Source organism: Chiloscyllium plagiosum, unplaced genomic scaffold (genome assembly GCF_037043375.1).
Source record: "Chiloscyllium plagiosum isolate Xiang-an unplaced genomic scaffold, Cpla_swu_hap1 HiC_scaffold_6, whole genome shotgun sequence".
In the NCBI taxonomy this organism is placed as follows: Eukaryota; Metazoa; Chordata; class Chondrichthyes; order Orectolobiformes; family Hemiscylliidae; genus Chiloscyllium; species Chiloscyllium plagiosum.
The window spans coordinates 117,045,325-117,117,413 of record NW_028270144.1 but is presented as its reverse complement, the minus strand read 5'-3'; the positions used below and the strand labels follow the sequence as shown (position 1 = coordinate 117,117,413).

The 72,089-nt window shown below is 42.7% G+C and overlaps 1 protein-coding gene across 2 annotated transcripts; it reads left to right on the top strand.

Annotated features, from left to right (window-relative positions):
* The first annotated feature begins 18,760 nt into the window (after nt 1-18,760).
* LOC122550917 (P2Y purinoceptor 8-like) lies at nt 18,761-66,131 on the top strand. 2 transcript variants are annotated; one of them, XM_043692363.2, is made up of 3 exons: nt 18,761-19,334; nt 46,379-46,434; nt 64,369-66,131. In XM_043692363.2, the coding sequence occupies exon 3, from the start codon at nt 64,413-64,415 to the stop codon at nt 65,397-65,399; it is 987 nt and encodes a 328-aa protein (XP_043548298.1). In that variant the 5' UTR covers nt 18,761-19,334; nt 46,379-46,434; nt 64,369-64,412; the 3' UTR covers nt 65,400-66,131. The 2 variants fall into 2 exon arrangements, with proteins under 2 accessions (XP_043548298.1, XP_043548296.1); XM_043692361.2 differs by lacking the exon at nt 46,379-46,434.
* Nucleotides 66,132-72,089: the final 5,958 nt, after the last annotated feature.

Below are 72,089 nucleotides of genomic sequence, written 5' to 3'. Positions count from 1 at the left end.
CAAAGGGTGGTGCGTGTATGGAATGAGCTGCCAAAGAAAATGGCGGAGGTTGGTACAATTACAACATTTAAAACGCATCTGGATGGGTGTATGAATAGGAAGGGTTTAAAGGGATATGGACCAAGTGCTGGCAAATGGGATTAGGTTAGTTCAGGATATCTGGTCGGCATGGACAAGTTGGACTAAAGGGTCTGTTTCTGTGCTCTACATCTCTATGACTCTGTGACTCTGTGATTCTATGGTTCTGAATCTATGACTCTATATATCTTCAGATGCACACTAGAACTCAGCAGGGAAGAGGTGAACCTGATGAATATTATTTTCCACTTGTCAGCCCAAACCTGCATATTATCCAGGTTTTGCTGCATTTGGACATGGACTGCTTCAGTATTGGAGGAGTTGTGGATGCTGCTGAATATTATGGAATTGTCAATGAACATCCCCTTTTCAGAATTTACAATGGAAATTGGGTCATTGGTGAAGGAGATTCTGTGATTTTCCTACATTGTTAGTTTTTGCTTTGTGATTTTTCCTAACTGGCCACATAATTGCGTCAAAATTAATTATACAATGTTAAGAGAAATGGTCCATAACTTTACTGAGTACATTGCAGGAAGTAAATAAAGCCAGTTAATGGAAGGGGGAAATGGATCAATCATAAAACAAACTAGACCATGGCAAGAATCAAGAGTGCGGTGCTGGAAAAACACAGCAGATCAGGCAGCATCCGAGGAGCAGAAGAATCATCAGGAAGGGCTTATGCCCAAATTGTCGATTCTCCTGCTCTTTGGATGCTGCCTGACTTGATGAGCTTTTCCAGCAGCACACTCTCGACTCTGATCTCCAACATCTGCAGTCCTCACTTTCTCCCAGATCAGTGGCAAGCTTGTTTCAAGGAATCAATATGGAGAAAGGGTTTGTTATATCAGAACCACAAAGGGGACAAGCAGATCATTGACAATTCTGTATAGTTGCACGGAGGGTTCTATTTTTATTTATTTATCAAAACTAGATAAGAGTTTAATCCAACAAAACCACTGGATATCAATGTATATTAGGCAAATACATGAAACTTCAGAAATTGGTTTGAATTAGTGTGAAATATGACAATTTGGATTGATGTACTAACCCACGATGAGATGCAGAAAAATTAAGTCATGTGGCAAAACTGCAGTTATCTCTGTAGGAAAACCAATGAAAAGTTTTAAAGAGGACCGAAAAGATGATAAGAACATAAGATCTTGGTGTATTGTAGGTGTATTTTAGACTCTTGTGCCTGTTCCACCATTCAATAATACCATGGTTGATCTGATCTCAACTCCATTCCCTTTTGACCTCCATAACCCCTGACTTCCATGTCAATCAATAATCTGTCCAACTCATCTTTAAACACAATCAACGATCCAGGCTGCCATTGCTCTCTGGGGAAGAGTATTCATTATTGAAATCCTGAAAGATGAAGTTCCTCCCAATATCCATCTTAGCAGAGGCACAATGGGCTGAATGCCTCCTTCTATGTGGTAGCAATTCTGTGATTCTGTGATGTCTTACAATCTGTCCTAGTTGTCAACGAGATCTTTGACACACATTGGGCCCAGTACTGACTGTTCACCAAAGTAGACCTGATTGGAAATATTACTACTTAAAGAGGACACTTCAATAAATGTCGCCAAATAGAGGTAATTGGAACAACAGAAAGAGATTTTAGCTTTCAAAAAGGTTGTAAGGACAGAAGGGGGGATGTAGATTAGATTAGATTCCCTACGGTGTGGAAACAGGCCCTTCAGCCCAATAAGTCCACACCGAGCCTCCGAAGAGTAACCCATCAAGACCCATTTCTCTCTGACTAATACACCTAACGTTATGGGCAATTTAGCATGGCCAATTCACCTGACCTGCACATCTTTGGACTGTAGCAAGAAACTGGAGCACCTGGAGGAAACCCATGCAGACACGGGCAGAATGTGCAAACTTCACACAGACAGTCACCCAAGGCTGGAATCGAACCTGGGACCCTAGTGCTGTGAGGCAGCAGTGCTAACCACTGAGCCACCGTGCTGCCCTGTATTAATTGGAACAGAGGCCAGCTGGATTTCATTGAATATAAGATCCTTGATTGATCTGTTAACCTGGGCCAATCAGGGAACCCTGGCTGACAGATGTAAACAGGGGATTCAGAGAGTCTCCCCAGTGTAGGGACTGGCTCTGAGCTGGCAAGTCAGAGCCCATGTACTGTGCACAATGTAAATAAAGGATGACTTGCCCTCTTATTTCAAGGGACTCTTGTGGAGCAGTGGAAGTGATCCTACCTCTGAACCAAAAGATACAACTCCAGGCTGAAGTCCTACCTGGTGTGTCATAACATGTCGAAGCAGGTTGATTTTAAACAAAAAGCTGAATGATACAAGGTGGTCATAAAGCTGGGCTAGCAATTCACAGGCTGAGAATATCACACTGAGAACCGGAGTTCTAATTCATGGTAGTGGAGGGATTTAAAGTCAATAAAATAATGAAAATCTGAAATGGTAAAATAGTTTGTGTAAAGATTGTGAAGCTATCACTGGTTCACTGATGTTATATGGATCATCTGTATTTATTCTTTCATTTGCTTTAGTGGCAGCTTGCTAGCAATGGTGAGTTCAGGTGAATTTGAGATCTTGCCTTGTCAACTCTCTCAAGTCCATCTGGTTCATTAATGCCCTTTAGGGAAGGAACATGTCACATATCTCTCCTGCATCTGGTCTACATGTAACTCCAGACCCACAGCAATGTGGCTGACTCCTAACTGCCCTCTGGGCAATTAGGGTTCAGCAATAAATACTGGTCTAGCAGCAATGCCCTCATCTCGTGAATTAATTTTTTTAAAAAAACTGTGATTCTGGTCAGTCCTACATGTGACTCTAGACTTACTGCAATGTGGCTTTAAACTGTTCTCTGGACAGCTAGGGATGGGAGATAAATACTGGGCCAGCCAGAGATGTTCACATCTCATAAACAAATTTTTAAAATGAGATGGAATAAAGAAGACTGAGGCAGAATAAATTCGGCAAGTAATTTATTTTCCTTTTTTTCTGGCTAAAACAGTCTTCATCAACCTCTGTAATTGTTTCCATGAATCAAGTCCTGATTTTATGTCTGAGCAAACATTTATTGATGAGAAATATATTGCTGCATGAATATGGCATTAAATGCGACATGCCTTTCACAATTTATCACAGCTTTTTAAAATGGGGCGCAATGGCTGTCTGTTTAATCCAGTCGCTTAACCTCAACTGCACTGTAGCACCCACACGGGCAAGAAAGCATTGATATGCTTGTGGCCACACACTGGAAGATAATGTGAGCTCAAAAACATCAAGAACAAGATAACACGTCAGTCTGCACCTTGGTGCCTTTTTTCTATCCATCTGATTATTTGTTTTAATGCTTTCTCCATTGCTAACACCTTCCTTTACGACAGCTACATGCCCAAGACTGGTCTGGGATGGCCTAGTGTTATTATTACTAGGCTATTAGTCTGGAGATCCAGGTAATGCTCTGAGGACCTGGTTCAAATCTCATTATAGGAGATGATGGAATTGTAATTCCATAATAATCTAAAATTAAGAATCTAATGATGACCATGAACCCATTGCCAATTGTCAGGAAAAATCCATCTGACTCATTAATGTCCTTTAGGGAAGGGAACTTGTCTGACCTACATGTGACTCCAGACCCACAGCAATGTAATTGACTCTCAACTGCCCTCTGGGAAACTAGGGATGGACAATAAATGCTGACCTAGCCAGGGATAACCACATATTATGAATGAATACAATATGGCAGGTCTTGTGCAGAATTGGAGGCAACAATTAGTTAGCAGGTGGTGTGCAGTCACAGTGAGTTTGAACTTATTAAGAGATTGGGAGATGGGGAGAGGGCTAATGATTGAATTGCTGACATGGTGATCCAGAGGTTCATGACCAACATTCTGTAGCTCTATTTCCACCACAGCAACTGTTGGAAGTTGAATTCAATGAACAACTCCTGAAAATAAAGTTGGCCTCAGTGATGGGGTCTACAACAATTATCGTTGTTCATTGTAAAAACATATTGAGTTCACTGATGTCCCTGGCAGAAGAATCTGCCATCCTTCTCTGGTCTGGCCAACATGTGACACCAGATTCGTAGCAATGTGGTCGATCGCAATTGTACTCAGCCTGAGGGCAATCAGAGATGATCCATAGGTTCCTGCCATTACAGTAACGGTAAAATTGGAGGAAAATAATCATATCAAAATAAATGCATTATCGGCACAAAGACAGTAAGGGATATGATCTTATAGTCATTATAGAAGCAGGGAGATCAAGGCTGGGAGCATAATATTCAAATGTATGTGACTTTTCAAAAAGACAGGTAGGAAGGAGTGAGGTGTGGGGTGCCTTTTTTGGTACAAAATGAAATAGTACAATGAAAGAATTAATTTTGGATCAAAAGGTGTACATTCCATCTGGACGATAGTAAGAAATAAACAGGGGGAGAGGACACTGGTAGAAATAGTCTACAGACCCCTAACAGTATCTATACAATAGGACACAGAATAAATCAGAGATGATGTGAATATGCAAAAGAGGCAATATATAATGGGTGATTTTAATCTCTATGTAGGTTGGGTGAAGTCAGATTCCATGGGGAAGAATTCATAGTGTATTTGGGGCAGTTTCTTAGAACAACATATTGTGGATTCAGCCAGGGATCAGTTTGTTTGGATGTACTAATGTGTCATGTGACATGGTTAATGAATAATTGCAGAATTAACGATTCCCCAAGAAACAGCAGACATAACATAATAGAATTTAGTGTTCAGTTTGAGGGGGATATCTGGACTGGCAACAACATTGCTAAACTTAAAGGCAAATGCTAAGGAATGAGGGCAGATTTGCCCAGAGAATTGACATGAAATGTGGCTGAGATTGGTGGGAAACCACAAGGTCAGGAAGTTTGGAAGCACCAAAAAATGACTTAAAAAAGGAATAAATAAAAAAGGGTCAACTAGCAGGTAAAATAAAAGTGACAAATGCGCGACTGTTCAAATATGTAAAAAGGAAGAGAAGCATCAAAATGAACATAGGCGATTTGGAGAACGAGATGGAGGAAATAATTGGGAACCAGCAAATGGCAGGGAAGTTGAGTATATATTCTCCATTAGTCTTCATGGTGGAGGACACTGACAGCATTCCTAAAAAAATACAAAATCAAGGGGCAACAGGTAGGGAGGACAAAATGCAATAAATATCACTGGAAGTGCTATAGGGAAACTAATAGGGTTAAAAATGAAAATGATCCTGATTCTAATAGGTAATACCCGTAGTATATTAAAAGAAATGGCTACAAAAATAATGGATGTGATAGTGTCTTTGGTTCCTGGAAAAGTCCCATAAATTAGAAAACAGTCAATGTGATGCCCTTGTTCAAAAAAAGAGGGACAAAATAAGAGGTAATTATAGGCCAGTTAGTTTAATATGTCGTTGGGAAAATATTAGAGTTGATTATAGAGGATTTAATGCAGTTAGAAATACAGACTATGATCAAGAATGAGTTGGCATGAACTCACGAAAGGGGGCTAACATGCCTGACAAATATATTAGGATTCTTTAGATAGAAACATAGACATGAGGAGCAGGAATAGGTCAATCATCCCTTTGAGCCTACCATTCAGTGACCATGGCTGAGCCTCTACCTTAATGCTATGTTCCCACATTCTCCCCATAACTCTTGATGCCTTTAAATCCTCCCTGCATCTAGTTTGCCCCAATCCTGTTAGAATTGGATATGTTCCAATCAGTTCCCTTCTCATTCTTCTAAACACTGGTGAATGCAACCCCAGTTGAACTAATTGGACAGCTCCAGGTATCAGCCTGGTGAACCTCTGCTGCACACTCTCTATGGCACATACATCCAAGTAGGGTGACCAAAGCTGCAAACAGTACGGCACGGGGGCACAGTGGTTAGCACTGCTGCCTCACAGCGCCAGAGACCGGGGTTCAATTCCTGCCTCGGGCTACTGTCTGTGTGGAGTTTGCACATTCTTCCTGTGTCTGCGTGGGTTTTCTCCGGGTGCTCCGGTTTCCTCCCACAGTCCAAAGATGTGCAGGTTAGGTGAATTGGCCATGCTAAATTGTCCGTAGTGTTAGGTGAAGGGGTAAATCTTTGGAGGGTCGGTGTGGGCTTGTTGGGCTGAAGGGCCTATTTCCACACTTTAAATAATCTAATCTACTCTAAGTATGGATTCCCGAAAGCCCTGTATAAATGCAGTAAGTTATCCCTAACAAAAACAAATTGCTGGAAAAGCTCAACAGGTCTGGCAGCATCTGGTAAGTTATCCCTACTTTTAATCCTCTCACAATGAAGGCCAATATACCATTTACCTTCTTAATTGCTTCCTTGAGGATCTAACAGGCAGCATAGGCAAGGGGGAGCCAGTACGTGTAATATATTTGGATTTACAAAAAGCTTTTAATACTGAATATTAGACTACTTATGAGAGCTCACGGTGTGGCAATTTAACATGGATGGAGAATTGGCTAATTAATTGAGTCGGCATACAGAAGACATTTTCAGATGGCAACCTAGTGGAGTGCTACAGGGAATAGTGCTGGGCCCACAATTATTTACAATATATATGATAAGTTGGATGAGGAAAATGAATGTACTTTCGCCATGTTTATAGATGGCAGAAAAATAGGTGGGAAAGCAAGTGATGCGGATGACACAAAGAGTCTACAGAGGGATAATGGACAAAGACTTGGCCGATGGAATGTAATGTGGTAAAATTAGGTTATGCCCTTTGGAGGTTATGCTCTTTGGAAAATAAAGGGACTTGTGCATGAATCACAAAAAGTTGAGTGGGCATCTAAGTTGAGTGGGCAATAGGGAAGGCAAATAGAATTTGACATCAAAATGGAGAAGTCAAAAAAGGGAAGCCTTTGAAAAGCTAGCCAAAAACACACCCAGAATATTGTGAAAGCATTTAGTCATCTTGTCTAGAATCTCTACAGTGCAGGCAGAGGCCATTAGGTCAGCATCAACCCTCTGAAGAGCATCCCATCCTGTAACCCCATATTTCTCATGGCTAATCCACTGAGCCTGGATAGCTACAGAGCAATTTAGCATCGCCAATGCACCAAGCATGCACATCTTTGGATTGTAGGAGGAAACCAGCGCCCCTAGCAAAAACCCACACAGATACAGGGATAACATGCAGAATCAACACAGACAGTTGACCAACACTGGAATTGAACCCTTGCCCTTGGCACTATGAAGTAGCAGTGCTAACCATTACACCACCATTCTGTCATCAGTTAAATACATTAATTGTCTAGATGCACTGGCATTGGTGATAGGCCAAATAGATTTCACTAGCATGATCCTAGACATACTGGGATTGTCTGATGAGAAGTGTTTGAGTTGGTTGGGCCTGCATTCATTGGGGTTTAGTTGAATAGAAGGAGATCTAATTGAAATATATAAGATCCTTAACAGCTTGACAGGAAAGATGTAGAGTGAATGTTTCGCCTTGTGGGACAATCTAGGACTGGGCGCATAATTGCACAATATGGAGACCCCATTTCTCCGAGAAATGAGAAGAAGCAATTCTGAAAAAGAACCAAACTGGACTCAAAACATTAACTCTGTTTTTCTCTCCACAAATGCTGACAGAACTGCTGAGTTTCCCCAGCAGTCTCTTTATTTAATGGGGGGAAGGGGGCAAATTTCATCTCTCAAAGGGTAAATTGTTAAATCCTTACCCCAAATACCATCAAGGTGCAGTTGGCAAAAATAGTCAATGCTGAGATAGACCAATTTTAAATCAGTAAGGGAATCAAGGGTTAGATGGAAAATGCAGGAAAGTGGAGTTGAGGACTATCGATTAGCCACGTTTTGTTGAATAATGGAACAGATTTGATGGGCCAAATGACCAACATCTGCTCTTACATCTTGTGGTCTTAAAAAAGAACTGCTACAATGACAAAAGATGCAATTTCAATGCAGCAAGGAGAAAATAAAAGCTAAAGTAGGTCACCTGAGGAACTTGACCTAATTTTAATGCAATACAAGAGCTTTGAGGGCTGTATTTAATATTTATTTATACACCAGCTAAGATTACCATGAAGGACTCTCCTCCTCAATCTCATTTGAGGCATGGTGATCCTCAATGTTTTCGGGACCTGGGTTTGAATCCCATTGTAGCATTTGGTGGAATTTGAATTCAATTTAAAAAAAATTGAGTTAATGATGACTATGAAACCATTGTTTATTGCAGGAAAAACCCATGATCTGGTTGATTCTTAATTGCTCCCTGAGCAATGAGGGAAGAACATTGGCCCACCCAGGAATGCTTACATCCTGTGAATGAATAAGAAAACAAAAAGGCAAGTCTTTCTGAGACTGCAACCCTATGGCCTGGCAGATTGAAGGTGACTTTACTTTAATATTTGTGTATACCTTGGGATAGTTCATATCACCTCCTTCCTAAATTTAACATAAGTTCTAAAGGAAGTTACATTGATTAAGCATGAATACCCTTGAAAATAGATGACCAGGGTAATCTAATTGCAGTGCTATGTGTTTAAAGCCTTTGCCAGGACAGACAGAGCAACCAAATTCCTTTCATGCAAAAGAGGGCACAATCTTGAAATTAGAACTGGCCATTCAGTGATACTCATGTATCTAAAATATCCTGCACTTCTAAAAACATATTGAGAATTAGGGTCCATTGGAAATTTCAAAATTGGGATTGACATAGTTTTGTTAGCAAACCATGTCAAGGGAACCCAGTCAAATGGAGAGGAACGCAGCCGTCATCTAATTGAAGGTAGAGAGAACTGAACGCTCTAACCCTGATCCTGTGTTAACGATCCAAGGAAACATTCAAAATTCACTCAGGAAGTGATAGCGTTGGATATTTTCAAAGCAACGTACGGGATGGAACAACGCAGAAAATGAAGAAGGACTATATGAAACTCGAAAGGTCGACTCTGTTTCCCTCTCCACAGATGCTGCCAGACTTAGAATTTCTTTAGCATTCTCTGTGCTTGTTTAGGATTTTCAAACGTTTGCAGTAATCTGAACATTATATGTCTCAGATGTGTGAATATCTTGAATAAAATATTGCGTTCTTTCAGATCAATTACTTTATATACCATATCAAACAATGCAACTTTGAGGCTGATGAGTTCTCAGCCATACTGCAAACCTGCAATAGCATTCTGCTTCACGACCTTCTATTTTTGATTCATCTTAATCTAGCTGGTGATGGGAAGATAGGAAGTACTCAGTTTAGCATCATCATCAAGATTAGTTGTAGCCTCTGCCACAATAAAGTGAAGCTTCCTTTATCAAAAAGCTTGAACCACATAATCAGAAAAATGCGGCTCAATTGTACAAGAACTGCATTTTTCTTTCCAAAGCCAGGTTTCTTTTATAATTAAGAAGGTCAAGTTGGTGACAGCTTTGGTGACATATCTAATGACAATTGGGTTGAGAGGGTTCAAACTGTATTTCCATTTACACCCAGCTGAAGAAGGTTTCCATCCATTCATTAGCACTCGTTTGAAATACGGTTCCTGTCAGTAGAATGTTTTGTACCGTCCATTCTGGAATAACTTTCTTGGCTCTGGTTTGGAAAGTGGATATATTGGGGCAGGCAGGATCCAGTAAGGGTAAATGAAGATAATTGATGAACCCATACTCAATATAGACATTACATTTTGAGGAACGCAGAAGAACAAGAAGGCAATTCAGCTCTTCAAACCTGCTCTGTTATTCAATTCAATCTATAACCTAATTCATCCATAATAGCCTCAGTTTTCCTGATATTTTATTCAAGAGACATCTTTCAACCTCAGTCCTGGATGTGCTGAAACTGTTCCAGCATCCGCAACCTCTTGGAGAATTTCTCTACTGCCATTGTGAAAAATCTTTACTGATTCCCTTCATTATTGTGTCAGCTTTAATTTTAAGATGATGTCCCCTTGTTCAGGATTTCCTCCTGTCAGAGGAACTTTTTTTTTCTTTGTCTAATTTCCTTCCAGCTTCTTAACTGGCACTAGGCTCATGTTTACATCTAATCTCCAATATTCAATGGCATTACCATCTCTAAATTCCCCATTAACGACATCTGGGGTTCTGGGGTGGGGGCGGAGGAATCAGTTGCCATTAGCAAAAATTGAACTGGACCAACCATATAAATGTCGTGTCAAAACCTGTGGTGCTGGAAAAGCACAGCAGGTCAGGCAGCATTCAAGGAGCAGGAGGGGTGACATTTTGGGTATCAGCCATTGAAGTGTTTATGCCTGAAACATCGATTCTCCTCCTCCTCAGATGCTGCTTGGTTTGCTGTGTTTTTCCAGTCCCACAAGTTTTGACTCTGATCTCCAGCATCTGCAGTCCTCACTTTCTCCAAGCCATATAAATGTGTCCATGAGAGCAGATCAAAAGCTGGCAACTCTGCAGTGAGCAACTCCCCACCTGCCTACCCAAAGTCTGTCCATAATCGACAAGGCACACGCCAGGAGTGTGATAGATTATTCTCCACTTGCCTGACTGAGTGCAGCCCCAACGACACTCAAGAAGCTTGACACCATCCAGGACAAAACAATCCACTTGATTGGCACCATATCCAGCACCTTCAACATTCATTGCCTTCAGCATTATTGCATCATGGTGTCACTGTACACTTTGTAAGTTTTCCATGCTGCTGCACAGACCTCCAAGATTTCTACATAGCAGTGGGTTCTGAAAACAGGGGTCAAGGAAATGACTGAGTGGTATTATCAAGAGTCCGTCAATTCACAGAACCGGGTAATATATAGGGGACCTGGGTTCAAATCTCGCCCTGGCGGATGGTGGAATTTGAACTCACTAATAAATGTGGAATTCAGTGCCTAATAGTGACCATGAAACCGTAGGCAATTGTTTGGAGAAACCTATCCCATGCCCTTTGGGAAGGAGAATGCTGACTTTACCTGGACCCACAATGATAGTTGACCCTTACCTGCCCTCTGGGCAATTAGGAATGGGTATTAAATGTTGGCCGAGCTAGTGACGCTCAAGCCCTGTAAACAAGTAAAAAAAATACATTGGCATGTCAATCGCACAGATCCACCGAGCAGCTGCACAGCCTAGAGAGAGCGTCAATCCTACTCAAGATGCACAGCTTCAACAGCACCTACCAAATGTATGACCTCTACCATGCAGAAGGACAAAGGCAGAAGGCACGTGGGAATGCCACTACCTGCAAGTTCATCTCCAAGAAACACACAATCCTGGCTTGGAATTATATCCCCACTCCTTCTGCTGGGTCAAAACCCTGGAACTCCCTTCTGATGTGTGTGACCATACACTGAAGGCTGCAGTAGTTCAAGGAGGTAACTTACCAGGGCTTGGCAATAAATGCTGGTCTACCAGTGGTGCTCACAGAACTTCTAACAAAGAACACAAAATTGCCATTAGCTTCCCTACCTTACCTGGTGAATGCCCATCTCTGTCAATGCCAGCACTAGTGTGAATGTCCAACTGCTTCATTCTGAGCCTCAGCATTCTAATGGGAGATGATCCCTGGAGGCCATCAACTGGAAGTCTCACCCAGACATGGTAATTGTTTTGAAGTAAGGTTACAGATCTATGATACTGTGATAAGTTATAGTCATTTCTTTCTTCAAGCATTCCAACAAGTGACTAAAGTTTAATCAGTGCTTCAGTAGCTTTCAGATAATTTGAGCTCATGACAGGTGCCATATAAACAAAAGTTAATTATTTATCATTTCATAGACATGGATGCACTCTCCTATTACTTCACTTGTATTAGTGTCCCTTTGAAGACTGTGGAAATTCAAACCATGATAGCAGTTAATCATGACAGTTTATTACACTCCTATGACAAGAAATACCCTGACACTATTTAAAGTGGGGAAAGTTTTGCTTAGCATGTGTTAATTTCAATGGTCTGTCATCTTGGAAACACAGCTTTATTTGTGCAGTGACTTTATTATTTTCAAACACCTTCAAACAAACAGGCTTAATTCTAATTCTCCATTAGTTGTTGTCATCGCTTCATGATCTAATTGTTATTGTGGCTTGTTGTGTTCAACAGTTCTTTCAGGGAAGCTATTGTGGGTGAAGGTGCAAGATCATACCTCATGTCTGCAAAGGCAGATATGTGCAAGGGAAAAACTTGCGAGTCACTGTTGTTTTTATTCAGAAATTGGTGTGATGTGGTCTTGGCTCCATTTAGTAGTTTAGATATCAATGTGGGCACAATGACATCTACCTTCACGATATATCAGCTTGTTCAGAGGGAGAATGTAAAACGGCGTTGGAGTAATTTTACCAATTATCATTTTCCAATTTAAATTTCTACAACACCACAGGCATCTGAATCATAGTATCATGCAACACAGATAAAACCCATTGAGTCCATTGTACTGTTTCTGAGAAAGCTACCGAGTATGGATGAATGAATGGATTAACTTTATTTTCACATATACTCAATGAATACAGTGAAAAGTTTATATTTAGCCACTTACAGTGCCATCTTCGGTACAAAGGTACCTAACTACAGCCCCTTTAGTTGTAAGATCTTAGAAAATAGGGAAATGAGATGCACAGCTTTGCAGAAATAATAGACTACACTGGTGCCTAGCCTCTAGTCTGCATCAGTCCCTGGTTCCAGACCTCGCTGGACATTAATGCTGTTTCCCCACATCCTTGCAAATTTTCAACTTTTGAAACAAATTTACAACTGAATCTGCTCACAATACCTTAAAAAGGAACATATTCCAGATTGTAACAAATCTCCATTAAGTGAAGATTATTTTTGAAAAGCTATTTCTTTCTTAGGCTGTAAACTTTCTTTGATATTTGCCTTTGATTTCTCCCTTTCTTTACAACTTTTATACTTGTTTATTTAATGTTGAGGTGCTTCAAGTACACTTCCCTCCCTTCCCTGAAGTGAGCCTTCCTCAGCTTAAGCAATGAGTATCACTAGCTTTTCAAAGAGGCAACACATCTCCACTCTGTCCTGATTTCAACCCCTATTCATACATGGATGCATGTAGCAAGGATGGTTCTTTTTACGATGAATAGGAAACATGATTTGAACTCCTCATCTTCCACTCTTCAGCCTGTCTCAGATGGACACAAAGACTATTTGTAAAAGGGAGAAAGAGCTTGCATTTGTAAATCACTCCAGCTGATGAAAACCTTTGAACTATGGTCGCCATTGTAACCTAAGGGGACAATTTATATATGGGAAGATCCCATTTGCAACAATGAAATGAAATGGCAGATCCACTGTTGTTCATGATGTTGGTTGAGCGATGAATGTTTATCAAGATACCAAGATAAATTTGCCATTCTTTAATGGTTTCTTTTTTTAACTTTTAGATATTTATAAGCCTACCTGAGAGTAGAAAGCTTAAACATCCAATTTAAAGGATTGCACCTCTGACAGTACAGCACTCAATCTGTTATGATCCAAACAGTCAATCTAGATTAGTGTAGAAATACAGAAAAGAGGTGCAGGAATAGGCCATTTGGCCCTTTGAACCTGCTCCACCATTCAATATGATCACGCAATTCAATATCCCACTCCCGCCCTCTCTCCATACTCCTTGATCCCTTTAGCCACAAGGTCACATCCAGCTCCCTCTTGAATATATCGAATGGACCGGCCCCAACAGCTTCCAGTGGGAGAGAATTCCAAAGGTTCATGATCCTCTGAGTGAAGAAATTCTTCCTCATCGCAGTTCTGAATGGTTCGCCCCTTATTCTTAAACTGTGACTTCCCCAACACTGGGAACGTTCTTCCCACATCCAGCCTGTCCAGTCCCATCAGGATTCTGCATGTTTCTATGAGATGCCCCCTCATTAAGTAATCATCCTTTGAGTCTGAACCGAACCCAGAATCTTCTGACTCAGAGGTGAAGGGGTACCACTGAGCTGAGACTTATCAGTTCAGCTGATTTCACAATGAAAAGATAGAATGAATACTGCACTGTCACAACAGTTTTAGCAACTCACAAGTTATTGAGTCACTGAGAAAACTGTAGGCTTAGATCTGTATTTCAGTGGAATGAGCCGTATTAGTCCGGTCATATTCCAACATTACACAGAAATCAGGAACAATAGGTGTTAACAGTACTCCCTTATTCACGAAGTGTTACAGTTCTTCAGTGCTTCTTTGTCATTCAGTCAGATCATCAGTTGTTGTCATTGCACACAGCCTCCATTTTCTGTCTTTGACTCTTATTGCTTGATTCTTTCACCAAAACACCAATTGCAGTCTTAAATAGTTCAATTCATCCAATATCTACAGCTGTGTGGGTGAGTGAGTTCCCGGTTTCAACTACTCTCTGAGCAAAAACTTCCTTCCTGACTCTACAATAAAAAAAGAACTGCGGTTGCTGGAAATCTGAAATAAAAACAGAAATTCTTGGTGAAACTCAGCAGGTCTGGCAGCATTGTGGAAAGAAAGCAGAGTGAATTGATGAGAAGTCACCAGACTTAAAACAGATTACTTTCTCCCCACAGATGCTGCCAGACCTGCTGAATTTCACCAGTAATTTGTTTTTGTTTCTGCCGACCCTAGCCCTGAACAGGTTAATGTGGACATGAAGACTATGTTCCTTTATTCAGTACTGCCCCACCAAATAAACTGTACCAGTAAAACATTATATAAATTGGTAAATGAGATTGACAAACCAGATGCAGAGCAGTTTAAACACCTCAATTATAGTACTCTGATAAAGACAGATCTTGCACTGTCGACATCCTCAAGGTTTCCCAAAGCACTTTATAGCACTGCTGATGGAAACAGAAGATAACAAATAAATATTAATGGATTCTGTAATGAACAAATCTGTGCCAAATGGATTTCAAAATGAATGAATTTGAAGTCATCCACAATGGACTTAAAAGGGATAGCACAGGTGCTTTCTAAATGGGGTGAAACTGAAACAGTGAAAGTTTGGAGATGCTTAGGAGTCCACATATATAGTCGGGATGTAAAATAGCAAATGGCTAATTGATTAGTGCTGGTCTGGGCATAACTATGTTTCAGTTAATATTTAAAACTGATTAGAAAAAAAAGAGGCAGTGACTTTTCCTTTACAAACTCATGAGAAATGCTTGAGGATATTTTATAAGACATTGTCACATTTTCTGGCAATTTACTCATCGCAGCTTTTCATCTTTGGTAAGTGCAATTTGAATTACAGAGCTGAAAGAAGAAATGTATAGGCATTCTGTTTTTATAAAACACATCTGTCAATTTTTAAATGGTTAACTGATGTAACTTTGATAGTTTAAATGGGTGCATTCTGAAACAGTATTCAGAATCATAGAATCCCTACAGTTTGGAAACAGGCCATTCGGCCCAACAAGTCCATACCAACCCTCCAAATAGTAACCCATCCAGACCCATTTCCCTACCCTATTGCTCTACATTATCCCTGACTAATGCACCTAACTTACACATCCCTGAGCACTATGGACAATTTAGCATGGCCAATTCATCTAACCTGCACATCTTTGAACTGTGGGAGGAAACCAGAGTAAACCCATGCAGACACAGGGAGAATATGCAAACTCCACACAGACAGTCGCCCAAGGCTGGAATCAAACCGGGGTCCCTGGTGCTGTGAGGCAGTAGTGTTAACCACTGAGCCACTTTGCCACCCTCTCTCTATGTGCCACATCACATAGCTCATTAAAATGTAACAAACACGTACATAATGTAATCAAGAATGCTAATGGATTTTTAAAGCGTTTTAAAATATTGTCCATCAGTAATTGCCCTCAAGAAGGTGCTGGTGAGTTGGTTTCTTGAATTGCTGCAGCCCTCAGGGTAGAGGAACACTCACCTGCTGTTATGGAGGGAGTTCCAGCAATACTGAGAGGAACAGCAATGAAATTCCAAATCTGAATGGTGTGTGGTCGGGAGTTGGTGGTGTTCCCAGACACCTGTTGCCCTTCTCCTTCAAGATGGTAGAGGTCATGGGCTTGGAAAGTGCTATCCAGAAAGTTGTTGCTGCCTTTATACCTGGAGGATGAGAATACAAAAGATTAGAAGTCATGCTTTAGCTGCCCAAAATCCTGGTTAGAACACGTCTGGAATGACAGTGAACAGTTCCGGATGTCATAGCAAGAATATGTTGTGGGGGAATGCAGCGTAAATCCGCATTATGTGTCCTGGATCACATCTGGACTACTGTGTGCAGTTTGGTCTTCTTAATGCATGGAAGAATGCATTAGAGAAGGTTTGTGAGATTAATTCCAAAGAGGAAAGGCTTGTCTTAACAGGTGAGATTGAGTGGTTTTTGCCAACACTTTGCTTGTGTTTAGAAGGAGGAGAGGAGATCTAACCGAGTTATAAACAATGCTTCCATGGATTGACAAATCAGATGTAGGGTGGACGCCTCCCTTTGTGCAGGCAAAAGTGAGGATTGCAGATGCTGGAGATTAGAGTCGAGAATGTGGTGCTGGAAAAGCACAGCCGGTCAGGCAGCATCTGAGGAGCAGGAGAATTGACGTTTCCAGCAAAAGCTGCCTGACCTGCTGTGCTTTTCGAGCACCTCACTCTTCCTTCCCTTTGTGCGCCAAACACCCCTTATCCTAAAACTGAGATGAAGAGGAATTATTTATCTCAAAGGGTCGTGAATCTGTGAAAGTCACTACTCCCAGAATGCCCGTGACACTTAATTAATTTAAAGAGGAGATAGATAGATGTTTAATTAGTAATTGGTTAAAGGACTGAGGTGAGATTTGCCGTAATCATATCGAATGTGGAGTAGACTTGAGGCGTTGAAGCAGCAGATAGTAACTAAGGCTGCTCAAAGGCTCATTGACGCTGATTGAAAACTATCCATTTGGTCTCCAAGCCTCTGAAGGTTCCATGGTCCACCCCAACAATCTTGGGTGCCACTTTCTGCTGGTAGCCTGGAGCACCAGTCCTCCAATGTGGGCTTAGATGCCCTTTCAGCCTGCCTGGTTTGAGCTGCAGCCGTAAGCCACTGTGTGGTGGGGTTTCCTTTGTTCACCCTGGTCAACATCTTTTTGATTTTGACAAATTAAAAAAAGCTGGAGGGAGTACATCCCTCTCTGCCACTTTCCTGAAATGCCAACCTGCTATACCTCAGTATTGGCCATTCCACTATTGGCTTGCCTGCTTTGAAAGCTCACCCCCTAACCATCAATGGATCACCTGATCTTGTTGAATGGTGGAGCAGACTCGATGGGCTGAATGGCCTATTTCTGCTCCAGATATTCTTATCATCTTCATTTGGAGAAAATTGTGGCTCCAATTCTCCAGACAGTGAGCTCTTAAAGCCAATAGTGAAAATCTTACCCTATGACTGCAGCCATCCTGTCCATGATGTTGCCAGGCTTGAAGGGGTTGAGCTACAGAGAGAGATTGGATAGGCTAGGGCTATTTTCCCTTGAGTGCCAGAGGCTGAGCAGTGACCTTATAGAGGTTTATAAAATCATCGGGGGTTTGGATACAGCGACTCGCCAAAGTCTTTTCCCAGGGAAGGGGAGTCCAAACCTAGAGGGCATAGGGTTAAGGTGAGAGGGGAAAGATTTAAAAGGGACCGAAGGGGCAACGTTTTTACATAGAGGGTGGCGTGTGTATGAAATGAGCTGCCAGAGGAAGTGGTGGAGGCTAGTACAATTACAGCGTTTAAAAGGCATCTGGATGGGGATATGAATAGGAAGGGTTTAGAGAAATATACAGCAGATACCCCCCCTCCCCATACCTGCGGGGGATATGTTTCAAGACTGACAGCGGGAGCCCACATCACAGATAGGTGTGAACCCATTCATTTAAATGGGAAATTTGCCTTCCCAGCAGCCTCCTAGTCCCTGGTTCCAGAATGTTCTCTGTAATATGTTCTGGCTGTGGTAAATCGCGGGTAACTGAAACCACAGAAAACGATTCCATGGATACAGGGGTCACCCTGTAGTCCAAATGCTAGCAAATGGGACCAAAATAGTTTGGGATATCTGGTAGGCACGAATGAGTTAAAACTGAAGTCTGTTTTTGTGCTGTACATCTTTATGACGAATTAACTGAAATGGGCCAGAGATTTATTTTAGAATCCAATTATGTAACAGCCAGTGGTGTCCTCAGGGAGGTTCCCACACTGTTGGCATTCCTGATGAAGGGCTTTTGCCCGAAATGTCGATTTTAATGCTCCTTGGATGCTGCCTGAACTGCTGTGCTTTTCCAGCACCACTAATCTAGAATCTGATTTCCAGCATCTGCAGTCAATGTCTTTACCTAGCCTCCCCCTTACAACAGGAGTGCCACAGTGTCAGAGGGGTGCCGGATTTTCTCTTCTCTGTGGATTGGCTCCAAGGGAGGTGTTACTGGGCAGGGAGTTACCCGAGTCTACAGGGGTTTGTACAACAGTCCGAAGAGGTTACAGGTAGACAGAGAGGATCCAGAACCGGGTGAGTCACCTCTTTCAGGTGCAAGCTGGTTCTTGAAAATTCAGACAATGATGCCAAATTCTCTGAAATGCTCCAGGATTTGACCTGGGCTGGGCTGAAGGCTGCGTTGGCGGGGGAGGGGGTGAGGGGGGGGGGGGGGGGAGGTCTCTCAGAAACGTCCGACTCTGTGGGAGGATTGGAACAAAGTGCTGAAGAAAGGTCACTGGACCTGAAACATTAACTCTGCTTGCTCTCTCGCCATAGACGCTGCCAGAGAGTTTCCCCAGCAATTTCTGCTTTTGTTTCAGAGTTCCAGCATCCCGCAGTTCTTCGTTTTACTTCCAAACTTCCGTCAGCTTCTCACTGGGCGCCCTTCAGAAGAGGAAGAAAATCAAATGTCTTTTTTGTTTTATTTTGTTATAAACCCATCTGCGGTGTATTCTCAAGCTCAGGCTACGGCGTGACAGTATTGAAGGATGCAGGGCGCTATATCTGACAGGATCTGTCACCTCTCAGCTCAATGGCTCATTGTTCCACAGACTTTACACATTTCGGTCTGAAGAGCCTCTTCGTCTGACAGTCGATACGCCGTTAGCTTCCCACATAGTACCGCAGAAACCAAAACTCAAAACACGTGGCGTTGTGACCAAGGTTACAGTGCGCGGATCCTCAGCAGCTGAGGAACGCTGACTTGGGAAGAGCTCCCACAGCCGGGGCATCGATCTGCCCCTTGTGCTAGTTTCCGAATTCCACCCCAGCCTCTCAGTGATTTCCCCGTTCTCTCGCTTGGGAGGCAGGCTGCCATCCATCTTCAGTCGAGGAACTTGGACCAGGAGTTTATCTGAAAGCCCCCCACATCCCGGGTGAGTCCCGTTCGGGTCGCTCCTTGTCGCGTTCTTACGGCAGCAACTCTCTTGATGCCGTCTGACCACTGTGGGGACAACACGCTGTGTGTGGTGCGTGTGAGTGAATACTGACGGTGTCTGCCTCAGAGTGAATCTCGTGTGTTTGCGGACGTGGTCTGTGTCATTGTGAACATTGTTTTTGATGTGTGAGTGAACATTGTATGTGAACATCATCATTGTCAGTGTGTGTCTGAGTGAATACTATGTAGATATAATCTTTGTCAGTGTGAATATTGTGTCTGGGTGAATATTGTGTACATATAGCCTTCGTTAGCGTGAATATGGAGTGTCTGAGTGAATATTGTATATAGTCTCTGTCAGCGTGAATACTGTGTGTAAATGTGTGTCTGAATAAATATTGTATAAATGTAGTCTTTGCCAGTGTGAATATTGTGTGCGTCTGCGTGAATATTGTATAAATATAGTCTCGTCAGTATGAATATTGTTGTCTGATTGAATATTGTAAATATAGTCTTTGGCAATGTGAATATGTGTGTCTGAGAGAATATTATCTAAATATTATCTTTGTCAGTATGAATATTGTGTCTGATTGAATAGTGTGAATATAGTCTTTGTCGGTGTGAAATATTATATCTCTGATTGAAAATTGTAAATATAGTCTTTGTCAGTGTGAATATTGTGTGGAAATGTGTGTCTGAGTGAATAATGTATGTAAAAAGGCTCTTTACCATTGTGTACATTGTGTGTGTGTGAGTGAAGATTGTGAATGTGGTCTTTGTCAGTATGAATATTGTTTGTGTATGTCTGAGTGTGAATTGTGTAAATATAGTCTGCTTGTGTGAATGTTGTGTAAGTGTATGTCTGAGTGAATATTGCCTGTGTGAGAGTGACTGCTGTGGATAATGTGGTTGGTTAACTCAGTTTGCTGAGTGGTAGGTCTATGCTACCAACACTGTGGGTTCAATTTCCAGCTCTCCTTCACAACTTCTGCCCTTGCTGCAAGTGTGGTGAGCCTCCAGCTAAATCACTCTCTCTCTAATGGCAGTGTTTGACAGAGGGCTATAGTTTATTTAACACTCAGTAGTTTTAACAGTTCTAGAAAGGCTATTGTCCATGGAGCATTCTTGTGAATTTTCTCTCTGAGTTAACAGGACTGTCGCTCTTCATAATGGGTGGGTTGCTAAAGCCAAGGTTTGATTCTCTGCGTTTCAGTGGTGTGTCCTCCTCATGCATGGTGGTTTTCTTGGTGCATTCCAGTGAATGTAAAAGGAACTACTGAGAGTTATGAAATTATGGTATTGTTAGAAATGGCAGTGAGTGAGAGGGGAGTGGGTTGAGGTTTGGGGGAGGTTTACACCTCGGTTAGAACATTCACTTTGTTCCCATTTCAGTTTCCATTTTCAGCATGTTGTGGCTGTACAGGACATTGATTGGGCCACTTTTGGAATATTGCATGCAGTTCTGGTCTCCTTCCTTTTAGAAGGATGTTAAGAAAGTTGAAAAGGTTCAGAAAAGACTTAAAAGGATGTTGCCAGGGTTGGAGGATTTGAGCTATTGGGAGAAGTAATTATGATGCGATTAGATAAGATTTAGGATGGGGAAGAAAACTGCAGGGGATGGGTACATTGAAATTTGGAGATTGTTCAAGAAACAGCTTCTGTGTATCCTTGATAAGTGTGTACCTGTCAGGCAGGGAGGAAGTGGTTGAGCGAGGGAGCCGTGGTATACTAAAGAAGTTGAATCTCTTGTCAAGAAGAAGAAGGAGGCTTATATAAATATGAGACATGAAGGCTCGGTAAGGGCATTTGAGAGTTACACCTTAGCCAGGAAGGAACTAAAGAGAGAGCTAAGAAGAACCAGGAGCGGACTTGAGAAGTCTTTGGCAGATAGGATCAAGGAAAACCCTAAAGCTTTCTATAGGTATATCAGGAATAAAAGAATGACTGTTGTAATACTAGGGCCAGTCAAGGACAGTAGTGGGAACTTGTGCATGGAGACCAAGGAGATAGGAGATGTGCTAAATGAATATTTTTTGTCAGTATTTACACTGAATAAAGACAATGTCATTGAGGAGAATACTAAGATACAGGATATGAGACTAGATGGGATAGTGGTTCATAAGGAATGAGTGTTAACAATTCTGGAAAGTGTGAAAATAGATAAGTCCCTGGGCCAGATGGGATTTATCCTAGGATTCTCTGGGAAGCTAGGCAGGAGATTGCAGAACCTTTAGCTTTGATTTTTATGTCGTCATTGTCTACAGGAATAGCGCCAGAAGACTGGAGGATAGCAAATGTTCCCTTGTTCAAGAAGGGGAGTAGAGACAACCCTGGTAATTATAGACCAGTGAGCCTTACTTCGCTTGTGGGTAAAGTGTTGGAAAGAATTATAAGAGATAGGATTTATAATCATCTAGAAAGGAATAATTTGATTACGGATAGTCAACATGGTTTTGTAAAGGGGAGGTCATGCGTCACAAACCATATTGAGTTCTTTGAGATGTTGACCAACAGGTGGATGAGGGTAAAGTGATTGATGTGGTGTATATGGATTTCAGTAAGGCGTTTGATAAGGTTTCCCACCGTAGGTAATCAGAAAGTATGGAGGCGTGGGATTGAGTATGATTTAATGGTTTGAATCAGAAATTGGCTAGCTGAAAGAAGACAGAGGGTGGTGGTTGATGGGAAATGTTCATGCTGGAGTTTAGTTACAAGTGGTGTATTGCAAGGATCTGTTTTGGGGTCACTGCTGTTTGTCAGTTTTATAAATGATCTGGATGAGGGTGTAGAGGATGAATTAGTAAATTTGCGGATTGCACTAAGGTTGGTGGAGTTGCGGACAGTGCGGAAGGATGTTGTAAGTTACAGAGGGACATAGATAAGGTGCAAAGCTGGGCTGAGAGGTGACAAATGGAGTTTAATGCGAAAAAGTGTAAAGTGATTCATTTTGGAAAGGGTAACAGGAATGCAGAGTACTGGACTAATGGTAAGATTCTTGGTAGTGTGCAGCGAGATCTCAGTGCCCATGTACATAGATCCCTGAAAGTTGCCACCCAGGTTGATATGGTTGTTATGAAGATGTACAGTGTGTTAGCTTTAATTGCTAGAGGGATTGAGTTTTGGAACCATGAGGTCATGCTGCAATTGTACAAAACTCTGGTGCGGCCCTACTTGGAGTTTTGCATACAGTTCTTTTCATCGCATTATGGGAAGCATGTGGAAGCATTGGAAAGGATATAGAGGAGACTTACCAAGACATTTCCTGGTATGGAGGGAAGGTCTTATGAGGGACATGGATAGCATAAATAGACAAGGTATTTTCCCTGGGGTGGGGCAGTTCAGAACTAGACGGCATAGGTTTAGGATGAGAGGAGAAATATTTAAAAGAGAGCTAAAGGGCAACCTTTTCATGCAGAGGGTGATGCATGCATGGAATGAGCTGCCAGAATAAGTGGTGGTGGCTGGTACAATTACAGCATTCAAAAGGCAAATGGATTGGTATATGAATAGGAAGGGTTTGGAGGGATATGGGCCAATGGGACTAGATTAGGTTGCGATATCTGGTTGGCATGGACGAGTTGCACCAAAGAGTCCATTTCCATGCTGTATATCTCTATCACTCCATGACTCTATTTGAATCCAGAGTTATGCTGAGATTACACTAACTTTTTGCACATTAAAGAATTTGAACTGGGGAGCCATTAGTTTAAAGGGACTCAACAGCTTTCCCTCAAATTCACCTAAACTGTTTACATTAGCATGCTTTGAGAGCAGTAAGATTGATAATTCAGAGATTGAACTAATGCTCTTTAGACGTGAGTTCAAAACCAACTATGCTATCCGAGGGTAATTAAGTTCAATGAATTAAAAATCTGGAATGAAATTATCAATATATATCACATGTCAATTTCTTTTATTCATTTATAGAATGTGGGTGTCACTGCCAAGGCCAGCATTTATTGCCCATCTCTAACTGCTCTAAGGACAGTTTAGAATTAACCGCATTGCTGTGGATTTGGAGTCATATATAGGCCAGACTTCCTTCCATAAAGGAAATTAATGAGCCAGATAGGCTTTTACAACAATCAACAGTCGTTGCATGACATAATTAGTCTAGTTTTCAATTGCTGAATTTTTGAGATATTTTCTAATAAGCCTGTTTACTGATGTTATTATTCACTACCTGGAGTATGAGGGACTTGAACCTTTGCCTCCAGGATCAGACCTTGACTGGGGGTGCTGTTTGGAAGTTGTACCTCTGATTCCAAAACACTACTACTGCACCTCATCATCTGTCATAGTGTGATTCAAACCATTACACTGGTGTTCTGGCTCACTTGTTCAGTGACATGGCCAATACACCACTGCTTCCACCTTAATTCTGGTCTTGTACTTTGTATCTTCTCCAATGCCTCTGTATCCTTTTGAAATGAAGGAGACCGAACTGAATTGTTGTCCAACAATCGTACTGTACAAGCTAATTTTATCTTTCTGCTTTTCAATACCAATCTCTCTGGAAAGGAACCTGAATGCTTGTTTTTTTTTAATTAAACGTGCATTGCAACTTTTTGAGATTTGTGTAACACTGCCTCGAGATCTTTCTGCTCTTCTCTCCAATTAATACTCTTTTATTCAAATGGTATGTGATGTCTCAGTTCGTCCCAACACTTACTCACTTACCTAAGTTGAAATTCACTTGCCAATTAGATATCCATCCTTAAAGGTTATTGTATTTTTCCTCATTCTTCTTAGGAGTCCACAGTGTCTCAGTAGTTAGCACTGCTGTCTCATAGTGCTAGGGACCCAGGTTTGATTCCAGTCTTGGGTGACTGTCTGTGTGGAGTTTGCACATTCTCCCTGTGTCGATGTGTGTTTCCTCAGAGTAGTCCAGTTTCCTCCCACAGTTCAAAGATATGCATGCTAGGTGGATTTGCCATGCTAAATTGCCCATAGTGTCCAGGGAAGTGCACGATAGGGAGATTTAGCCATGGAAAATGCAAGTTTACAGTGATAAGGTGGTGGATGGTAGCCCTCGGTGTAATGTGCTTCAGAGGGTTGGTATGGATTTGATGGGCTGAATAACTTGTTTCCACATTGTAGTGATTCTATGATTAACTGCACTCTACAATTGGGGGTTCTGTTTGGAATCTACACCTCTAATTCCAAAATTATTGGTGCAAACGGTGAGCAATAATGCTCCCAGCACAGGCTTTAATACTGTGTCGCTGCCTTTAATACTTATGCTGTGTTTCTGTCTGGAGGTTAGCTTGCTGTCCATTCTGCTACCCATCCCTGAGTCCATATGCGCTGACATTAATTATCAGTCTATGAGTTGACATTGAACCAGAGGCTTTCTCATAATCACAGCTGTAAGTCAGGGACAATAGCCACTTGCTCCTCCTTACAAGAAGGCATGGTAGTGTGGCAGTCATACTATAAGACTAATATTTTAGGTACCTGGGTTAGTAAACTTTTTAATTTCTTCCTCCAATTTTTTCATCTACTTTTTCTGTTGGCTTCTCCAATTTTACTGGGAGCCACAACACTGCTGGCTGATCAGTCTTCTCTATCTCCTCTTGTCAGTCACCCATTCCTCATCTAATCCCACTGTATTTAAGTTTCTTGTCTCTGCAACATTTCCATCTGTTCAGCACTTTCCATTTGTCTTTCTTCCTGGTGGCCCCATCTCTATCACTTGCCTCACCAGATGTCCCCTCACACCAGAGCAAATGACCACATCATTTCGATCTCTTCTTAGGTACCATCTCCAGCATAATCACCATTTTGAATTCAGATTAAAACAAAATCTAGAAATGAGACAGAAGTGAATTTCAGAGTATGTGAGTTAGTGACTTTGGTTTTGGAGGAGGAACCTTTTCAAACAAAGTGTTGTGAATTCTTGCAAATCTTTGCCTCAGAGGAGTGTGGATGTTTAGTTGTTGAATATAGAATGCAGCTAATGGACTTTCAGATATTGGGATTTTGCAGAAGTTGTGGTTGAGAGAGATCAGTCATAGTCTTGGTGAATGGCGGAACAGTCTCAAAGCACCAAATGGCTTATTCATATTTCTATGTCTCATGTTCCTCTGCTCCAAACAGCTTCTATCAGCTAAAATTGGTTGGGAATCTTTTGGATTGTCTTAAAAACCCCACTGGTTGACTAATGCTCTTTAAGGAAGGAAATCTAATGTCTGGCCCACTGAGCTCCACGTCAATGTGGTTGACTGTTAAACATCCTCTGAATTAGCCTAACATGCCATTCAGTTACATCAACGTAGGATTTCAGTTTTTAATTTGTGGTTTATGTCAGAGGGAGTTAAAGTGATCAGTTTGATATTTTGCCGATCTTATGTAAGCACATACATTTTCGGCAAAATTTTTAAGTTAAAAAATGATATCATAAGTTTATCTCATGTAGGTAAAAGAATAATTTAGAATCCGTACAGTGCGGAAAGAGGCCATTCAACCCATTGAGTCTGCACCCACCCTCCATAGAGCATCCCATCCAAACCCATGTCCTATTCTATCCCTGTAACCCTGGATTTCCCATGGCTAAATCTCCTGATACTGCACTTCCCCATAGACTACAGGCCTATTTGGGTATAGCCAATCCATTTAATCTGCAGATTTTTAGACAGTGCAAAGAAACTGGAGCCAACCAGAGGAAACCAACATAGACATGGGGAAGGTGTAAACTCCACATAGGCAGTTATCTGAGGCTGGATTTAGCCCAGGTCCCTGGCACAATGAGGCAGCAGTGCTAACCACTGAGTGTATGTCTGTATTGCCAATCAATTGGTTACAGACAGTAATGCCACAGCAGCCTAATCCAGAGCAACATATCAAATGTCAACCAGCTGAGACTGGGGTATTTCACGTTCATTTCAATCAGTCCTTGAAGAATATATTGAATGGTTGATGTTAATCATGTCATTATGGGCGGCACGATGGCACAGTGGTTAGCACTGCTGCCTCACAGCACCTGAGACCCGGGTTCAATTCCCGCCTCAGGCGACTGACTGTGTGGAGTTTGCACATTCTCCCCGTGTCTGGTGGGTTTCCTCCGGGTGCTCCGGTTTCCTCCCACAATCCAAAGATGTGCAAGTCAGGTGAATTGGCTATGCTAAATTGCCCGTAGTGTTAGGTAATGGGTAAACGTAGGGGTATGGGTGGGTTGCGCTTCGGCGGGTCGGTGTGGAATTGTTGGGCCGAAGGGCCAGTTTCCACACTGTAATGTAATCTCATCTAATCTAAATTACATGAGTTTGTGAATAAGGTTAATGGTAAGCTGGCACTTTACTTTTTTTATTATTTTGGAAGTCAACTGGAAATAGAAATGAGAAGAGCAATAAAATGGGCTATTGGTTTGATTTGATTTATTATTGTCATGTGTACCTAGGTACAGTGAATAGTTTTGTTTTGTGTGCAGTACAGACAGATCATACCATACAAAGTGCATTAGCATAATAGAACAGAGCGAGGAATACAATGTTACAGCTGCAGAGAAAGTGCGCAGCGAGCAAGATAAATTTAAGATGTGAAAGGTCCATTCAGAAATCCAGTTAGCACAAGAAAGAAGCTGTTCTTGAATCTGTTGGTACGTGTGTTTAAGTTTTTTTATCTTCTGCCCGATGGAGGAGTTTGGAAGAGATTACAATGGGAGTAGGAGGGGTCTTTGATGATGTTGGCTGCTTTTTCAAGGCTGCAAGAAGTGTGGGTGGAGTCAATGGATGGAAGGTTGGCTTGTGTGATGGACTGGGCTGTGCTCACAATTCTCTTAGTTTCTTATGGTCCTGAGCAGAGCAGTTGCTATAGCAAACCAGACAGAATGCTTTCTATAAAAATTGCGAACGTGCTGAATTTCCTTAGACACTTGAGGAACTAGAGGAACTGCCTTGCTGTTCTATTTTAGCCACTCGTGTGATGTTGGCAACCACTGACTGATTGCTAAATCAGTTGATTGAGTAACAGTCAAGGCAGTGCATCTATAACTTCAGCGTATTCTTTTGACCTGCAGCTGGAGATAGCCAAATGGTAATTGGGAGCAGAATGGAATTTTATTCTGGAATATTCCCAATCTTCTTCTTGATGTTCCATTCAAATGCATGTTTAAAAAATAAAACTTGCTGCTAAATTGGAGTCACAAATGAGCTGGGTGCAATTAAAAAGAGTGTATTACTATGTAACGTGCGATGCTATTAAAAGCCTTTTACACATAAATCATTTCCTTTTTCACAGACATTGCATTTTTAAGGCTGAATTTTATTTACTCTGATGAGCTTCGTGGAGGGATTATCTCTGTCAGCCCCAGTAAGATTTCTTGCATTATTCTATGAAACTTGCCTCATTACCAATGTGTCACACTGCCCTCCTCACACTACCCTCCCTCTCCCTGAAGAAATCATCCTGGGGTACCAGGCATTGGCACCATTTTTAAAGCTCAGCTGTGCACAAGGTCAAGTGCTGCAACCATGAATATAATGCTTGGGGAACCAAGCAGAAACATCCCTCAGGATACATAGGTGGCACACTTGGTACCTCATTGCAAATGTAACTGTACATTCATAAATGTAATGCCATTTAAGAACCAAGCTACAGAGGTTCTGTCTTTAGCATCTTAGAATCCTACCTAAGGGACTGGATCATAGGATCCCTACAGTGTGGAATTGGGCCATTTGGCTCATCAAGTCCACACCAACCCTCCGAGCAGCATCCCACCCAGACCCAGACCCCTACCCTATAATATGGCATTTCCCATGATTAACCGATGTAAGCGTGCACATTCCTAGACAATTTAACATGGTTACTTCACATAACCTGCATATCTTTGAACTGTGGGAGAAAACCACAGCATCCAGAGGAAATCCATGCAGGCATAGAGGAAATGTGCAAACTCTACGTAGACCTTCGCCCGAGGGTGGAATCGAACCCTCATCGCTGTGAGGACCAGTTAGCCTAGCATTTTCTTATTGTTCAATGTGGGAACATCACATGCTGGAAAGCCTTCAAACAGTTTTAAATTTTTCATTTTTATTCTGCACAGCGAAAAGGAAATCAAACAAAACTGGCACTTGCTTCTGGGAAATTATAGGAACTGCTGGCCTTTCGAGCAGCAACAGATATGCAGTCAATGAGAGATCACTACATCCAGCTCACATCCATCGGAATTGAATGTTAGGCATGTCTTGTGTGGCTTGTTGTTCCTGAGGTGCACCACTCTATTCTGGAGGAAGTGATGGCTCCCCCTGCTGAGTGCCCTCACCTTCCTCCAAGGAAGATTGCTGCTGCTCTTCTGGCTCATCTGAATCCATTATGTCTGCTGTTTACCTGCTACAGAACAAAGCATTATGCTGCATGCACTGTCTGACTGTCCAACCCAGTTTAGCTTATAGTTGCACATTCCAACAAAGAGTGCCATGCAATGTGTCTGTAGGGACTTTTGTCATAGGGACTTTATTCCGATCAATGCAGCATAAATCATGTTGCACAAATACAGTCTGTTCGCTAAACCAAGACTGTAGATATAAAATGTACTATTTATTTTAACTCATGCAGTGCTTGAGATCTGATTTATTTAAAGCAAGCTATTCTAAAACTCAATCTGATGCTGTGAAATCTGACTGCAGTGTAACACAGTTGCGTTCACTTGGTATTACAGGAAACTTGAAACGGTTCAGAAAAGATTTACAAGTATGTTGCCAGTGTTGGAGGGTTTGAGCTATAGGGAGAGGCTGAATGATTGGGGCTGTTTTCCCTGGAGCGTCGGAGGCTGAGGGATGATCTTATAGAGGTCTACAAAATCATGAGGGGCATGGATAGGATAAATAGACAAGATCTTTTTCCTGGGGTGGGGGAGTCCAGAACTAGAGGGCACAGGTTTAGGGTGAAAGTGGAAAAATTTAAAAGGACTGAAGGGGTAAGTTTTTCATGCAGAGGATGGTGCATGTATGGAATGAACTGCCAGAGGAAGTGGTGGAGCGAGTACAATTACAACATTTAAAAGGCATCTGGATGGTTAAATGAATAGGAAGAGTTTAGAGGGATATGGGCCATGTGCTGGCAAATGGGACTAGGTTAGGTTAGATTATCTGGTGGACATGGATGAGTTGGACAGTAGGATGTGTTTCTGTGTTGAACATCACAATGACTATGACAGTAAGATATTGTAATGCTGTATGATGACTGATATTTTGTCCCCCAACCCTCCCCATATCACCCACAAAAGACATCATTGCATACATATACAGATTCATACAGTTCAAGGTTAGTTCAGTCCTCTTTTGTAGACTATGAGATCTTGGATTATTTTTGTGAATTGTGGCCCACAGGTGAGAATTTAAAGTCACTTATCATTATCTCTGCTGCACAGAGATGGCTAACGTCAAGCACAATGACCAAGGGCATAGTCAAGATTACTTACAGTCAATACTTCTTTCCTACGCAGTTGGACATTACATGCATTTCATATGCAGGGTCTTATGATTTTAGTTAACTTCCACTTGTACTGTGTAAGTGCCTGATTAATGCAGTTGGCTCTTGGAGGGCTTCATATTACCCACAAGTAGAGTCCATGTGCTCAGGCAGATAAAAAAAAACACTTACTTTGGTCACTGTCTGTGTGGGCATGGCCTTTTTCGCATAATTATGGAAGGTAATGCAGGCGAGTCGCAGGCTCAGCATGGTTGTCAGGGCCCCTCACTAACCCCCATATTCTTTTCTTTGCACTCCCTGCTAAGCCCATCAGGATGAGCTTCCACACATTCCCACACACCTCTTTGAATTAAGACTTCATCTTGCCACGTGTACCCCCGGGCTTCATCCCCATGGCATCATCGCTCATCAAAGCCAAGGTGGTTTTTACCGCTGATTTCACTGAATTGGCTGAAAACTGGCCTGATCCTCTGAAGGAAGCCGAGGTGGATCATCCATTTGGCACATTTGGTTGAAGATTGCTAAGAATGCTTCAGCTTTATCTTTTGTGCTGTTGTGTTGGGCACTTCAGCCTTATGTTTTGTGTTGATGTGTTGAGCTCTTCCATTATTGAGGCTGCGGATATTTGTGGAGCCTCCACCTCCAGTGAATTATCTAATTGTCCGCTACCATTCATGACTGGATGTGGTAGGACTGCAGAGCTTACATCTGATCCATTAGTTATGGAATCGCTTAGCCCTTTCTGCTTGTGCTGTTTTGTAGCCTCTCCAAGTTGAAACCCCATTTTTAGGTAAGCCTGGTGCTGCTCCTGGCATGCCCTCCTATATTCTTCATTCTGCGAGGAGGGAGGGAGATAGTCCAAAGGCGAAATACTTGGAATGAATGTACTGGTCAAACTGGGGATGTCCATCCTGAAGTGTACAAGATGAGTTGAACCAGTATGCCTCATTCGCCAGTTTTACTGTTTTATCCTTCTGGGAATGGAGAGGATGTTCTTATGAGCTTCGGTTCCTGAAATTAGGACTCTGAGGGAAGCTCAAGTTTGGACTTGCTGTGAGACAGATTGGTGATTGCCTGGACTTAGCCTGCTGTTTATCTATTTCAAATGCACCATCCAATTACAGAAGGCTGACAGTCTCCCTATACTTAGATTAGAGTGGTGCTGGAAAAGCACAGCAGGTCAGGCAGCATCTGAGGAGCAGGAAAATCAACGTTTCGGGCAAAACCCTTCATCAGGAATAGAGGCAGGAGGCCTCAGGGGCGGAGAAATAAATGGGGGGGGGGGGAGCTGGGGAGAAGGTAGCAAGGAGTACAATAGGTAGATGGAGGTGGGAAGAAGGTGATAGGTCAGAGAGGAGGGTGGAGTGGATAGGTGGGAAGGAAGATTGACAGGTGGGACAGGTCATGAGGATGGAGCTGAGCTGGAAGTTTGGAACTGGGATGAAGTGGGGGAAGGGGAAATGAGGAAACTGTTGAAGTCCACGTTAATGCCCTGGGGTTGAAGTGTTCCGAGGCGGAAGATGAGGTGTTCTTCCTCCAGGCGTCGGGTGGTGAGGGAGTGGTGGTGAAGGAGGCCCAGGATCTGCCTGTCCTCGGCAGAGTGGGAGGGGGAGTTGAAATGTTGGACCATGGGGTGGTGTGGTTGATTTGTGCGGGTGTCCCGGAGGTGTTCCCTGAAGCGCTCTGCGAGGAGACGTCCAGTCTCCTCAATGTAGAGGAGACCGCATTGGGAGCAATGGATACAATAAATGACATTGGTGGATGTGCAGGTGAAACTTTGGTGAATGTGGAAGGCTCCTTTGGGGCCTTAGATGGAGGTGAGTAGGGGGTGTGGGCACAGGTTTTGCAATTTCTGCAGTGGCATGGGAAGGTACCAGGACGGGAGGGTGGGTTGTTGGGGAGCATGGACCTGACCAGGTAGGCCCGGAGGGAACAGTCTTTGCGGAAAGCAGAAAGGGATGGGGAGGGAAATATATCCCTGGTGGTGGGATCCGTTTGGAGGTAGCGGAAATGTCGGCGGATGATGCGGTTTATGCGAAGGTTGGTAGGGTGGAAGGTGAACACCAGGGGCGTTCTGTCCTTGTTACGGTTGGAGGGGTGGGGTTTGAGGGTGAAGATTTGGGATGTGGACGAGATGCGTTGGAGGGCATCTTTAACCAAGTGGGAAGGGAAATTGCCATCTTTAAAGAAGGAGGCCATCAGGTGTGTTCTGTGGTGGAACTGGTCCTCCTGGGAGCAGATATGGTGGAGGCGGAGGAATTGGGAATACGGGATGGCATTTTTGCAGGAGGTAGGGTGGGAAGAGGTGTAATCCAGGTAGCTGTGGGAGTCGGTGGGTTTGTAAAAAAATTCAGTGTCAAATCGGTCCTCATTAATGGAGATGGAGAGGTCCAGGAAGGGGAGGGAGGTGTCAGAGATGGTCCAGGTAAATTTAAGGCCAGGGTGGAATGTGTTGGTGAAGTTGATGAACTACTCAGTCTCCTCGTTGGAGCACCAGGTGGTGCCAATGCAGTCATCAATGTAATGGAGGAAGAGGTGGGGAGTGGTGCCGGTGTAACTATGGAAGATGGACTGTTCTACGTAGCCAACAAAGAGACAGGCATAGCTGGGGCCTATACGGGTGCTCATGGCTACCCCATTCTCATGCAGTGAGTTACTGTGGTCTGAAAATCTATCACTAGAATAAATGGTGGAAGCAAATTCCACAGTACTTCTCACAGAGACATTAGTTAAATACTTGAAAAGGAAATATTTGCAATGTCCCAGTGAAAAAGCCAGGGAGTGGAACAAATTGAATAGTTATTTCCAGGAACAATGAGGTACAATGGTTTCCTTCTGTACTATCTGACTCTATAATTCCTTTTCATCCCAGTCTAACTGTACTTGAATATTATCTTACATTAAAAATTTATCATGGCATTCACAGCCATTAAAAGCTTCAAAGTACTGTGCAGCCAATATCACGGTTGTAGCGCAAGGTGTACATAAAAAGCAATGTATTGTATAAGGCAATCAGTACCTGAAAGGGTTAACTGACATTGCCAGGTAAGCTCCATCCGTTAAGGTGTAAAGGATTGTTCCAAGGGAGAGCTAACCAGTATATCATGCTTCTTCCTCAGTATCTTCTAATTGAGATATTGCATCCCTTGGCATAGTTGGGGCTTAAACCTGAGTATGGAGATTACCACTGCACCACAAGAGCTCCAACCAATGTGTCTTAACTGGCTATGCATCTTGTCCTGAGCTTATTACTAATATTGTGTGTGAGTGTTTAATTAGCTGGAATGTGAACTGCCTCTTGGGGTAAGCATGATGTTTGTTAAGAGAATATCATGTATCTTAGAACTAACAAGCTTATGCAGGGCATTGCTGAGGCCATGCTTGGAATATTTTGTGCAATTTTGGAAGGATGAAGAGAGAAGTGTCATAGAAACCTATAAGATTCTGCCAAGGCCAGATAGGTTAGATGTAGGAAGCATGTTCCTGATTGTGGAGGATTCCAGAACCAGGGATCACAGTTTAGGGATAAGGGCAAAGCTTTTAGGAGAAACTTTTTCACCCTGAGAAAGGTGAGCCTGCAAAATTCACTACCACAGAAAGTGGTTGAGGCTAAAACATTGTGTTGTCAAAGAGGGGAAAGTATGGCTCTTGTGGCTAAGAAGATATGTGGGTGAGGGCGGTATTAGGGTATTGAACTTGATGATCAGCCATGGTCATATTGAATGGCAGAGTAGGCTTGAGGGGTCGAATGGCCGACTTCAGCTCCTATCTTCTATATTTCTATTATGTAATATTTAGTAAACGTATTTCCTGTCCATTAAGATGACCTATTATGAACATCCTTCTTCACATAGATTAGACTAATGCCACCACAAAAGACTTGTAGAGGTAGACCACCTTATCCCATATTATAAGAGGGTGACAGCATTGAGGCCTAAGTTAAACATCTTGTCTGGTAGTGCAGCTGCAATTTCACAGATTTCTTAATTAGAATGGAAAGGAAGAAATGTCAAATTGGACTCGAAGTGTTCACCCTGTTTCTCAGTCTTTTGATGCTGCCAGACCCGGTGAGTTTCTCCAGCACTTCCTGTCCATATTTCAGATCTCACGGATTCACAGTTCTTTGGATTTTTGTGCTCCAGTCCGGAATGGGACTCGACTTATGAATATTCAATATTCCAGCAAAAAACAATAGCTTTGAGGATCGGCGATTATAACATTGTACATAAAACTGGGTCAGCTAATAAAATAGTTGTTGCAGAGATATGGTGTTTATTTGAAACTATCAAAAATTACACTAGGGCTTGGTGTTTATGAAGGAAAGGGTGGAGGAGGCCCCGTGAAGTGTAGGAAATGATCGATAACACATATCAACGCTTGCATTATCAAACTGAAATCTAAAACCAATCTCGTCTCTTTCATCTTTATAATTCTTTTGTTTTCTTTCATCTATTTTAGAAGAAAATTTGTCTGCTTACATGAATTGTGCTCAAAGGATTTAGGTTGCTGTTAAGCTCACTGATGGAGTGTCAGCTGACTTGGCAAATGAGGGAAGATAAGAGTCAACACACTATTAACAATATTTTGCATTTAGATTAGATTCCCTACAGTGTGGAAACAGGCCCTTCAACCTAACGAGTCTACACCGAGCCTCCGAAGAGTAACGCACACAAACTCATTTCCCGACATTTACCCCTGACTAATGCACCTAACACTATGAGCAATTTAGCATGGCCAATTTACCTAGCCTGCACATCTTTGGACTGTGGGGGGAAACCCAAGCAGACAGAGGGAGAATGTGCAAACTCCACACAGACAGTTGCCTGAGTTTGGAATTGAACCCAGGTCCCTGACACTGTAAGGTAGCAATGCTAACCATTGAGCCACCATGTCACCCATAAATGCCTGTGAACCATTGAGACTCTGGGTCCCTGAAGGCTTGAGATGTTTATCCATGGAACCCCTATGGAAGCAGGCAATACATCAAGCCTACACTGACCATTCCATCCCTGTAACCCTGCATTTCCCATGGCTAATCCACCTAACCTACACATCTCTGTGACTATGGAAGAAAACCCACAGAGACACAGGAAAAACATGCAAACTCCACACAGACAGTTGCCCGAGGCTGGAATTGAACCTGAATCCGTGAGGTAGCAGTGCTAACCACTGAGTCATCATGACGCACACAGTTATAGAGCACTTTTAATGTAGTAACATGTTCCATGGAGTGTTATCAAAACAAAATTTGACTCTGAGGTACAGAAGGAAATGCTAGAGACTTCAAGCTTGGTCAAAACTGTAGGTGGTAAGGAATATCCGAAAGGAGCAGAGAAAGGCTGTGAGGTTTAGGGAAGGATCTGTAATGCTCAGGACAGTGATGGAGTGATTAAAACACGGGGTGTGAAAAAGGCCAGAACGAGAGAGAGGCAGATACCTTGGATCATTGGAGAGTAAGAGAAGATTACAGCGAGAGGAAGGGATGAGGCCATGAATTTGTAAACACAAGTGAGAATTTTTGTAGGTCAGCGAGCATAAAGGCAACAAATGAGTGGGACTCAATTTGAGTTAGGATTCGGACAGCAGACAATTGGATGAGCTCAAATTTCCAGAGGGATTCAGATTAAAGATATAGCAGGAGAGCATTAGAGTAATCAAGTGTGGAGCTATGTCCATCGATCATTGAATATTGCAGGACTGGTTGAGAGAGCAGTAAATAAAGCATACAGTATCCTCTGCTTTATCAATAAGAGTGTAGAGTAGAACAGAAAGGAGGTGACACTGAACTTATACCAGACTCGTCTTAGACCTCAGCTGGAGTATTGTGTACAGTCATGGGTGCCACGTTATCGGAAGGATACAAATGCGTTGGACAGAGTGCAGAAGTGAATGGTTGAGGTATGAAAAACTTTAGTTATGAGGACAGATGGAAGAAGTTAGGAGTATTCTCCTTGGAGAGAGGAAGTCTGAGAAGAGATCTAATTGAAGGTTTCAAAATTGTGAGCGAAGTGGATATAGCACTCAAGGTGAAGCTTGTACAAGATATAAGAATGAAAGGGCATAGATTTAAAATCATGTGCAAGCAAAGCAGGAGTCAGATGAGAAAAAAACATTTTCACACAGTAAGTAGTTAGAGTATGGAATACAGTGCCTGGAAATGTGGAGGCAGGTTCAACTGAGGCATTTGAGAAGGTATAGGAGTGATTTTAGAAATAACAGTGTGCAGGGATATGGGGAAAAGACTGGAAATTGGCATTAGGTGATAGAGCTAGACCAGATAATAGAGTAGGTGCAGGCATGATGGGTTGAATGTCCTCATTTTGTACTGTAATAATTCTGTGATTCTGTGAATTCTGAGTTAAGAAAAGCATCGGCGGGCGTTTCAGCAGCAGTTAAACTGAGGCAAGGGCAGAGATGGGTGATGTTACAGAGTTGGAAGTAGATGATCTTCAGTGAATAGGGTCTGCCAACCTCCAAGATTAACTTTCACCCCTTGATATCAAAGACTCCAAGGACACTGTCGGGAGCAATCTCCAAGCATTTCATGGAATTCTCTATGAATGTTGTTACCTGTAGGTGATCAAAGTACTGGGGAGGACTAAAGGAGATTAATACAGTGTGCGCCTAGAGGCAGCAACTGAAGAATGAAGTCTGCTCAGTTCCCAGTCATGCAGCTGCATGCTGTAAGTGTGAGATTGGCAAAGAGATGGTGCTGTGCTGCAGCGTGTTCACTCCCTTGACTCCTGACAACTATGACAAGCTTTCTGGCTGTGTATCTGTGCTAAACAGCAAGTCAGGACAGAAGTACTGTTCACCTTTTAGGTCTGACTGAGGGGACAATGGGCAAACATAGAGCAAGGCAGAGATGCTGTAAGCATCCAAGTGGGTATAAAGTGAGTGTGCCCCAAGACAGTGGGTGAGCATCCCTGAGGTGCAACGTGGTCCAGTCCGGGAAATGAGAACCTGCCCTCCCCCTCTGTAAGTGTCCTGGCAGCAGTATTGCAATGAGAGATGCTCATGCATCCCTCGCCTCTGACCTATTTTTATAGTCGCTGTATGTATATATGTCTAGTTAAATTCACTTCCTGGTCAATGGTAATCCCATGGATGTTGATCATGGAGTGTTCAGAGATGGGAATGCTATTGAATGTCCAGGGTGAGACAGTAATTTAAGTGGTTCTGATCTGTTGTCACTGTAGGAAACATTGCAGCCAAGTTAAACAGGAGGAGCAACAGACACTTAACAGTTAACTTGCTAACCAATGTTAGTTGGGAAAGCAGAAACATCTGTTGCTCTTTGAATAGTGACATGATAATTTTCACTTCCCCCTGAGAGCACAGGCAGGGTCTCTGTATAATGCCTCATCTGTAAGGCGGTTGAGGAGCACCACTGCCCTCGAACCCCACCCTTCTAATCGTAACAAGGACAGAACTTCCCTGCTCCTCACCTTCCACTCCCCCCCACCCTCCGGATACACAGCATCATCCTCCTCCACTTCCCCCACCTAAAACAGACCTCATGACTAGGAATATATTTCCCTCCCCACCCCTATCTGCATTTCAGAGAGACCTTTCCCTCTGCGACTCCCTTGTCAGATTCATGCCCCCTCCCTGCCGCCCAACAGCCCCCACCCTACTCCCAGCACCTTCCCTTGCCAACACAAAAATTGCAAAACTTACACCCACACCTCCATTCTCACCTCCGTCCAAGGCCCCAAAGGATCCTTCCACATCTGACAGTGATTTGCCTGTGCTTCCACAAACGTCATCTATTGTATTCGTTACACCCGATGTGGTCTGCTCTACATCGGAGAGACAGGACGCCAACTAGTGGATTGTTTCAGAGAACATCTATTGGACACCCCACCAACTAACCCCACTGGCCCATGGTCGAACATTTTAACTCCTCTTCCCACTCCACAAAGGACATGCAGGTCCTGGGTGTTATCCATCATCAATCCCTAACCACCCGACACCTGGAGACAGAACACCCCATCTTCCACCTTGGGGCCCTCCAACCACATGGGATCAATGTGGATTTCACCAGTTTCCTCAATTCCCCTCCTCCCACCTTATCCCAATCTCAAGCCTCCAACTCAGCACCACTCTCTTGACCTGTCCATCTTTCTTCCCATCGATCCGCTCCACCCTCCTCTCTGACCTATTTCCTTCTCCCCCACCTTTATCTACCTATAGCATTCTCAGCTACCTTCCACCCAGCTCCACCCACTTCCCATATATCTTTCAGCCCCCCCGACCCACCAACCTCATTCTTGATGAAGGGCTTATACCCAAAGCATCAATTCTCCTGTTCGTCGGATGCTGCCTGGATTTTCCTGTTCCTCGGATTCTGCCTTACCTGCTGTGCTTTTCCAGCACCACACTGTCAAGGCCACAACATTATTTGATTTCAAAAAGGATTTGGATGTAGCATGTAGGGATAAAGAGAATCAAAGAATATGGGGAAAATGTAGGAATTGGCAATTGAATCGAATAATCAGCCAATCAAACAACTAATGTTCTACTGACATCAAATTGATTTCACAAGAGCGTGCCTTATGTAATGGAACAGACTTATTCCTCCCAATTGCAGAAGTGAGACTTGCAGGATTTTTTTCATCAAACAGCAAGATGTCAGAGATTGCTGTGCATTTGTGTTGGCTGTATGCCAGGATATGAGAAACTTCGGTGGAAAATGCGTAATCGGAACAAGTGAAAAAGAAAACCTGTCTGTTAACCCAAGTTTCAGCACTTAGAAATGGAACTGAATGGATTTCTATTCATTCTATTCCCCTGCTCTCATCTTGTAGACCTGTAGATTTATTTCCCTCAAGTGTCCATCCAATTTTACTTTGAAATCATTGGTTTTCTTCCCTTCCACTAACGTCATCGACAGTGAGTTCCAAATCATTGGCTCATGTTCTGTTCAAAACATTCTTCCCCACATTCCTTGCCCAAAACCTAAGATCTGTGTCTCTTAGTCCTTGTACCATCAGTCAAAGGAACAGCATTTCTTCATCTATCTAGTCTAAATCTTATATAATCTTATACACCTCTGTCAAATATAATCTTATATACCTCTATCAATTATAATCTTATATTCCTCTGTCAAATATAATCTCATAGAATGATATCAAATCTCCCTTCAATCTGTTTTCCTTCAGAAAGAACAAACCCAGTTACTTCCACCTAATCTTTTCACTAAAATCCCCCATTGTTGGAAACATTCTGGTTAACCTCAACTGCACGTCAAGGACTCACACATCTTTCCTACAATATGGTGACCCGAAACTGCTCACACTGCTCTCATTAAAATTTCATCAGTCTTGGTCGTAGTGTTAACAATGGAATTCCAGAAAAAAAAATGATAGGAGTTATACGAATGTGTCTTCAGTGGGCTTGGATGTCAAATCTATTGGGTTATAACTGGGGGTGTAAAGTTATTATGGTGAGGCAGAAAAGACAAGGTCTTTTCCCTGGGGTGGAGGAGTCTAGAACTAGAGGGCATAGTTTAGGGTGAGAGGGGAAAGATATAAAAGGGACCTGAGGGTCAACCTTTTCACACAAGGGTGGTGCGTGTATTGAATGAGCTGCCAGAGAAAGTGTGGAGGCTGGTATAATTGCAGCATTTAAAAGGCATTTGGAGGTTATATGAATAGGAAGAATTTAGAGGTATATGGACCAAATGCTGGCAAATGAGACTAGATTAATTTAGGATATCTGGTTGGCATGGACAAGTTGGACCAAAGGGTCTGTTTCTGTGCTGTACATCTCTATGACTGTATGACTTTATGATATCTAGTTAATGCTGCATTGGCTAACAAAAAAATGCAGAATTACTTGAATGGTTGAATGTGCTACTTAGCTTCATTTAACACAGGGACCAACAAGATAACAAAATGCTTAGAGATATAGAAGGCAATTCAGCTCATCTTAATTTACTAATGCAGAAGCACACTACAGTTCACCTGCTCTGTTAAATATCTATATGATTCTACAATGGGTTTGGGAGCTTTGCTTCCGCCAAACCTGGATCCCCCTTTGTTGTGAAGATGAATTTCTGATATTAGTTTTGCACGTGCGTTTTGTGATTTTATTGTGTTTGTTGCTCTAAATTATTTTCAAGTGCTATTGTGGATTTTGCTTTTTGAGCTAATCGCAACTTGCCTGTGTCCAAACAATTATCTCTCCAAAGCTATCCTATTCATGCTGTAATCTTCAAATCTCTCTTGTCTTTTGTCTGTTATATGACACTAGGGTTGAGTCTTGTCAAACTGAGAATATAGGACATAGAACAGTACAGCACAGGAATGGGCCTTCTGGCCCATGATGTTGTGCCGAACATGACGCCAAATTAACTAATCCGTTCTGCCTGTCCTTGGTCTATATCCCTCCATTCCTTGCATATTCATGCCTAAAAGCCTCTTAAACACCCCTAGCATATCTGCCTCCAGCAAGAGTTCTCCAATTTCAAATAACCTCCATCCCCATCCCCCAATTCACTTCCCTCCCACTCCCCCTCACTGTCACTGCTCTCTGCCACCAACTGTATCCTTTCTTCCCATTGACCAATCAGGTTGTACCCTCTACCTGTCTTCACCTACCCCCACTTCACCACCCTGCCCCCACCTCCCCCTTTACATGCAACTCCTTCCATACCAACCCTAAGTCCTGAAGAAGGGTTACACCCGAAACGTCGACTTCTCCACCTCCTGATGCTGCCTGGCTCGCTGTGTTCTGCCAGCCTCCTGCCTGTCTACTTTGTATTCCAGCATCTGCAGTTGTTTTTATCTCTATCCACCACCACCCCTGGCAGCGCGTTACAAACTCCTACCACTCTTTGTGTAAAACAATTTGCCTTTTTCATCTCGTTTGAACTTGCCTTTTTCACCTTAAATGCATGCCCCTAGAATTATATAACTTCTGGACATTATCTCCAACATTCAGTCTGCCTTGTTTCTTGGTGACCAGAACTGACAATTGAACATGCTGTTTGGCCAGAGCACACTACAATTTGATCAGGCCTTCTTCCAACTTTATATTCGATTGATCTAACTATTTAGTTCAACATTTCATTAACATTGCTGAATGCCTTGCTCAGAAAAATGGAGCTGTCCTGGGAATGCTGGGACTCTCTCAGCTTCTTCTCTGGCTACTCCAACATCCCATAAAAATTACTTTTATTTCACAAGAACACTGTTTTTCCCTTGCATTGAATTATGCTAATTTATCCACACAAACTTTGTCCAACTCATTCTGTAATCTTTGGGCTCTTCCTATTTTATTAAAAGTGGCAAATATGACTGTTTTATCCTTATTTTATTAAATCCATTAAAAACTTCTGTCAAACTGATATAACTCCTCGTAAAAGATTAGAAATTATAGAATCCCTATAATGTGGAACCAGGCTATTCAGCCCATTGAGCATACCACCCAGACCCAATCCCTATCCTATCCCTATAGCCCTGCATTTCCCATAGCTAATCCACCTAGCCTGCCCATTCTTGGACACTATTTAGCATGGCCAATCCACCTAATCTGCACATCTTTGGACTGTGAGAGGAAACCAGAGCACCCAAAGAAAACCCACGCAGACACAGAGAGAATTTGCAAACTCCACACAGAGTTACCCGAGGATGCAATTGAATCCAGGTCACTCGTGCAGTAAGGCTGTGGCGCTAACCATTGAGCTACCATGCCACCAATTATGGTTATTTCTTTCAGAGATAAGATTTCCAGGTTGTGTGATGTTCATGGAATTTACACAATTTTGGTTTGGAAAAGGGAAACAATGGAAGTCATCTTTCAGAAACAGTTTCTGGATTGCTGTAGATTGCATGTATTGCAAACTAGTCCAAGGAGGGCAAATTTTGTCATCATAGGTTCTTAGATTATTGTGAGTCAGGGTTTATCACATTATTACTGTGTCTTGGGCACCTATATATGCACACCCTTTGTGGTGAGGACAATTCTTTTTATGTGCACATAATAGGAGCTGTCTGCCAAGGGGTGGCACTGTGGTTCAGTGGTTAGCACTGCTACCTCACAGTGCCAGGGACCTGGGGTCGATTCCTGCCTCGGGCAACTGTCTATGTGGAGTTTGCACATTCTTCACGTGTCTGTGTGGGTTTCCTCCCACAGCCCAAAGATATGCAGGTTAGGTGGATTGGTCAGGCTAATTTTCCCATGGTGTTAGGTACATTTCTTAAGGCTTAATATAGGGTAGGAGATTGGGTGTGGGTGGGTTATTCTTCGGAGGGTCGGTGTGGACTTGTTGAGCTGTAGGGAATATAATCTTTTGTAAACAAAGTGCACTAGCAAACCAGAGAGTCAATCTAGTCAGCAATGTTATTGACCAATCACTTGTTAGAGCCATTTCACCCCCGCGACTTGCCACACCTTGATCTTGGTATTAGCCAGAAAAGGAATTGATGTGGTTCGATTGACGTGACAGGGATGTATAAAGTTATGGGGGGGCATTGGTTATGTAGACATGCAGGAACCTTTCTCTTTGGTAGAAGTTTCAAAGACCAGGGGCATGGATTTAAGGTTAAGAGGCATGGGGGTGAATGTGAGGAAAAATGTTTTTGCTTAGAGCGTGCTAGAAATCTGGAACTCACTGTTTGTAAGGTTGGGTAGACGCAGGTACTCTCAGAACAATGAAGCAGTATTTAGATGTGAACCTGGAATACTGAGGCAGAGAAGACCATGGCTGAACGCTGGAAAGTGGGGTTAGAATGCTTGGGTGCTTGTTTTGACCAGAGCAGACTCCGGGGCCTTTTCCTGTGCTGTAGACCTCTATGACCATGACTCTATTAATGCATCCACAATCTAGGCAACATTGAAAATCCATCAAAGGTATGGATTTCTGAATGGTGAAAGTGTCTGAGGAGAGCTTACACAAATTGAAATCCAATCCAAAGACGCACAGGTTAGGTGAATTGATTTTGCCTGTCCTCGGATGCTGCCTGAATTGCTGTGCTCTTCCAGCACCATTGATCCATACTAAATTGCCCATAGTGTTCAGGGATGTGTAGATTAGATGCATTAGTTAGGAGTAAATGTAAAGTAATAGGGTAGGGGAATAGATCTGAATGGGTTACTCTTCGGAGGGTTGGTGTGGACCTGTTGGGCTGAAGGGCCTGTTTCCACACTGTAGGGATTCTGTGATTCTATGATTTGATGAAATTACCTTCATGGAAGGAACAGCTAAACCCAAAAAAATGGACTGGGTGCATGGTTTATAATCTTTTCTCAAAGAGAGATTGCAGTATATATTTCTTTGATCCACTGTCTATACAAACACTCACTGTCAGTGAAATAAAATTGTTTAACAGATCATACACAAAGATTCTGGAGTACAAGTGAGCAAGGCTAGATATCCATTTCAGACCTGATAGGCCTCGAGGAAGTAGAATAGAAGGATGTTTTTATGGAGCAGAGCCACTGGCATTGACAAGGTACACCGGACAGCCAACTTCTGTGCTATAGGTAATTCTATTGTTACATTCTGATGTTCCTTTATTGCAAGATTGGGCAGTTCAGGCACACCCGTGTATCGAAATCAGTCAGACAGTGTCCACCAGCTGCTTTCTGTTCTTCTGCCCATTTCAAATCCATTCTCTGCATTTATCCTGATTCTCTACGGCTTAGACTTAACTAACAGTCTTTTGCAGAGGATGTCATACTTACAATGTTGATTTATATTCAGTTTAGGACTTTCCTGATTGTCTAGCAGGGATGACACATCTTTAAAGACGTGGGTTGAGGAAGTTGGTTAGCCATGATCCGTCTCTATGAATCTGCACCATTGCTTGTTACTTGCTGTTATAGAAAATTACATAATTACATCTGATCATTTCTTCTTGCTAAAAAGAAGTCGATATCAAACAAAAGGCTCACAAGAGATCTGAATGAAAAAGAGTACAATGTATGAGCTGCCAGAGGAAGTGGTGGAAGCTAGTATAATTGCTACATTTAAGAGGCATTTGGATGGGTATACGAACAGGAAGGGTTTGGAGGGATATGGGCTGGGTGCTGGCAGGTGGGACTAGATTGGGTTGGGATATCTGGTGGGCTTGGACGGGTTGGACTGAAGGGTCTGTTTGCATGCTGTACATCTCTATGACTCTGTTAGTTCCAAATATGGAGATGAAATTCAGTTCACTTTCTTTAGATTCCTCTCTTGTTATGCAATAAAAAGATATGCATTTGTTATGGCTAGTTTCTTGATTATTAAGCTTTTTCTCACAGACCTTTTTCTTTAAATATTTCCCGATAGAGAAGTCAAGGTGAGGAACCAGAGTCCATAGTCTAGAGATTGACCAAAATGATGAGACCAGAAAATTCCCTGTGATATTAATGAGCCTGGGTTTTTAAAAGTTTAAAAGGACAAGAACAATAATGGTCCCCTCCAAGTCAGGACATAACCCAAAATGTTAAAGAGTTGTCCCAACCAGCTCTACTGTGGGAGCATGATTGAGGGTGGGTGGGGGGAGGCGGAGAGTGGGGGGGAATGGGGAGGAAGTGAATAGAGAGGGAGGCATGGGGGATGGGGGAGCAGTTCAGAGAGCTGACCACCACCACATGGCGTTTGGTGAGTGAATGAAGTCTTTCCATTGTTGCCCATGTTCGGAGAACAACCTCTTAAAAAAAGAGAGTGGAGCAGAGAATTTGAAGATTATGATGGACAAAAAGTGAATGTCCAGAGCGGCATGGAGTTATAATCACACTAATTGTGAAAAAGCGACATGGGCAGAAATATTGAGTGTACGGATTTGAAAGGAAGATTGAATGATTGTTAAGTAACAAGCTTATTTTGTGATTGGTATGAGTCTGACCACAATATTGGGATGTTGGCAGCAGTTCATCAGAACCATGAACATGTACTTAGAGAACCGGAGATAGAGATACTGCTGAGATAGAGATACTTCAATGTAAATGATATTGAAATTACAGCGTGAGCAGATCATACAATTGAGCTCTGGTGTGCAAATTTTTGCATGAAATGGGAAGACTATTAAAATATTTTCTTATCTCATAAATGCTGTGTGGAATTTATTCTGTCCAGGCAAGATGACATGATGGTGTAGATTGCTTGTTTTTAGAGGATAGACAGGGATTTTCCAAGGTATTTTTCCTGTGACAGACTTTGATGTTTTTTCCTGCAATTCTTTTGTGTTTCCCGAGTATGTGTCCCATGGTCTAGCTTGAGGAATGTTTTACAGTTTTCGGTGGTGATGTTCAGCTTCCTGAATGAACTGCTCCCCCGACTCCATCCATCGATTTTATTTGTCCCAGTACCCGTAGTGTAACATCAGAACCACAGAATGCTTGCAGTATAGATAGAGGCTATTTGGACCATTGCCTCTATGATGGCTCTCTGTAAAAACAATTCAGTTAATGCCACTTCCCCGACTTCTTTTCTATCACCCTACAATTTATATTTTTCTTTTTTGGATCAATATCCAATTTTCTTTTGTAAGCCACGGTTAAATCTGTCTACACTACACTCACGGTCTATTCCTGGTTGCAGGCACTTGTCACTCTTTTTCTGTTAATCTGCTCTCATCTCAGGATAACAGGCTCTGTTTTACCAAACTACGTAATGAGACAGTGCAGACTGTGATCCCAGAGCCATTCTCAGACCCAGGAAGGACAGTAGAAAGCAGCTAGAGTGAACCTCTGATATTTTCTGTCTGCCTGTTGTGTGTTTTATTTTCAGTAACCCAGTAGACTTCAGTCAGGTACAGTCACAGTTACTGTGACTGCACCAAAAAGGGTAGTCACCACCACATGTTGCATCAAACACCCTCACATTATGAACTGATGAACTGAGCAATGCCCTGACTGACTCTGACTTAGAGTCATAGAGTCATACAGCATGAAAACAGATCAAATTTCCCAATCTAATCTAGTCCCATTTCCCTGTGTTTGGCCCAATCCTTCTAAACCTTTCCTATCCACGTACCTGTCCAAATGTCTTTGAAACGTTGTAATTGTACCTGCATCTACCACTTCCCCTGACAGTTTATTCCACATATAAAACACCCTCTGTGTGAAAAGATTGTCCCTTGAGTTCATTTTAAATTTTCTTTTCTCACCTTGAAATTATGCCTTCTGATTTTGTGCTTCCCCCATCTTAGGGAAAAGAACTTTGCTGATTTTATTCACCTCTAGAAGGTCACCCCTCAATGTCCTACAATCCTGTAAAAAAAGCCCCAGCCTATCCAGCCTCTCCTTATAACTCAAACCCTCCAAACCTGATAACATCCTGGTCAATCTTTTCTGAACCCTCTCCAGTTTAATGGTACAACAGGGTGACTAGAACTATATACAGTTCCCCAGACTTGGCCTCACCAACATCCCATACAGCCACCATATGACATCCCAACAATGATTGTTTATCATTAAATCTTTTATCCTTGGAGGGAGTAAAGGATGCAAGGAGATTTGGATCTCTGTACTCCCCCAAGCTGTGATGCTTAAAAAGTTCTGACTATGAGGATCAGATTTTTCATTCAAATAAAAGCAATTCCAGGAAAACCAGTTATCAGTTCAGCCAAGCCTCTGCTCTGCTATAACCAAAGTTGTTCTTTGCTTTGTTCTCAGATTCTGTGGTACCTCTAGCTTGTCCCTCTCTGTGGTCAGAGCCACACTTATAGAAGGTGAGCAGACATTTTAAAGATGAATCGGGTTTTCAATTTGCCACAAGACTAGCACTGTGCCATGGTTTCCTGTTGTCAAGTGTTTCCAATTCAAGAGTGGCTGACCTGTAGTGGTCATTTGCAAGATCTGGATTCCAAGCTAAAAATATACCTGAATAACGTTTTTCATTCACAGGATGTGGGCATCACTGGCAAGGCCAGCATTCTCTAATTGCCCAGAGGGCAGTTAAGAGTCAGAGTTGAGAGTGTAGTGCTGGAAAAACACAGAATATGGCTTATGCCCGAAGCGTCGATTTTCCTGCTCCTCGGATGCTGCCTCACCTGCTGTGCTTTTCCAGCACCACACTCTCGACTCTGATCTCTAGCATCTGCAGTCCTCATTTTCTCCTAGGCAGTTAAGAGTCAACCACATTGCAGTGGGACTGAAGTTACATAGTCACCAGACTATGTAAGGATGGCCAATAGTGAACGAGATGGGTTTTTCCCCTGACAACAGTTTCGTAGTCATCATTAGACCCTTAATTCTAGATACGTTATTAAACTCAAATTCAAACCTGAACATTACCTGGGTCTCCGGATTAATATCCTATTGCTAATACCACTCGGCCATCAACTCCCTAATTCTTTCTGGTTCATTTGCCAATTACCTTATATCTATGTCCTCTGGTCCTAATCAACCTGCCTGTGAAAATTGTTCTTTCTCATTTATTCCACCAACTCATAATTCTGGTCATCTTTATTAAATCTCCTGAAAATATTCTCTGCTTGAAGGAGAGCAAGCTTATTTTTCCAAGTTTCTCCAAGTCAGAGCAGTTGCTGACTGTGGTGTGGCAGTTTCGACTCAATTCTTGGTGATTCATTTGTGAAATATTTTGTTTTGTAAATAAAAACTAACATTTGCTCTGACAAATTATCTTTCACCCTTTGAAGATGTGCTAATGTGGTTTTCAATCAATTACGCCCCTTTGAGTTGCAGTGACTTTTGTAATGTAGGAAATGTGGCTGCCAGTTTGTGTCCAGCAAGATTCCATAAGTAGCAGAGCTTTACAAGTTATTGAAGAGTAGGAAACATAATTTATGAGAAATCTAGGTGCCCTGTAGACCTACTAGACTCGAGCTGCTCTCTCATCAGGGAGTGTGGTGGTTTAACCTGAGGGTCAACGCACCTCATGTAAGGGGCAAATCATAAGGTCGTACAGCACAGAAACACACCCTTCATTCCAACTCATCCATGGTCGGTCACATTTCCCAAACTATACTCGTCCCATTTGCCTTCGTTTGACCCATACACCTCTAAATCTTGCCTATTTATGTACTCGTCCAAATATCTTTTAAATGCTGTAACTGTACCTGCATCTACTATTTCCTCTGGCAGCACAATCCACACACGAAACACCCTCTGTGTAAAAATGTTGTTCCTCAGGTCCCTTTTAAATCTCCCTCCCCTCATCTTAAAATATGCCCTCTAGTTTTAAACTTCCCTAACCCAGCAAAAAGACGTTTGCTATTCACATTAGCTATGCCCCTCATGACTTTATCAACCTCTATAAGGTCACCTCTCAACCTCCTTCGCTCTAGTGAAAAACGTCCCAGCGTTTTTTACAGCTCATATCATCCAGTCTCAGCAACACTTTGCTGCACCCTTTCCAATTTAGCAATATCCTTCCTATAGAGGGGTGAACAGAAATGTACACTGTATGGAGAATCCTTCACGCTGATCTCAGTTTGTGAGGGAATTAACATACATTGTTCATATTACTCTGCATTACAAATCAGCCATCCAGCCAACTGAGCTAACTGTCCAAACCTAGGTCTATCAAAAGCCAATGTGTGGTAAATCACCAAGGCTAAAACAGGTAGGACACAAATGTAAAGTATTGATTAGGCAATGCAATGGTGGAGTTTCGAAACCTGTTTTGTATTAGGAAGGTTGGGAAAGAATGAGTTAACCTGGGAAAATGCCGCTTATTCTGAAACATGATGTAATGCTCATGTTAGGAAAAAGTGAGGACTGCAGATGCTGGAAACCAGAGTTCAGATCAGAGTGGTGCTGGAAAAGCACAGCAGGTCAGGCAGCATCCGAGGAGCAGGAAAATCGACGGTTCGGGCAAAAGCCCTTCATCAGGAATGGAGGCAGGGAGCCTCCAGGGTGGAGAGATAAAAAAATGATGCTCATGTTTCTGATGCTTGGAGCTGTAGTGGGTGGTTGTTAATAAAGTGCTAGCATTTGGAGAAAAAAAATGCAGATTTAATAAACTTCAAAGAATCTGCATTCTGCTGGTTGAATGGGATTAAGTAAGTATCTAATGAGCATTGATTTATTTTGTTTTAAGTGTTCCTTCATCAGACACAGGTGTCGTTGGCTAATTGCCCTTGATAAGATGATGATAAGCTGCCTGAAACAGAGAACCATACAGCACAGGAATAGGCCCTTCAGCCCACCATGTCTGTGCTAACCATGATAGGATTCTAAACAAATTCCATCTGTGTACACTTGGCCTGTATTCCTCTCATCCCTGCCTGTTCATATGTCTGTTTAAATGCCTCTCACATTTTGCTAACCTATTTGCTTCTACCACTTCCCCTGGCAGCACAATCCAGGCACCGACCACCCTTGTGTAAAAATGTGCCTCACACATCTTTAAACTTTCCCTCTCTCACTTTAAACCTGACTTTAGTGGGCAGCAGGACAGCTCAGTGGTTAGCACTGCTGCTTCACAGTACCAGGCTCCCAGGTTTGATTCCTTCCTCGGATAACTGTCTGTGTGGAGTTCGCACATTCTGCGTGGGTTTCCTCCGGGTACTCTGGTTTCCTTGTCCATGCTAAGTTGCCCATAGTGTTAGGGGCATTAATCAGAGGGAAATGGGTCTGCGTGGGTTACTTTTTGGAGGGTCAGTGTGAACTGGTTCGGCCGAAGGGCCTATTTCCACACTGTAGGGAATCTAATGTAATCTATGCCTCTCAGTAATTGACATCTTTGCCCCAGGATAAAGACTCTAACTATCCATGCCTCTCATAATGTTATATACTTTTAACAATAGACAATAGGTGGAGGGGTAGGCCATTCTGCCTTTCGAGCCTGCACCGCCATTCAATATGATCATGGCTGATCATCCTTAATCAGTATCCTGTTCCTGCCTTATCTCCATAACCCTTGATTCCACTATCCTTGAGAGCTCTATCCAACTCTTTCTTAAATGAATCCAGAGACTGGGCCTCCACTGCCCTCTGGGGCAGAGCATTCCACACAGCCACCACTCTCTGGGTGAAGAAGTTTCTCCTGAGCTCTGTCCTAAATGGTCTACCCCGTATTTTTAAACTGTGTCTTCTGGTTCGGCACTCACCCATCAGCGGAAACATGTTTCCTGCTGCCAGAGTGTCCAATCTTTTAATAATCTTATATGTCTCAATCAGATCCCCTCTCAGTCTTCTAAATTCAAGGGTATACAAGTCCAGTTGCTCCAGTCTTTCAGTGTAAGGTAATCCTGCCATTCCAGGAATTGACCTCGTGAACCTACGCTGCACTCCCTCAATAGCCAGAATGTCTTTCCTCAAATTTGGAGACCAGAACTGCACACAATACTCCAGGTGTGGTCTCACCAGTGCCCTGTACAGCTGCAGAAAAACTTCTTTGCTTCTATACTCAATCCCTCTTGTTATGAAGGCCAGCATGCTATTAGCCTTCTTCACTACCTGTTGTACCTGCATGCTTACCTTCATTGACTGGTGTACAAGAACACCCAGATCTCTTTGTACTGTCCCTTTACCTAAATTGATTCCATTTAGATAGTAATCTGCCTTCCTGTTCTTGTCACCAAAGTGGATAAGCATACATTTATCCACATTAAACTGCATCTGCCATGCATCTGACCACTCACCTAACCTGTCCAGGTCACCCTGTAATCTCCTAACATCCTCCTCACATTTCACCCTGCCACCCGGCTTAGTATCATCAGCAAATTTGCTAATGTTATTATTAATACCATCTTCTATATCATTAATATATATTGTAAAAAGCTGTGGTCCCAGCACTGATCCCTGCAGTAGCCCACTGGTCATTGCCTGCCATTCCGAAATGGAGCCGTTTATCACTATTCTGCTTCCTGTCAGCCAACCAATTTTCAATCCAAGTTAGTACTTTGCCCCCAATACCATGCGCCCTAAGTTTGCTCACTAACCTCCTATGTGGGACTTTATCAAAAGCTTTCTGAAAGTCCAGGTACACTACATCTACTGGATCTCTCTCGTCCATCTTCAGAGTTATATCCTCAAAAAATTCCAGAAGATTAGTCAAGCATGATTTCCCCTTCATAAATCCATGCTGACTCTGACCTATCCTGTTACTACTACCCAGATGTGTCGTAATTTCATCCTTTATAATAGACTCCAGCATCTTTCCCACCACGGAGGTCAGACTAACTGGTCTATAATTTCCTGCTTTCTCTCTCCCACCTTTCTTAAAATGTGGTACAACATTAGTCACCCTCCAATCTGCAGGAACTGATCCCGAATCTATTGAACTCTGGAAAATAATCACCAACGCATCCATGATTTCTCGAGCCACCTCCTTCAGTACCCTGGGATATAGACCATCAGGCCCCAGGGACATATCAACCTTCAGAACTAACAGTCTCTCTAATACCAATTCCTGGCAAATATAAATTCCCTTCAGTTCAGGTCCTTCAGCCACTGTTACCTCAGGGAGATTGCTTGTGTCTTCCCCAGTGAACACAGATCTGAAGTACCAATTCAATTCTTCTGCCATTTCTTTGTTCCCCGTAATATATTCCCCTGTTTCTGTCTTCAAGGGCCCAATTTTAGTCTTAACCATTTTTTTGCCTTTCACATACCAAAAAAAGCTTTTACTATCCTCCTTTATATTTTTGGCCAGTTTACCTTTGTACCTCATTTTTTTCTCTGCGTATTTCCTTCTTAGTAATCCTCTGTTGTTCTTTAAAAGCTTCCCAGTCCTCCGTTTTCCCACTTATCTTTGCTATGTTATACTTTTTCTCTTTTAACTTTATATATTTCTTAACTTCCCTCGGGTTGCCCCTCAACTTCCAGTGCTCTAGTGAAAACAATCCTTATGGCAGATGCAGTCCAATCCAGGCAATATTTTGGTAACCTCTTTTGCACCCTCATCAATGCCTCCACATTCTTCCTGCAGTGTGGTAACCAGTCTGCACATTGAGGCACTAGTTTGGAAGGTGGTTTCCAAGAGGCTTTGACATGTTGCTGTAGTACATCGTATAGATGGTATGCAACTGCTGCCACTGTGTGCTGCTGGTTGAATGTTGAAGGTGGATGGAGTGCAGAGAAGCTCATTAAGCAGGTTATGTGTTTCTCTGGGCAGTGAAGATGGTACTGACCAACTGCTTGGTTACTGGTGAACACGGACCAGGCTGCATGGTCTGGTATCATGCATCCCTCTGGTGGTCCTGGGGGAAGAAGACATTGCTCCCCAGCTCCAACTTGTTCACCTGGACCTCCAGTTCCTTGCCCAGAGAGCAGGACACCAATCTTCCATCATCCAACTTGTTGAAATGATAAGTACAGGCCTGAGCAGGGCCACTAGGGATTACAATACTCACCTGGGTGTGCAATTGCTTTTTAAATGTGTTGTGGGCACCAGAGATGCCAGTGTATCCTGGGATACCCAATCAGTGGCGAGTTCTTTAAGTAGCGGGAGCGTTGGGCTAGCGTCAGACATGAGAAGCAACATGAGTTGTAAAGTTTGGGAGAATATGTAGAGAAATCTCAAAGCTTGACAAAATTAACCCAAAACAAAGTTAGTATACATGTACGAACAGAATCAAGAACAGCTTCTTCCCCGCTGTTATCAGACATTTGAATAGACCTCTTTAATGTTAATGTTGGTCTCTCTCTGCCCCTTCTCAGCAGCTGTAACGTTGTATGCTGTGCTGTGTCCTGTTACCCTGATGCACTTGTATTGTACAATTTGCCTGTAAAACAATAAGACAACACTTTTCACTGTACCACAGTACATGAGAAGGTAATAAATCAAATCAAAATAATAAGTAAGACTCAGCCCATAACTTATCTTCTTTGGCTCAAATCCAGACCATTCAGCATTACTCATCGCTGAATACTGACAGGCTGTCAGCTCAATCTGCAAGTGATTTCCTGAAGAGATATTCATTACTTTGAACAGGAAGCTAAATCAGCAGTTATAACCTGGGCTTGGCTTTAACAGGTTAATAAAAGTAAACAGTATCCGTTAATGCATAGAGTGGCTATAATAACAGTCATCAGAAATGGACAGTATTTTCATAGAACAGAACTCACAAGAATACAAAGGCTGAATTTTTGCCTTTCATATCTACTTATGATATAGCAATTTACAAAAACAGGTCTAGTTATTTCAAAAATTAATCGAGCAGTTAGTCAAAATACTAAAACTACATGTTGAGGTGATCAAAGTCGTTGTCTGATAAATTTAATATGTGTCAAGTTAGCAGAGCCACCACTGCAGCATCTGGGTGTTTGAAGAGAGTTCTGTGATCACTGACAAGCACGTTGGCTGCAAATGTGCTGAGCTGGAGTTTGAGGTGTAGACATTGTGGGAACTCGGGAGCGAAGGAATTATCAGAAATGCTGGGATCCAGGAGACAAGTCACATCCCTTTGGTGAGGTACAGATCACGATTGTGAGGAGAGTGTATTAGTGAGTCAGGCAGGTAAGGGGTCCCCAGTGTTTGAGGAGGTTTGGCCTCTGCCCAAATCCAACAGTTACAAGGTTTCAAGGCTGGAAGAGCAAACTCACAGTTGCACCGTGGTACAGGATGTCATTCAAGCGAGAAGTTTGGAGAGGAAATGGCAGCAATGATCTGATTAATGGGGACTGACGCACAGTTCTGCATAACTATGATGAAAAATTCTGAAGGCTGTGTTGTTTACCTGTTGCCAAGGTTGAAGACATGATCTCATGTCTGGAGGGGAATTTGGAATACAAGGACATTGGTGAGACCACACCTGTACCAGGTGACTCACCATCTGTTGAATGTTTTACGTATATAGTCCTAGGATCCCAGAAGTCGAGGATCAACCACCCTTCTCAAGAGCTATTAGGGATGATCAATAAGTGCTGCCCGTACCAGCAACACTCACATCCCACGAACAAATAAAAATAATTAAATGGATGTGATGTTCATGCATAAATTCACCGTTAAACTGGGAATAGTTATATCAATATTAATAGTATTGCAGATATAGGGAGAATGGGGGTGAATTTAAATCATGATTTCTTTTCCCTTCTTAAGCCTTTTGTTTGATTTGCTGTTTTTTTTCCTTTTTATTCCTTTCACTCACTGAGGGAGATGAAAAGGTGTTCCATACACCTTGGTTTTTGAATTCTGAACTAAAACAGCTGTAATAATTCACGAAGCCTTTCTGGAAAGAAACACCATTTATTCTTAAACACCAAAATATCATAGCATACAGAGGCCACTCCCAGCCCAGGACAGATAGTTCGGGAGACACACCCCTGAGTCTGTTTAGTTTTATTTAAAAAACTCTATCTTCTTAATTAACCTATTCAGAGATGTTAACCACACTTCTGGAGCAGGTGGGACTTGAACCCAGGGGTAAGGACGCTATCACTATGCCACAAGTGCCCCTGTTAGGAATGTAGCACTACTCTTCAAGATTTGAATTAATCTGTGGCTAATTCTAATCAATTCCTCAGCCATCGCCTTAACCTGACTGCCAAGGTGTGAATCTGCTTTATAAAGGGCTCAGGTGATGAGTTCTGGCTGGGGGCTGGCCATTGCCTGTTACCGAGGGAACTCAAAGCAACACTTTTCACTGTATCTCGGTACATGTAACAGCAATAAATCAAACTCAAAGCATCAGTGTCCTACTCAGCAAGCTCCACAGGGAGATGGATTAGTGATTCCCCATGAACCTTGCTGGATTTATCACAACAGAGAAATCCTTTAAGATGATATCAAGTATGCAGTTTATTAATAAAATAATCAAAACACATGCTTTGCTACTCCATATACACACACAAGTACACAGGTTATTGAGGAAAATAGGGCTGGTGAGGAGATAGATCATAAATTGAATTTTTTTGGTAAATTTAGAGGTATTAAAACCAATTCAAGCGAGCTACAACTTCCCAAAGGTTAGTATCCATTAATAGTTCCCAGAGTGAGCTGGGAGCAGTGGCTTCCCATCTTGCAGATGAACTATATACTTCTTTCCATTGAGCAACATGAAATAGTGATGGACAACCTGAGGCAAGTTGCTATCCCAGCTTGGAGTCCTGTTCTCCCTCTAGATGTCAAACAACACCTGACCTAGGATCCTGGAACTGTATATTTAAGCTATTCAACCAGCTTGGATTTGTATGATGAGACAAACTTAAGTTGCTGATAGCCCTTCTCCATGGGATGATTGAAAGGTCATTGAGCTACCAGTGTTGCTTTATCTGCCCCTTCAGAGTTTTCCTTGTTTAGTGCAGAAGTAAAAGCATTGCTATCCAGTTTACATGATGAACTTTGAGGTTTCCTTTGTCTTGATCCAACTAGAGGCAGACGGCTCATCTCAGGAGAAAGTGAGGACTGCAGATGCTGGAGGTCAGAGTCGAGAGTGTGGTGCTGGAAAAGCACAGCAGGTCAGGCAGCATCCAAGGAGCAGGAGAATCGACATTTCAGACATAAGCACTCTCGACTCATCTCATAGCCAATTGTATCAGTTTAAGTTGGAATCTCTATCTAACACAGAAGCTTCTGGAAATACGATCATATGATCGAACCTGCCATTCTGTGAGCCCAGGAAGGTTGTTGACTTTCAAAAGAATCAGAACCTAAATACGAAGGTGAGGGAGACAACAGTTTTCTCTTGGAATTAACAAAACTAGAAAGTGCAGGAGAAACTCAGCAGGTCTGGCAACGTCTGTGGAGAGAAATCAGAGATAAGCTTTCAGGTGGGGTGACCCCTTCAAATTAACTCTGATTTCTCTCCACAGATGCTGCCAGACCTAATGAGCTCTTCCAGCAATTTCTGCTTTGGTTCAGAACAGCAGTTCTGTAGAAGGGTCACTGGAATTGAAATTTTAACTCTATTTTCTCTCCACCAGTGCCATGAGACTGGCTGAGCTTCTCCAGAAATTTCTTTTTTTTTTTAAGATTTCTAGCATCTGCATTTCTTTATTTTGTTTTCTTTGGAATTTCTCTTCATGCCTGTCAGTCATGAATGTTTATGGTTTATTGCATTATAAGATAAATCCAATCAAAATTCTCTATGACACTGTAATGCTCAGGTATCTTCAACTTGCCTCTTCGCTCTTGTGGATATGTTGAGGCATCATCCATTAGATTCCTTTGAAGAGAAATTGCCTCACTTCTGAGATTTTAATAATAATCAAGGAAATCTAATGAGCATCGGTGTACCTTTCAAACCCACAACCACTTCTACCTCGAAGAGAAAGGGCAGCAGATATGTGGGAAAACCACCCCCTGCAAATTCCTTCAAAGCCACTCACTGCCCTGACTTGGAAATACATCATCATTCCTTCACTATCACTGGGTCAAAAACCTGGAATTCCCTCCCTAAGGGTATTGTGGGTTTACCTACAGCAGGTGGATTGCAGCCATTCAAGAAAGCAGCTCACCCCCACCATCTCAAGGGCAACTAGAGACAGGCAATAAATGCTGGCCCAGCTATTAATGCCTAAGTCCCATGAGTGAAATGAAAAGTCATTAATTTTCATGCTTCAAGATCAGCAATTTACACCCTGCAGTCATGACTGGGTTTGCTTTCAATGGCACACTATCCCGATTTGAGTATGCTCTGAATCAATGTCCACATTTGCACTTCTGCTGTTCGACGATCTTGAATTGAACTCATAAAACTGGGTACAAACAATATGTGAGTCAATGCAAAACTTCTTTCGAATAATTTTGGTATAAACTGCAGTCATATCGGAAAACCTAAACCAACGCGTTACAGAAGAACATAAGAACTAGGAGCAGGAGTAGGCCCTCTGCACCCTCGAGCCTGCTCCGCCATTCAATAAGATCGTGGCTGATCTTTTCGTGGACTCAGCTCCATCTTTCCCGCCTGCTCACCATTACCCTTAATTCCTTTATTATTCAAAAATTATCTATCTCAGTTTTAAAAACATTGACTGAAGTAGCATCCACTACTTCACTGGACAGGGAATTCCATAGATTCTCAACAATCTGGATGAAGAAGCTCCTTCTCAATTCAGTCCTAAATCTGCTCCCCCTAATTTTGAGGCTATGCCCTCTTGTCCTAATTTCACCTGCCAGTGGAAACATCCTCGCTACTTCTATCTTGTCTATTCCCTTCATAATTTTATATGTTTCTATAAGATCCCCCCTCATTCTTCTAAATTCCAATGAATGTAATCCCAGTCTACTCAGTCTCTCCTCATTAGCCAACCCCCTCAACTTCAGAATCAACCTAGTGAACCTTCTCTGCACCCCCGCCAGTGCCAGTATATCCTTTCTCAAGTAAGAAGACCAAAACCCCATACAGTACCCCATGCCTCACCAGCATCCTATACAGCTGTAACATGACCTCCCTGCTTCTAAACTCAATCCCTTTAGCAGTGAAGGACAAAATTCCATTTGACTTCCTAATTACCTGCTGTACCTGCAGACCAACCTTCTGTGAATCATGCACATGGACACCCAGGTCCCTCTTGCTGCAACTTTTTACATTCAAGTAATAGTCCTTTTTACTGTTACTCCTACCTAAATGGATGACTTCACATTTATTAACATTGCATTCCATCTGCCAGACCTCTGCCCACACATTTAAAGTATCTGTACTCCTCTGCAAAGTTTCACAGTCCCCTGCACACTTTGCTCTGCCACTTATCTTCGTATCATCTGCAAACTTTGACACACTACACACATTCTTCACATTTTTCTTATTGTGGTCTAATGCCTACTCATCATAATACATGCACCTGGCTTTCCATCAGGACTTTGCAACTTGGTTTCATTTCTTGTGAGTTTTATAGCTCAGGTTGCTAGGTTTTGGGATACAAGTGAAACTCAAAGATGCTTCAAACAGTTTTCCATTTCAGAAAAGCAAGACAGGCTGACAGAGTGTGTTGAAGATCAGGTATGAGAGGTTAGCTCTCTCTCTTAAGTGACTATAGGATCATAGAAGATTTACAATAGCAGAGACCATTTAGCCCACCTTGAACTGCAGCCTGTGTGATGCATAAAATAAAATCATAGAACCCCTAAAGTGTGGGAACCAACCCCTCCGCCCAACAAGTCCACACCCTCTCTCCGAAGACTAACCCACCCAGACGCATTCCCTACATTTACCCCTGACTTTCCCTGAACACTATGGGCAATTTATCCTGGCCAATCCACCTAATCTGCACATCTTTGGATTGTGGGAGGAAACTGGAACACCCAGAGGAAACCCACTGAGATACAGGGAGAACATGCAAACCCCACACAAGACAGTTGCCCGAGGCTGGTATCGATCCCAGGTCCCTGGTGCTGTGAGACAGCAGTGCTAACAACCGAGAGACACCATGCCGCCCAGACCCTGAGCAGTTTGGTAGAGCTGCTAAGCCATTTTGGAAGGTATTGATGGGTAAATGGCACTGCTGTGGGTTTGGAGTCATCTGTCGGCCAGGCTAGGTAAGGACTGCAAATTTCCTTCCCCAAAGGGCATTGTTGAACCACATGGGTTTTTTAAACCAAAGCCTACGCTTTACAAAAAAAAGACATTACTAAGATTAGCTATCAATTCCAGATTTCTTGATCAAATTTGAATGCAGCCACGGTGGATGTGAATATATGCTCCCCACTCCATTAGCCTGGATGGTTGAGTTATGAGTGCAGTCCAAGGCCAGCCTGACCATGTCGGTAAACTAGGTGGCTTCACATACCCAGGATGTCCTGATTGGATTCACAATCAAATTAGTTATTTTAAACAGTCACTGCATGTCATTCCTATGAACACAAACAAGATACTTGGTCAGTTAATTTGTCTTGCTGGTGCTGGTTTCAAAGGATTACATGGTGGGTGGCACGGTGGCTCAGTGGTTAACACTGCTGCCTCACAGCACCAGGGTCCTGGGTTTGATTCCCGCCTGTCTGTGTGGAGTTTGTACATTCTCCCTGTATCTGTGCGGGTTTCCTTCCACAATCCAAAGATATGCAGATCAGGTGAATTGGCCATGCTAAATGGCCCACAGTGTTAGTCAGGGGAAAATATAGGGAATGGGTTATGGTGGGTCTCTCTTCAGAGGGGCGGTGTGGACTTGTTGGGCAGCAGGGCTTGTTTCCACACTGTAGAGAATCTAATCTAATACAATGGCAAAGCAATAGGCCATTCAGCCCAAAAAGCCCTGATGATATTTATGCTCTACCTGAGTCTCCTGTTTTTTTTCTCTTTCTCCTTTCATGGGATGTGGGCATCCCTGCAAAGTCAGTATTTGTTGCCTATCCATAATTGCCCATGAACTGATTGGCTCTCCAGTCATTTCAGAAGGTGGATAAAAGTCAACCATATTCATGTGCATTTGGAGTCACATGTAGGACAGACCAGATAAGAATGGCAGATTTCCTTGCCAAAAGGGGATTATTGCACTAGATGGTTTTTTATGACCCTGAGACTGGCTTTCAATCATAACTTTTATTCATCCAATGACATTCCCATCCTCACACTCACTCATTCATTTCATCTCACTATCTCATACTCACTCATTTTGTGACACACTTACTTGCTAGTCATTCAGCTGAAATCATGTGACATCTGGGAAATGCTGTTTGAGTTCACTGTTCAAGATTATTTTCAGACCTAATTACAAACAAAGCTGATGTTCAAAGAACTGAAAACGAAAGTCTACTTTCCTATACTTTAGAACCCAAACTCTGAAATAATATAATGAACTTTTATAACACAAGAAAGTGGAAACTTTTTGTTCAAATTTCACAGTAAGATTAATTTTGTCATGATTCGGAGATGCAGATGTTGGACTGGGGTGTACAAAGTTAAAGGAAGGAGCGTCGCTCCAAAAGCTAGTGTGCTTCCAATTAAACCTGTTGGACTATAACCTGGTGTTGTGTGATTTTTAAATTAATTTTGTCGTGTTTGATAAATTGTCGAACATGACTGTACATGTTCGAAGGTGTGAAGAATACAGAACTATGTCTCTAACGTCAAAGCTCATTTTGATGAAATCAAATGGAAAACAATTTATTTGCAAACTTTGGTAGTGTTGTAGAACAGAGAGACCTAGGAGTTCAGGTACATAATTCTTTTAAATTTGCATCACAGCTAGACAGTGGCTAAGCAAGCGATTAGCACACTTGTCGTCATTGCTCAAACCTTTGAGTACAGGAGATGGGACATCATCTTGAGGTTGCACAGCTTGTTGGTGAGATCTCTTCTGGAGAACTGTGTCCAGTTCTGGTTGTCCTGTTATAGGAAGGATATTATTAAACTGGAGAGGGTTCAGAGAAGATTTACCAGCATGTTGCTGGGAATGGAGGGTTTGAGATATAAAAGTAGACTGGAAAGATAGGTTTTCTTTTCACAGAAATGTAAGGGTGGCCTTAATGAAGGTTATAAACTTAATGAGGGGCATAGGTAAAGTGAAGGACAAGGCCTTTTTCTGAGGTTGGCGGAGTTCAAAACAAGGGGGCATATTTTTAAGGTGAGAGGAGAAAGATTTAAAAAGGACTTGAGGGGCACCTCTTTTACGCAGAATGTGTGTAATGAATTGCCAGGGAAACAGGTGGGTGCAGGTATTGTTACAATGTTTCAAAGAAATTTGGAGAAGTCCATGAGTAGGGGAAGGTTTGGAGGAATAATGGGCCGAGCACAAGCAGGTGGGACTAGTTTACTTTGGGAACATGGTTGAAATGGACTGGTTGGACTGAAGGGTCTGTTTCCATGCTGTATGACTGTAAGACTCTATTGCTATATTTCTGCCCTTTTCACATTTGTCTATTAACTTAACCATCTATTTCCTTCTCCCTCAAATATTTAGCTAGTTTTCCTTTCAATACAGTTCACTCCAGTGAGAATAGAACGTGTCAGAGTAACTCAGCAGGTCTAGCAGCATGCATGGGAAGAGAAAGAGAATTTATCCCTTAAGTCTTCCAAAGAAATGTTGTATTTGACTCAAAACATTGTTCCTGCAGTTCCCTCCATAGATGCTTCCAGACACGTTAACTTTTTCCAACACTTCCTGTTTTTGTTTCACCCAGAGTATTTTGCTTTTGTTTTACAGTTCTCTCCAACAACTCTCTTTGATTTCCATATTTTCACTACTCTTTGAGTATAGTGTTTCTCATAAATTTCCTGTTCAGTTTCTAAGTGACTATTTTAAATTGGTGGCCTCCAGCTGTGCTCTTTCTCAGATGAAGCAAAATTCTGTCCACTCTATCAAAATTCTACAGACTTTTTAGAAGCTTTTCTTCAGACATCCCTATATTTCAAGAGGAAAAGAGACCAGTCTGTTAATCCTTGCCTGATATGTAAAGTCAGGTGTTTCTGCTGTAATCATGATAAATCTTTTCTGCACCCTCCCTAGGGCCTATACATCCAATTTTGTGATAGATGCCAAGATTTACATGCAATACTTTCAGTGTGGTCTGATATAGGTTTACTGTAAGTTTCCTACTTTTCAATTCCTCACATAATACATGCCTTCATGGTTTCTAAGACTCATTGTGTGGAAGGATCATAAGGGAGCCTCAAAATGTTGCTTGCACATGAGTCTAGAGATGTTTATTTGAACATGTGGCTAAGTCTGGATGGCCTATACATTAAATTGATGAGAATAACTTTTGGCCACACTGCTATGCACTGTGGGTAATGATAATTTGAATGGTTTGAAAGATCAATGCAAAAGCTGCACAAGCAATGATCTACCTCTTGACACTGTACTACACATCAATATTTTCAGCATCTGCCCGCAATCTTGCTTGAATGTTATCAAAAAATGAATCAACCTTTCAAGGTGTTAATCTCCTCAAACAGGGCAGAGCTAGTGTTAGAATTGTGGTTACAGTTGTAACTGCTCAATAAGAAATTTATAGTAATTATCATACCTCAATTTAACACCTGACTTTACATGGAAAGGATTAACAGACTGGTCTCTTTTTCTCTTGAAATATAGGGATAGCTGATGAGAAGTCTCTGGAAAACTGTAGAATTTTGCTTCATCTGAGAAAGAGCATAGCTGGAGGCCACTAATTTAAAATAGTCACTTAGAAACTGAACAGGAAATTTATAAGAAACACTATACTCAAAGAGTAGTGAAAATATGGAAATCAAAGAGAGTTGTTGGAGAGAACTGTAAAACAAAAGCAATTTAGTCTGGGTGAAACAAAAACAGAAAGTGTTGGAAAAAGTCAGCAACCCTGGAAGCATCTATGGAGGGAACTGCAGGAACAATGTTTTGAGTCAAATACAACATTTCTTTGGAAGACTTAAGGGGCAAATTCTCTTTCTCTTCCCACACATGATGCCAACCTACTGAGTTACTCTGTCACATTCTATTCTTTTCAAACCTGTCCATGTCAGATTCTTGCTTCACATGCACCAGCAACAAGATCGTATAGTATTCAGCTGACGACTGGTACCTGATGGCTGATGGCTGGATATAGCATCAAAGGAAGATTTCCGTTCTTGTCAGCAAGCATAGTTTTTTGTATAAATGTTTGAAACAATATCCAGTGGTGAGCTGCACTTGTTGCTAACGTCACTGTTACAAATAATTACTGATAGTTTAATGTAATTTTTCAAACCTGTGTATTTTCATACAGCAATTCATTGATAAAACACACCTTTATGCAGAGCTAATGTTAATAAATGTGGAGTGTGAACTTTGGCACGATAGTACACCCAGCAAATCACAACGCAAACTGGAGGAACAACATAGTTAAGCTTTTGTGTTGAAAGATGTTATAAATTTCATGAGGAAATGTAACTAAGACAATTTTATTAATATTTGTGTAACATTTTGGGGTTCGTTTTAATTAGAAGTGCTAAGCTAATTACAGTCATAGATATTCTGAATCAACCTGTACAGATGTTTGATGAGACTCAAGGAGTGGCACAATGGCTCAGTGGCTAGCACTGTTGCCTTACAGTGCCAGGGACCAGAGTTCGGTTCTGGTCTTAGGTGCCTGTCTGTGTGATGTTGGTACAATCTCCCCGTGTCTGTCTGGTTGCCTTCCATGGTCAAAAGATACCTAGGTTTGTTGAATTGGTCATATTAAATTCCCCATAGTGCCCAAGAAATAGCAGGCTAAGGTGGATCTGCCTTTGGAAATGCAAGGTGATGGGTGGGATGCTCTTCAGAGGGTTGGTGTGGACTCAATGGACCAAATGCCCTGCTTCTATACTGTAGGGATGTTATCAATTCTTCAGGCTAGGTGCTTTACAAGCTTCTGGACTCAATACTAAGATTGGGAACTCACTTCCATTTCATACCTTTCTTTCATTGTATTCACTGTCATCATGGCCTGTCTCCCCTCCCCCCATTCCACTGGCTGTTCTTTCCGGTCTAGGAGTTAGACACATTATTGTTCTGCCACTCTCATATTCCAATAACTTAATCAGTGCTATCAACATCCTTTTCTCCCCAGCTCTCCAATCCTCATACTATAGAATAAATCCTGCCCCTTCCAAATTTCACGTCAGCTCTGATGAAGAGTCATCTAGACTTAGCTTGCTCTCTCTGTGTGGAAGCTGCCTGAATCACTGCAATTTCCAGCATTTTTTGTTTTCTGTACAGATTCCAGCATCTGCAGTAATTTGCTCCAACATATTTTTTTCAATGCGGTTTACTCATAATGTTGTTAATTTATCAAACCATTGGTAAAATAATTCATTCTGTTGAGCCATTGAAAAGATCAAAAGTCCCAGAAAAATATTTGTCCTGTTGAAAGCCAGCCTTTTAACTTTTCAATAATACCACATTGTCTATCACAATGCAATTTGAATATATTTGCCGCCATTATTTTGTCTGGAAAGTCTGAAATTATTCTAAATATTCACATTGCCCCCTATCTTCATGGAAACTGAGAGGAAAGCAGTTAAAATTGCAAGGGCTTTACCCATCAACTACCCATAAACTTCCCACAATCTTCCATTTTAATTTCTATTTTTACTATTTGCTCCTGGGATCTGGGTGTCACTGGTAAAGCCAGCATTAATTGCCTGTCCCTAATTGCTATTGAACTGAGCCATTTTATAGGGCAGTTAAGAGTCAACCACATTGCTGTGGATCCAGAATCAAATTTACAACAGAATAGAAAAGTACAGTATAGTTCTTTCGTTTAAAGGACATTAGCATAACAGATGAGTTTTTATGATAATTAACAATGGCTACTGTTAGGCCACCTTTTAATTCAAGATTGTTTATAATTAATTCAAGTTTCGTTAGTCTGTCATGGTGGGATTCAAACCTGCAACCCCCCCCCAGAACATTTAGTCGAGGATTCTGGGTTACTTGACATTGCCAATACAGCACCACCTTCTGCTGTCTGACAGGCTTGCTTTTCAGGTGCTAACCACTTTTTGCATAATGAAAGCTTTCTTATTATAAACCTTTGATTCCGTTGCCAAATTTTCCTCCAAATCATTCAGTTGCTGCCAACAATGTCTGTTGGTTTCCTTCACCTTAACCCTTCACGATTTTCAACTGCTTTAAGAAACCTGGTAACCTTGACAGTAATTCCGAATGTGACTGTAATCCCTCATCCACAGGAACCTTTCTTTTACCAAAACAGAAATTGCTGGAAAAGCTCAGCAGGTCTGGTAGCATCTGTGGAGAGAAATCATAGCTAATAATTCGGGCTGAGTGACACTTCTTCAGAACCCAGTCATGTACCATCGCTTGTAAATATTACGCCAAAAATGAATAATTTTTTCTTTCTCTATTTGCTGTTACAGGATTCGGGGTCTTACCCCTCACCTTTCAGAGGTCCTGCTGAACAATGAACAGTTCAATAGAAGACTCCACAATACAGATGCTCAACAACACTGTGATGCATTACACCTTGCCAATGATCTATCTGGGCATTTTTCTTATCAGCACTCCCCTGAACGCCATCGCCCTTTGGCTCCTCTGCTGCCGCATGTGGCCCAAGACTCCCACCATGATCTTTTCCATCAATCTGGCCATCACTGATCTCCTGTACAGCTTGACGTTGCCCTTTCAGATCATCTACCATTGGAACCGGAACAACTGGCAGGCGGGGGGGCCACTCTGCCGGCTAGTGACTGTTCTCTTCTACGGCAACTCGCACTGCTCCATCCTGACGGTCATGTGGATAAGTGTGGAGCGTTACCTCGGCATTGTGCACCCCTTACACACCTCTCACCTTCGCACGGTTAAAACTGCCATCCTGCTCTGCTTATTGAGCTGGCTGTTTGTCCTCATGGTCCACTTGCCCTTGATGTACAACGAGCTGACCTATGATGTGCCCGATCTGAAAATCATCACCTGCTTCGATATTATTCCCCGCGATATGTTTCCCGCTGTTTATTATTTTTACCTGTACTACTCGGCACAGATATTTCTATTTTTCCTTGTTCCCTTTGTTGTCATGACGTTTTGCTACTCCAGGATTATAAGGACCCTGCTGAAGGCACCGGTGGCTCAGATTAGAGAGTCGAGGAAGCAGATTGTGTATCTAACGATCGTGGTGATGCTTGCTTTCGCCATCTGCTACCTCCCCACTCAGATAATAATGATTGTGCATTTTGTCCGCTCCCACCTGAAGAGACCCATCTACATCCTGTATAAGTTCTCCCTGACTCTGAACAGCTTAAATGGCTGCTTCGATCCCTTGTTGTACTACTTCGCCTCGAAGGAGTTTAGACGGAAGGTCCAGAAGATTCTGCCTTGCATTCCCGTGGACGATAGTGACAGGACGTCGAGTAACATCGCTCTACCTCTAGCTGCTCAGGGTAGTCAGTAAATGGATGCTCCTCAGGACTTCAGTTTGAGCCAGCAAAGACACACTCTACTGTGACCAGAAGCATATGCGCCCCTCAGACAGTCGACAAGAGTCTGGAAGGAGAGCAACTACTATCAGTTGAGCTACACTAAAAGGGCAATGCTTGAATACACGGCATTATGAAATGTAAATGGAACCAGACAGAATGTGTGTCTTGTGATGTGGAAACATAGGCAGATGTTCCTCAGGCAAATATCAAGAGATGTTATCCATCCAGCTTTACTCTTCTTACCAGCAGAAGGATATATTTGGCAGATGTAGAGAGAGAGAGAGAGACAGAGAAAGCAGGAAAGGTTCATCAGACTAATCTTTGCATGCTGGGATTATCTCTTGTTGTAGGAATGAGGAGACTAGACCTGTATTCTCTAGGATTTAGAAGATGAGAGGTGATTTCATTGAAGTGCAGGAAATCATTTGAAGACTTGACAGCAGATGCAAAGTCTAGAATCAAAAGACACATTCTGGGAATGAGAGATTAAACAGTTAGGACTGAATGGAGGAGGAGTTTATTCAGAGGCAGGTGAAGATTAGAAATTCTCTAATCCTCCAGAGGGTCTTGGAGGCTCAGACATCAAGTGCATTCAAGAAAGAGATCGATATCCTCCGAGATGTTAAAGATATCAGCGGTAAAATGGCATTGAGGTAAAAGATCAGTCATAATCTACTTGAATGTCAGAGCAGGCTTGGCGGGGGGTGGGGGTGGGGGGGGGGGGGGGGGGGTTGCTGAATGGCCAATTTTTGCTCCTATTTCTTATGTTCTGAAGAAAAAAAGTACCTCTTGGCCCATCTCATCTGGTTGTATAAACCTGCTGAAGAGAGAAAATCCATGATCTGCTGCACATTTTTCAACTCCGAAAGCTTTATGTTCCACTAAAATAAAGCTAAAATATTGACATTATTTCACCTGCAAACTCGCATTCCTATGTATTTATTTATTTAATGGCTTTGTTTACAATATGCTTTATGGTCTAAAATCTCTACCCACAAGATAAAAGCTGGCTAACATTGGAAAGGAAAAGTGATGGATAGTTACAATAGAAAATTTAGATGAGGAAGGTTGGCTCAAATGGAGCAGAAGTACTAGCATGGTATTGTTAGGCCAAATGGCCTGTTCCTGTGCTGTCTTATCAAAGTGGTGCAAAGAATTGGTAGCATCTACAATCAGCAGATAACTGATCACAATGGGCAGCCCCAGTGTGGTGAGGGAATAAATTGGTCCTGCTGTCTTCATTAATCTGCTTGAACTGCACTCCACTATTTCAGCAACTTTATCTTAATTTGCGGGCATGTGGTTATAGGAGAGAAAAAACTGGCATCACTGTAATGTTCGTCAGAGTGTGGTAGTGGGTCAGACAGTGGTCAGGTCATCCTGTATAAGGTAGTGTGCAAGGTCCAACCATCTTCATCAATGACCTTTGCTCCCTAATATGTGGGAATATTTCCGATGACTGCGCAATGCTACGTGACTCCTTAAATACTGAAGCAATCAATGTTCAAATGCTGCAAGATCACACAAAATTCAGCCTAAAATCATATTCGCACTGCTCAAGAATCATAGCAATGACCATTTCCAACAGAAGAGAATCTGACCACTGCCCCTTGACATTCAATGGAATCTCTATATCTGAATACCCCACTATCAACATCCTGGATGTTAGGATTAATAAGAACTTGAATTGGATCAGCTGTATAAATTCTGTGGCTACATAAACAAGTCAAAGTTTGGGAATTCTGTGATGAATAACTCTCCCCTTGACTCCCTGGTCATCAACTACAAGGCACAAGTCAGGAGTGTGATGAAATATTGTCCACTTACCTGGATGAGTGCAGCTCCAACAATATTCAAGAAATTTGACACCATCCAGGACAAAGTAGCCAGTTTGATAGATATCCCATCACAACTTCTAGTATTTACTGCCTCTACCACCGATGCGGACTGGCAGCAGTTTGTGTCATGGTCTATCCAGGGAGCTGTATTTTTTGTTTGTAAGTAGAAAGAGTTTGCAATCCCTTGCATTTACTAAACAATTAACATCTAAAGATTCTAGCCTTTTTTCTACGCAAAGATAGAATAGCAAAACAATTTACAACATTTCCAGAATTTATAATCTAACTTCCAGAATTAACATGAGGTAAATATGGTTAACAGACAGACCCTGCTGGAACACACCTCGGATTGTGTCACACAATACATGTGGTTGAGACAAGTCGCACAGATTTCTCAGCAACTCCTCCCTAAACATTAGGGAGCTGGTGTGACACCAATCTGATTCAAATGCTGAATCATTTAGAAGGGATTCCAGCACTTCACTCTCAAAAATGTGGCCTCAGCACTCCCTCAATTGCTGCCCGGCCATGGGCTGCCTCAATAGCTGCTCTCGCCCTGGTGTTTCAATCATTGCCCAATATTGTTATTCACTTAACTCTTGAGGCTGGTCTACCCATGGGCACAATTCACAATTTCACAGGCAGCTAGCTTTACTATGCTGACACTGCTGCAGGTCTCTCTAGCCTGTAATATTAGTCAGATGCACCAAGCAAATACTGCTTGTGGGCTTCCTTTAGCCCAATGCTTAATTCCCCTGATTTCTTCTGTACCCAACTGCTATGGATGGTTCTCATGGATTTTCTGAGTTTGAATCTCAAATCAAAGCTAGATCTAATGGCTCTCGGGGATGTTCCTAGGCCTTCAATGCCCAGATAATGTTGTAGCATCATCTTTTCAGTTTGGAGCCACTTCCCCTTCTTCAGTGTGCCTGAATGATCAGCAGCCTGAATGTAGGACCCCAATTGTAGTAACCCTCTTGTTTCAATTGTTTGCAACCAACTCACAAAAATTGACTGTTCAGTGACCTTTGAACATTTATGCGTGACCTATTAAAAACCTCATAACAAGCCCAGCCCTTGTTCTTATACAAGGTTAAATGGAATAGTCAATGGACATGTCTTGTTTCTTGAATGCAACAATCTTGACAGGCTGCCAGCTCAGACACACAAATAGATACCAACTAAAAGGATGGATTTTATCACACATGACACTTGGCTTTATCGCTGCTTCTGAATGGCTGGGTTAAAATGTGAGAAACATTAAATAGGGAGATGTATCTGGGGATCAGGAGGTCTTCTCCCACATTTATCTCCAATTTTATACCTCTGCATCATTACAGGTGATAGCATGATGGCAAATGTATTTAGACTGACACAGATTTTGATAATCTAGATTGACTTCAGTATGCAGTGGGTGTGCCATTCTTAGAGGTGATTGTTTTTCAGATCATGCATTGAAATCAGGCCCCATCTTTGTTTCTCATGGAAGGGTTGACTTCAATGGCTAGACCATTATTTATCACCGATTCAAGTGCCCATTAAAGATCACATCTTTGAATAAAGAGTAGACCATTTGTCTTGGAATCCCTGAAGGAGCTTTATTCCTCACCCAGCACCCCATCCATCTGACTGTGAGACAGTGCTGTGCGCAAATTGATGGCAATATCGCTGACAAAACTGCGGTGACTCATTTCAGACGGTCTTTGCTATTTGTGATGTTCTTAAGAAACTCCATTAAAAAAGCTCTTTTCACCTCTTGCTCTGCAAATGGTTCAAGTAGGGCAGGAGAAAACGTCAGCGGAGGTTTACAGAGAGGGATTGGTTTTGGTGTCTATTGGAAGGTAAATAGTCAGGTGTCAGGTTACTTATCGATGGTGTTACTTTGCAAATAAAACAAATACTTGAAGATTAGCACATGGTGACCAATGTGATGTTAATAATAAATACTCTGCTCATTTGCTAATTGTATCCATGTGCCAATGATGTCAATAAACTGCTTTGGAGCCTACTGCTGTGTCTTTTAGTGCAGTCTGTTCTGATAGAATGCAATGGTTCCCTTCCCGTGCGGTCCCATGTTATCAGAAAATTGTATAATAGCAGCACCATTTAAACCAAAGCGACGAGAATCACATTATAGCCAATACAGGTAAGGAAAGTTCGTGTTCTACAAATAATGATCTAAATTCTTCAGTTGAGTTATAGCCAATTAACATTGAAAAAACACGCATTATAGCAGAACCGAGAATCTTCATGGGAATCCAAGAGTGGTATTAAATATAATAGAAAACAACTTGGAACCAGCACTATGACCTATTTTCAAAACTCTCCAAGTTAGTAAGGAATAGCCAGAGTGACTGTTTTCCAACTTTCATTGCAATCCAGACCAGATAGAAATTCCAGCTATCTTTAGAGGAGGAGAGCCCTGCATTGAATGGATTGAGGCTGTTCACTCAATTGTAACCTGAGGTGGGGTTGTGGGGTTTTAAGGAGTGCTTGGACAGGCAGTCGAAGCCATTGGAGTTTAGAGCAGTGAGAGGTGATCTTGTTGAAACAGGAAAGATCCTGGGCGACCTTGACAGAGCAGATGCTAAAAGGAGGCTTACTCTTGTAGGGGAACTATCCAGACACAGTTTACAAAGGAGTCTCTTATTTAAGATGGAGAGGAAAGAATTTCTTTCTCTCTTCAAGGGTCTTCGTCAGAGAGCTAAAGAGCTCGAGTCATTGAATATTTTTATGGCATGGAGCATCAGGGGGAATGTGAGGGAATTGCGACAGGCAGTGAGTGTCACTGAGAGGAATGGGTGGGTGAGGGCATGGTGACAGGCAGTGACTATCACTGAGAGGAGTGGGTGGGTGAAGAGACTGTGACAGGCAGTGAGTGTCACTGAGAGGTTGTGGGCAAGGTGAGGGCACTGTGACAGGCAGTGTCACTGAGAGGAGTGGGTGGGTGAAGAGACTGTGACAGGCAGTGAGTGTCACTGAGAGGTGTGGGTGGGTGAGGGCATGGTGACAGGCAGTGACTATCACTGAGAGGAGTGGGCAAGGTGAGGGCACTGTAACAGGCAGTGAGTGTCACTGAGAGGAGTGGGTGGGTGAGGGCATGGTGACTATCACTGAGAGGAGTGGGTGTGTGAAGAGACTGTGACAGGCAGTGAGTGTCACTGAGAGGAGTGGGTGGGCGAAGAGACTGTGACAGGCAGTGAGTGTCACTGAGAGGAGTGGGCGAGGTGAGGGCGCTGTGACAGGCAGTGAGTGTCACTGAGAGGAGTGGGTGGGTGAGGGCACTGTGACAGGCAGTGGGTGTCACTGAGAGGAGTGGGTGGGTGAGGGCACTGTGACAGGCAGTGAGTGTCACTAAGAGGAGTGGGTGGGTGAGGGTACTGTGACAGGCAGTGAGTGTCACTGAGAGGAGTGGGCGAGGTGAGGGCACTGTGACAGGCAGTGAGTGTCACTAAGAGGAGTGGGTGGGTGAGGGCACTGTGACAGGCAGGGAGTGTCACTGAGAGGAGTGGGTGGGTGAGGGCACGGTGACAGGCAGTGAGTGTCACTGAGAGGAGTGGGCGAGGTGAGGGCACTGTGACAGGCAGTGGGTGTCACTGAGAGGAGTGGGTGGGTGAGGGTACTGTGACAGGCAGTGAGTGTCACTGAGAGGAGTGGGCGAGGTGAGGGCACTGTGACAGGCAGTGGGTGTCACTGAGAGGAGTGGGTGGGTGAGGGTACTGTGACAGGCAGTGAGTGTCACTAAGAGGAGTGGGTGGGTGAGGGCACTGTGACAGGCAGGGAGTGTCACTGAGAGGAGTGGGTGGGTGAGGGCACGGTGACAGGCAGTGGGTGTCACTGAGAGGAGTGGGTGGGTGAGGGTACTGTGACAGGCAGTGGGTGTCACTGAGAGGAGTGGGTGGGTGAGGGCACGGTGACAGGCAGTGGGTGTCACTGAGAGGAGTGGGTGGGTGAGGGTACTGTGACAGGCAGTGGGTGTCACTGAGAGGAGTGGGTGGGTGAGGGCGATGTGACAGGCAGTGAGTGTCACTGAGAGGAGTGGGTGGGTGAGGGCACGGTGACAGGCAGTGGGTGTCACTGAGAGGAGTGGGTGGGTGAGGGCACGGTGACAGGCAGTGGGTGTCACTGAGAGGAGTGGGTGGGTGAGGGCACGGTGACAGGCAGTGAGTGTCACTGAGAGGAGTGGGTGGGTGAGGGTACTGTGACAGGCAATGGGTGTCACTGAGAGGAGTGGGTGGGTGAGGGCACTGTGACAGGCAGTGAGTGTCACTGAGAGGAGTGGGTGGGTGAGGGCACGGTGACAGGCAGTGGGTGTCACTGAGAGGAGTGGGTGGGTGAGGGCACGGTGACAGGCAGTGAGTGTCACTGAGAGGAGTGGGTGGGTGAGGGTACTGTGACAGGCAATGGGTGTCACTGAGAGGAGTGGGTGGGTGAGGGTACTGTGACAGGCAGTGGGTGTCACTGAGAGGAGTGGGTGGGTGAGGGCACGGTGACAGGCAGTGGGTGTCACTGAGAGGAGTGGGTGGGTGAGGGTACTGTGACAGGTAGTGAGTGTCACTGAAAGGAGTGGGCGAGGTGAGGGCACGGTGACAGGCAGTGGGTGTCACTGAGAGGAGTGGGTGGGTGAGGGCATGATGACAGGTAGTGTCACTAAGAGGAGTGGGTGGGTGGGTGAGGGCACTGTGACAGTGAGTGTCACTGAGAGGAGTGGGTGCTGTACATTAAAAAGAGTTAAGATGCTGAACTTTCCAATTCTGACATCCATCAGTGGGTAAAAAAATTACCCGATCTAAAGTGAGAAGCTTTGAGGTGCTACTCTTTACT

Coding starts and splice junctions, on each gene's coding strand:
- LOC122550917 (XM_043692361.2), top strand. CDS start 64,413: ATGAACAGTTCAATAGAAGACTCCACAATACAGATGCTCAACAACACT.